The sequence below is a fragment of the Schistocerca piceifrons genome, chromosome 8 (genome assembly GCF_021461385.2).
Source record: "Schistocerca piceifrons isolate TAMUIC-IGC-003096 chromosome 8, iqSchPice1.1, whole genome shotgun sequence".
NCBI lineage: Eukaryota > Metazoa > Arthropoda > Insecta > Orthoptera > Acrididae > Schistocerca > Schistocerca piceifrons.
Genome location: NC_060145.1, coordinates 371,980,714 through 372,052,802, shown reverse-complemented (window position 1 = coordinate 372,052,802; position 72,089 = coordinate 371,980,714). Strand labels below are relative to the sequence as shown.

Sequence of the window (72,089 nt, the reverse complement as noted above, 5' to 3'; positions counted from 1 at the left end):
CGCAATCGCGATAGGCTGCAATCCGACCTTTATCAAAATCGGAAAAGTGATGGTACGCATTTCTCCTCCTTACGCGAGGCATCACAACAACGTTTCATCAGGCAACGCCAGTCAACTGCTGTTTGTGTATGAGAAATGGGTTGGAAACTTTCCTCATGTCAGCACGATGTAGGTGTCGCCACCGGCGCCAACCTTGTGTGAATGCTCTGAAAAGCTAATCATTTGCATATCTCAGCAACTTCTTCATGTCGGTTAAATTTCGCGTCTGTAGCACGTCATCTTCGTGGTGTAGTAATTTTAATGGCCAGAAGAGTATTATAAAAAAAATGTTGTATATATTATAACAAGTGATGTTGTATCACCAAGACTATTTAGAGATGTGAGGCGAGTCAAGACACAAAGAAACCGTGTTATAACTAATGTGTAAATACCATGGAATACGCTGGGATGATTCTGGAATAGCATACTAAAATATGGTGATGTCGCCTTGAGTATTTGACGACATAGACCCAACTGTGTAAGTGAAAAGTGGTGAGAAGGCTTTGTGGATGTATGTTATCTAAAAGCAAATTGCGATTTGGAACCTAGAATCTTACAATGCCCATCTCTCAGGATACCAACACCAGCTGCGACTTCAGTGCAAGCAACTTGCGGCCACTGTTCTCCTGTGTTACCCAACCCTGCAGTTGTGTCTCAGCACCAGGCACCATGTTCCGCTCTCCTATACATCACCCAACCCCACCCATACAGTCACCAACCCTAGCGTTCGTTGTAGCCCAATGTCTCGCTCGTATCGTTGAAGACACCATCCATCATCTTGTTTGCCTAGATGTGACAGCTGTGAAATTGCAAAGAAAGATGCTTTTCGTGGTCGTTATACACTGATGGAAAAAAAATCTCAACACCAGGAAAGAGTTGTGCGATATAAACGATAGTCGGTAGGCGTATTTCTACACATGAGAGTTGATGTCTATTAAAATTTCGCGCCTGTCGCAGTACAGTAGTGCTAATAGCGCCAATATGAGGATGGAAATCAGGTTTGCTTTAAATACAAGCTGTAACGGTTGTGAGCGTTGTTATCTTTGAGATTGGATATGGTGAATTGATGTTAGACAAGTATACCTTTAAGGTGACACTGACGCCATTATCAACACCTCACTGAGTTTGATCGATGTTGTATAATAGGACTAAGAGAAACTGGATGTTCCTTCTACAATATTGCAGAAAGATTTGACAGAAATGTAAACAATGTACATTATTGCTGGCAGCGGTAGTGACAAGGATGTAAGGTCAGATGGCCATGTACCGCTACAGAGAGGGAAGACTGTCATATTTAACATATGACTGTGGCGCATCGTACTGCATCCGCAACAGCAATCTGAGTAGCAGCTGGCAGCACAGTGACACAACGAACTGTTGCAAATCGGTTACTTCAAGGACAGATCCAAGCCAGAGTCCTGTAGCGTGCATTCCACTGACATCAACCCACAGTCATTTGCGACTTCACTGGTGTCAAACGAGAGCTCATTGGAGGTCAGAATGGAGGTCTTTCGTGTTTTCTAATGAAAGTCGGTTCTGCCTTGGTGCCAGTTATGATCATGTGTTGGTTAGAAGTGAGCAACTGCGACCAATCTGTCTGCAACCTAGACATATAGGACGTGCACCAGGAACTATGGTCCAGAGTGCAATTTCGTATGGTAGCAAGAGCACTCGCGTGTACCAATATTGCACATTTGCAATGGATTACCTCGTGCTTACATTGACCTGTGATCTTTCAATGATAATCACATAAATTGCTTTTTCTGTCAGTTAGCTTATTAGCCAGATAATTGTCATTTGTCACTGTAATATGTTACTACGTTAATACTACCCAGAGTTCTGGTTGCTACAAGTGCTTCCAAGAACATGTCAAAAATTTTCACTCTGGTGTTCTCGAAGAACCTTGTTCTAAATTTTTTGATGTCTAAACCACAGGGATTCAGGTTGCCAGAAGTTCTTCCGAGAAATCTGTTACATTGTTCACTTCGGTTCTTTTACAAGAATATCTTTATAATTTTGGTAGGCTCTCACTTTACTGGGCAGCATTCCCCATTTCTACTCTCACATCGGAAAAAATGGCGGGAAGTTTCCCCATTGGTTATGTGCATTCTGCCTTCCGCCTCCACTCAGCCTTAGGCTGGAATATGTAAGGCATGACTGCGCCAGCTGAATTCACTCCAATTTTAGTCTCACTAAGGGCAGCATCAGTTGTCATGAAGTGCTGCTCCGACGCATCGAGTGAGGTAGGTGACGATGAGGGTCGCAGGTGCCCTCATCTCAAAAACACTTTATGTACATGTGCGTTGTGTTTGTGTTTAATCTAATGAATTTTTTGTTGTTACAGATAACAACATGTTATCGTCACTGCTGGTTATGGGACGTTAGACTTTATGATGAAATTTGTTGGTGTTTGGGAGGGAGGTGCCTCGGTTGGGATGACAGGACCAGTTCCCCACCAAGAAATGAAGACTGTAAACGTAAGTAAATATCTTTATATATGTGAATAATTTTTATAATGGTCATCTTACATACGTTTTTTTCGCTGACAGAGTTGTTGAATGTCCTCCTGAGGGAAATCATGTCGAATACTTTCCAACTGACGCATTATATCGTCAAAATCATGAGCTGGTTGGAAGGCCATGTCCATAATGTTCCAAACGTTCTCTATTGGGGTGAGATCTGGAACCTTGCTGGCCAAGGTAGGCTTTAGCAAGCACTAAGACAAACAGCAGAATCTCTCGACATGTGTAGGTGGGTATTATCTTGTTGAAATGCAAGTTCAGGATGGCTTGCCATGAAGGGCAACTGTCATGCTGTAAGGATGCCATGGATGACAACGAAAGGGGTTCCTGTATGAAAAGAAATGGCATCTCAGACCATCATTCCCGATTGTTACGCTGCACAGAAAGGGACAGATAGGTTCATATCCCACTGCTGTCCGGGCAGTCTCCAGACATACCTTCAGCCTGGAATCTCACTTGTTGGAGTAGAATTGTCTTCAGTGATGAATCCCGCTTCAAACTGATCCCAAATGACTAGTGAAGATACATCTGGAGACGCCTTGGATAGCAATTGGATACCAACCTGACTGACGGTCGCCATACGGCCCGACAGCTAGAGTCATGGTCTGGGGTGCCATTGCTTTTCATACCAGGACCCAATTGGTTTTCATCTGTGGCTCCCTTAAAGCACCCTGAATGTCGCTCGTTATAAAGCCGAACCAGGAGTGATGGTCTGGGGTGTCTTTTCTTTTCATAACAGGACCTATTTGGTTGTCATCTATGGTAATCTTATAACACTGGTACGTCGACGAAAACCTTCCCTTCATAGGAAACCTTCCTGATCTTATATTTCAGCAAGACAATGGCTGTCTACACATGGCGAGAGTTTCTATTACTTGTCTTCGTGCTTGCAAACCCTACCTTGGCCAGAAAGGTCAATTTTTCTGAAATTGTAAACACTTGTTTGTCTGTACATGTCCATCGCTCCTACCGATTTCCGTCCTATTCGGATAATTCCTTCACGGTGTGTGTTTATTTTGTCTTAGAGTGTGTTTGCTTTTTTCCTCCAGTATTTTTGAGCCAACTTGGTCTGAGCCCAGTCCACTAGCTGTGCATGAAACATCAATTATGACAGAGCTCAGTTAACTGGCTGCAGGCGACGCTATATGTAAGTAGCGTGGTCCTCTCTCTCTCTCTCTCTCTCTCTCTCTCTCTGTGTGTGTGTGTGTGTGTGTGTGTGTGTGTGTGTGTGTGTGTGTATGTACGAGTATATATTTCTGCTTAATACTTATACGTCGTCATTGTCTTCTGTTTCAGAAACAACTAGGAATAGCCAGAGCGGAAATGGAATGGCCAGTACTCACTTAGATGGTGTATATTTGGAAGTACAGTCTTTGAAAGCAAGTCAGCCCTTTCTTTCCAGGGTTGGGGTCCAGTTGTAAAGGACGGGATACATTAGTGCTAATTCATACAAAAGTGTGTCTACAATAATAATTTGTGCTTGTCAGATGTTTTTCTTATTTGCCGACATGCTTGATGATAATATAGCAATGTGTGAATGGATAGAGGACAGATGTTGCAGCCACTGATACGGAACATGATGACGTTTCGCCGACGCAAAACACGACGCCATTCTCGACCATACGGTCTCAGGGCTGGACTCCATTGTTGAAGACAGAATACGCAATTGGTAGTCATATAATACAATAGTTTACATTTGCATACAATGCACCACAACAAACTCTGCAAGGTACTGTGAGATCCTCAGAAAACCGAAAGCACAAATTCGAAGAGTTTGTCAACACATGGAACACCCTCTACTTCAAGATGATAATGTCAGACAGTACATAAGCACTGCGACATCTATAGCATCCCGACGCGTGGGGTCCTGACTTGGCCCCATCAGATTTTCATCTGTTTCCTAAACTTAAAGAACATCTTTGAGGACTTCATTTTGATAGTGATGAAGCGTTTCAGGCACAGGTGGGGCTATGGCTCCGCCAACAGAATAAGCTTTTGTACAGTGACGGTATTAACAAACTGATCTCTCGTCGGGAGAAATGTTTGTGGCCAGGGTGACTGTGTTAGGAAATAAACACGTAGACATGAAGAATAAAGAAGTAGAATGTTAATAACGTTGTTAAATCTTTAAGAGTATTCACATAAAAAATTCAGAGGCAGTGCTTTTTAGTACCCTCTTGTATATAAGGACAAGTATTTGCTTAACGTTGTTACCAAAAATTTTCGACTCGAAAAATTGTTGAGCAATTTCGTCCAAATTTTTGCATGACACGACACTCTAACAAACATGGTAAAAGTGTGTGTGTGTGTTCCACATCTCCTCCTAAATGCCTGGAGCGATTCCAACCAAACTTGGTATACACGCAAACTTCACTGTCAGGTGACAATCGCTGTGGGGGTAAGAAAATCTATCAAATTCGTGGGGGGGTGGGGGGGGGGTGGGGGGGGCGATAGTGTAGCGTAGCCCGCAGCGCGTGAATACAGATTTTATTTATCCAGTATTTGAGAATGAGAGCACTTATCAACCAGCAACAAACTTTACACGTAATTTCAAACCTTTACGAAATGTTTTCTCTCTGAGAAACCCTACAAAATAGTGAAAAAAGTGTTTATCGCTTACTACTTTTTCACTCTTAACGCATTAAAAGTGCTACATGATGCATGACGTTATAATTTATAACTTCTATACTACTGGAGGAAGGAAAGTACCCGTGGTCTAGGGATGCCGGCATGGTAGCTCAGCGTGTTCGGTCAGAGGGTTACGTGCCCTCTGTAATAAAAAAACTGAGTTATACGATCATCAACGAACTTAAAACGGATGTCTTACGACGTCCGCCCCGAGCAGCCGCAACGAACAAAAGCGAAGAAAATAAGATTTAAAAAAAATGGGGGGTAGCGTCTTTGATTCATAATCAAAACGTCTTCGGTACCGGGTTCGATCGCCGCCACTGCCTAAATTTCGATAAATAATCAGCATTGGCGGCCGAAGACGTCCGGCGTAAGAAGTCAGCCTCATTCTGCCAACGGGCGGAGGAGCGGATAGAGGTTCAGGGCACTCTCTTGTCCCAGGGGTGGGAAATTGCCCCTAAAGGCGGAAGAATCAGCAATGATCAACGACATGAGGATGCAGAAGGCAATGGAAACCACTGCATTAAAACCACGTAACGTGTATCCACAGGACATGTGGCCTGAAATTGAAGAAGTGTCATGATGATCTCTCTATTGGCAAAAGATTCCGGAATAGTCCCCCATTCGGATCTCCGGGAGGGGACTGCCAAGGGGGAGGTTACCATGAGAAAAATATTGAATAATCAACGAAAGGATAACGTTCTACGAGTCGGGGCATGGAATGTCAGAAGCTTGAACGTGGTAGGGAAACTAGAAAAGGGAAATGCAAAGGCTCAATCTAGATATAGCAGGGGTCAGTGAAGTGAAGTGGAAGGAAGACAAGGATTTCTGGTCAGATGAGTTTCGGGTAATATCAACAGCAGCAGAAAATGGTATAACAGGTGTAGGATTCGTTATGAATAGGAAGGTAGGGCAGAGGGTGTGTTACTGTGAACAGTTCAGTGACCGGGTTGTTCTAATCAGAATCGACAGCAGACCAACACCGACAACGATAGTTCAGGTATACATGCCGACGTCGCAAGCTGAAGATGAACAGATAGAGAAAGTGTATGAGGATATTGAAAGGGTAATGCAGTATGTAAAGGGGGATGAAAATCTAATAGTCAGGGGCGACTGGAATGCAGTTGTAGGGGAAGGAGTAGAAGAAAAGGTTAGAGGAGAATATGGGATTGGGACAAGGAATGAAATAGGAGAAAGACTAATTGAGTTCTGTAACAAGTTTCAGCTAGTAATAGCGAATACCCTGTTCAAGAATCACAAGAGGATGAGGTATACTTGTAAAAGGCCGGGAGATACGGGAAGATTTCAATTAGACTACATCATGGTCAGACCTCTGTCCGAAATCAGATACTGGATTGTAAGGCGTACCCAGGAGCATATATAGACTCAGATCACAATATAGTAGTGATGAAGAGTAGGCTGAAGTTCAAGACATTAGTCAGGAAGAATCAATACGCAAAGAAGTGGGATACGGAAGTACTAAGGAATGACGAGATACGTTTGAAGTTCTCTAACGCTATAGATACAGCAATATGGAATAGCGCAATACGCAGTACAGTTGAAGAGGAATGGACATCTCTAAAAAGGGCCATCACGGAAGTTGGGAAGGAAAACAGAGGTACAAAGAAGGTAGCTGCGAAGAAACCATGGGTAACAGAAGAAATACTTCAGTTGATTGATGAAAGGAGGAAGTACAAACACGTTCCGGGAAAATCAGGAATACAGAAGTACAAGTCGCTGAGGAATGAAATAAATAGGAAGTGCAGGAAAGCTAAGAAGAAATGGCTGCAGGAAAAATGTGAAGACATCGAAAAAGATATGATTGTCGGAAGGACAGACTCAGCATACAGGAAAGTCAAAACAACCTTTGGTGACATTAAAAGCAACAGTGGTAACATTATGAGTGCAACGGGAATTCCACTGTTAAATGCAGAGGAGAGAGCAGATAGGTGGAAAGAATACATTGAAAGCCTCTATGAGGGTGAAGATTTGTCTGATGTGATAAAAGAAGAAACAGGAGTCGATTTAGAAGAGATGGGGGATCCAGTATTAGAATCGGAATTTAAAAGAGCTTTGGAGGACTTACGGTCAAATAAGGCAGAAGGGATAAATAACATTCCATCAGAATTTCTAAAATCATTGGGGGAAGTGGCAACAAAACGACTATTCACGTTGGTGTTTAGAATATATGAGTCTGGCGACATACCATCTGACTTTCGGAAAAGCATCATCCACACAATTTCGAAAACGGCAAGAGCTGAAAAGTGCGAGAATTATCGCACAATCAGCTTAACAGCTCATGCATCGAAGCTGTTTACAAGAATAATATACAGAAGAATGGAAAAGAAAATTGAGAATGCGCTAGGTGACGATCAGTTTGGCTCTAGGAAAAGTAAAGGGACGAGAGAGGCAATTCTGACGTTACGGCTAATAATGGAAGCAAGGCTAAAGAAAAATCAAGACACTTTCATAGGATTTGTCGACCTGGAAAAAGCGTTCAACAATACAAAATGGTGCAAGCTCTTCGAGATTCTGAAAAAAGTAGGGGTAAGCTATAGGGAGAGACGGGTCATATACAATATGTACAACAACCAAGAGGGAATAATAAGAGTGGACGATCAGGAACGAAGTGCTCGTATTAAGAAGGGTGTAAGACAAGGCTGTAGGGTTTCGCCCCAACTCTTCAATCTGTACATCGAGGAAGCAATGATGGAAATAAAAGAAAGGTTCAGGAGTGGAATTAAAATACAAGGTGAAAGGATATCAATGATACCATTCGCTGATGACATTGCTATCCTGAGTGAAAGTGAAGAAGAATTAAATGATCTGCTGAACAGAATGAACAGTCTAATGAGTACACAGTATGGTTTGAGAGTAAATCAGAGAAAGACGAAGGTAATGAGAAGTAGTAGAAATGAGAACAGCGAGAAACTTAACATCAGGATTGATGGTCACGAAGTCAATGAAGTTAAGGAATTATGCTACCTAGGCAGTAAAATAACCAATGACGGACGGAGCAAGGAGGACATCAAAAGCAGACTCGCTATGGCAAAAAAGGCGTTTCTGGCCAAGAGAAGTCTACTAATATCAAATACCGACCTTAATTTGAGGAAGAAATTTCTGAGGATGTACGTCTGGAGTACAGCATTGTATGGTAGTGAAACATGGACTGTGGGAAAACCGGAACAGAAGAGAATCTAAGCATTTGAGATGTGGTGCTATAGACGAATGTTGAAAATTAGGTGGACTGATAAGTTAAGGAATGAGGAGGTTCTACGCAGAATCGGAGAGGAATATGTGGAAAACACTGATAAGGAGAAGGGACAGGATGATAGGACATCTGCTAAGACATGACGGAATGACTTCCATGGTACTAGAGGGAGCTGTAGAGGGCAAAAACTGTAGAGGAAGACAGAGATTGGAATACGTCAAGCAAATAATTGAGGACGTAGGTTCCAAGTGCTACTCTGAGATGAAGAGGTTAGCACTGGAAAGGAATTCGTGGCGGGCCGCATCAAACCAGTCAGTAGACTGATGACCAAAAAAAAAACTACTGCTTCAATTCGTGACACATTTACAGACAATATGGACATATATCACTGAATGTAAGTGCAAAACTATATCATTATATGCCACATAATCGTGGCGATATGACAATGAGATGCGTGAAAAACTGCCGCATCGTGCATGACTGATTTGCTTCAAATTTTTACTGCTCTGCTCTCATAGACGTTCTAACAAACATAATCTACATATTTTTTTAATGTATGTAGATACACTACATGTAGGGGGAACGTTCTTAATATGAATCAAACAATTTCTTGCCTGATATACTATAAGTTTTTACATGATACACTAATAAATATTCAGAAGACATTGGCTATGTATTTTTTTTTCAAGCACCTTATACAAGGCGGGCTGTCAGCAGCATACTACGCTGCTCTTCAGCCGTGAGTGGTACAATAATATGACATTCAGGGGGCACAGATAATACAATAAAAACGGTGGGCAAAAAACTGTAGATACGATGACAATAAACATGAAGCCGTTCACGCTGGACGAGAAAAAACACTAACATTTGTTGACACGGCGCACATAACATGGATAACTGCGACGGCACACGTGAACAGTGGTGGCGTGACGGCGAAAGAACACTAAACACAAAACGAAGGCGCACACACACGAGACGCTGATGGCGATGATCTCCGGCGCGCGAATGTCCACTGAGCGTGTACGAGTCCGGGGACCTGTCAGGAGAGGAGGAGGGGGTGTGTATGTATCTTTTTATGCAATAATGTACATGCTTTCTTTCAAGACCAACAGTGAGAAAGAAAGTGAAGTGCTGCGAAAGTGTGCGGTTTCCCTTACTTTCTCGCAGTCAATTTTAACTATGATAACAGGGCATTTAAACCATTAGATAAATTGTTCTTCCCATACTTATACAGGATGTCCATTGATATCTCACGAAATAATCATCAAACGAAAAAACTACAAGGAACAAAACTCGTCTACGTTGAAGGGGGAAACCAGATGGCGCTATGGTTGGCCCCCTAGATGGCGCTGCCATAGGTCAAACGGATATCAACTGCGTTTTTTTTTAAAATAGGAACCCCCATTACATATTTGTGTAGTACTTAAAGAAATATGAATGTATTAGTTGGACCACTTTTTTCGCTTTGTAATAGATGGCGCTGTAATAGTCACAAACTTATAAGTACGTGGTATCACGTAAGATTCCGCCAGTGCGGACGGTATTTGCTTCGTGATACATTACTCGTGTTAAAATGGACCGTCTACCAATTGCGTAAACGGTCGATATCGTGTTGATATTTGGCTATTGTGATCAAAATGCCTAACGGGCACCGAGCGAGGTGGCGCAGTGGTAGCACACTGGACTCGCATTCGGGAGGACGACGGTTCAATCCCGCGTCAGGCCATCCTGATTTAGGTTTTCCGTGATTTCCCTAAATCGCTCCAGGCAAATGCTGGGATGGTTCCTTTGAAAGGGCACGGCCGACTTCCTTCCCCATCCTTCCCTAATCCAATGAGACCGATGACCTCGCTGTTTGGTCTCTTCCCACAAAAAACCAACCAACCAACCTAACGGGCGTGTGCTATGTATGCTGCTCGGTATCCTGGACATCATCTAAGTGTCCGGACCGTTCGCCGCATAGTTACGTTATTTAAGGAAACAGCAAGTGTTCAGCCACATGTGAAACGTCAACCACGACCTGCAACAAATGATGATGCCCAAGTAGGTGTTTTAGCTGCTGTCGCGGCTAATCCACACATCAGTAGCAGACAAATTGCGCGAGAATCGGGAATCTCAAAAACGTCGGTGTTGAGAATGCTACAACAACATCGATTGCACCCTACCATATTTCTATGCACCAGGAATTGCATGGCGACGACTTTGAACGTCGTGTACAGTTCTGCCGCTGGGCACAAGAGAAATTACAGGACGATGACAGATTTTTTGCACGCGTTCTATTTAGCGACGGAGCGTTATTCACCAACAGCGGTACGTAAACCGGCATAATACGCACTACTGGGCAACGGAAAACCCTCGATGGCAGCGACAAGTGGAACATCAGCGACCTTCGCGGGTTCATGTATGGTGCGGCGTTATGGGAGGAAGGATAATTGGCACCCATTTTATCGATGGCAATGTAAATGGTGCAGGTATACTGATTTCCTACTTAATGTTCTACCGATGTTACTACAAGATGTTTCACTGAATGATAGAATGGCGATGTACTTCCAACATGATGGATTCCGGCACATAGCTCGCGTGCGGTTGAAGTGCTATTGACTAGCATATTTCATGATAGGTGGATTGGTCGTCGAAGTACCATACCATGGCCCGCACGTTCACCAGGTCTGACGTCCCCGGATTTCTTTCTGTGAGGAAAGTTGAAGGATATTTGCTATCGTGATCCACCGACAACGCCTGACAACATGCGTCAGCGCATTGTCAATGCATGTGCGAACATTACGGAAGGCTAACTACTCGCTGTTGAGAGGAATGTCGTTACACGTATTGCCAAATGCATTGAAGTTGACGGACGTCATTTTGAGCATTTATTGCATTAATGTGGTATTTACAGGTAATCAAGCTGTAACAGTATGCGTTCTCAGAAATGATAAGTTCACAAAGGTACATGTATCACTTTGGAACAACAGAAATAAAATGTTCAAATGTGATGTGTTGGCAGAAGAGCCAACGCTGTGTTACTAGTGCAGGCCGAACTGCACGCGTTTTAGCTCACGCAGGCTGGCGTGAGGAAGGAAGAACTATACTGACGTGAGGTCTGGAACATCACAAGAAATTAGAATTCAGAAAGCAGACGTAATTAGTTTGATACTTAACATTAATCCATTAATGATGAACTTCGCTCTTCACGGTACATGATTCTCAATATTATCTGTTCAGAATACATTCATAGTAACTGAATATGGCGCCTTGCTCGGTCGTTGCAAATGACGTAGCTGAAGGCTATGCTAAACTGTCGTCTCTGCAAATGAGACTGTATGTAGACACTGACCCATCGCTAGCAAAGTTGGCTGTGCAACTGGAGCGAGCGCTAGGGAGTCTCTCTAGACTAGACCCGCCGTGTGGCGGCGCTCGGTCTGCAATCACTGATAGTGGCGACACGCGGGTCCGACGTATACTACCGGACCGTGGCCGATTTAAAGGCTACCACCTAGCAAGTGTGGTGTCTAGCGGTGACGCCACAAAATGTATCTACATTCTTTTTTAATTTAAACAACCTACCTGTTACCAACTGTTCGTCTAAAATTGTGAGCCAATGTTTGTGACTATTACAGCGCCATCTATCACAAAGCGAAAAAAGTGGTCCAACTAAAACATTCATATTTCTTTACGTAGTACACGAATATGTAATAAAAATGGGGGTTCCTACTTTAAAAAACGCAGTTGATATCCGTTTGACCTACGGCAGCGCCATATAGTGGGCCAACCATAGCGCCATCTGGTTTCCCCCTTCAAGCTAGACAACTTTTGTTCTTTGTAGTTTTTTCGTTTGACGCTTATTTCGTGAGATATTTGGCCCGGTCACGATCAGTGGACCACCCTGTATATACTTTATCCTTATTCGTTTTTAACAGAAAACGGCAAAGCTGTATTTATGGCATATTGGCTTGCGATTAGCGTATTACTACAAAATGTAAACTGTCTGAAACTTTGTAATCCTATCCGTTTGCAGATTAAATTCTGTATGAAATAGTCATTGAAACTTCTTTCGTCGCTGATCCAGCACAAGGAGAGGTCTCCCTTATACCATTTATACCAACCAATTTACCCATTCATTTTAAGCGACTTCACTTTGCAATCAAGGTTTCATTGTCAATAACAATAAACACCCCCCCCCCCCCGGATTAACCATTCACCTTGCCGTCGGTGGGGTGGCTTGCGTACCTCAGCGACACAGATAGCCGTATTGTAGGTACAACCACAACAGAGGGGTATTTGCTGAGAGGCCAGAGAAACGTGAGGTTCCTGAAGAGAGGCAGCAGCTTTTCAGTAGTTGCAGGGACAACAGTTTGGATGATTGACTGACCTGGCCTTGTAATGTCAACCAAGATGGTCTTGCTGTGTTGGTACTGCGAACAGCTGAAAGCAAGGGGAAACTACAACCGTGATTTTCCCCCCAGGACATGGTGCTCTACTGTATGGTTAAATGATGATGGCGTCCTCTTGGGTAAAATATTCCGGAGGTAAAATAGTCCCCCATTCGGATCTCCGGGCGGGGACTACTCAAAAGGACGTCGTTATAAGCAGAAAGAAAACTGGCGTTCCACGGATCGGAGCGTGGAATGTCAGATCCCTTAATCGGGCAGGTAGGTTAGAAAATTTAAAAAGGGAAATGGATAGGTTGAAGTTAGATATAGTGGGAATTAGTGAAGTTTGGTGGCAGGAGGAACAGGATTTCTGGTCAGATGAATACAGTGTTATAAATACAAAATCAAATAGGGGCAATGCAGGAGTACGTTAAATAACGAATGAGATAACAGGAATGCGGGTAAGCTACTATGAACAGCATAGGGAACGTATTTTCGTAGCCAAGACAGACACGAAGAAATGTATGATGAGATAAAAGAAATTATTCTTGATGGGGACTGGAATTCGATAGTAGGAAAAGGAACAGAAGGAAACATAGCTGGTGAATGTGGACGTGGGAAAAGGAATGAAAGAGGAAGCCGCCTGGTAGAATTTTGCACAGAACTTAATTCAATCATTACTGACATTTCGTTTAAAAGTCATAAAAGAAGGCTGTATACGTGGCAGAGCCCTGTAGACACTGGGAAGGCATCAGATTGATTATACAATGGTTAACAAAATGGCTCTGAGCTCTATGGAACTTAACATCGGTGGTCATCAGTCCCCTAGAACTTAGAACTACTTAAACCTAACTAACCTAAGGACATCACACACATCCATGCCCGAGGCAGGATTCGAACCTGCGACCGTAGCAGTCGCGCGGTTCCGGACTGAGCGCCTAGAGCCGCGAGACCACCGCGGCCGGCATACAATGGTTAGACAGAGATTTAGGACCCATATTTTGAATTGTAAGACATGTTTAGGGCACTCTAACCACAATTTATTGGTTATGAACTGTAGATGAAACTTCACGATATTGGATAAATGTTGGAAATTATGGACCTGTATAACTTGAAAGAATCAAAGGTTTTTGGTAGCTTCAAAGAGAGCATTATATTAAGGTTGACTAGAACAGAGGAAAGGAATACAGTAGAAGACGAATGGGCAACCTTAAGCGATGAAATAGTAAAGGGAGCAGAGAATCAAAAAGAGTAAAAAGACAAGGCCTAGTAGGAATCCCTGTATAACACAAGAGAGATTTCAGTGATGAAAGGAGAAAATTTAAAAATGCAACAAATGAAGCAGGCGAAAGGGGATATAAACTTTTAAAACATGAGATTGGCAGGAATTGCAAAACTGCTAAGCAGGAATAGCTAGAGGATAAATGATAGGATATAGAAGCATATTTCACCGCCCACAATAAAATTAAAGAGGCCTTTGACAAAAAGAGAAGCAGCTGTATGAATATCAGGAACTCAGACGGAAAACCAGTCCTAAGCCAAGAAGGCCAAGCTGATACGTGGAAGGAGAATATAGGGGGTCTATACAAGGGAAATGAACTTGAAAGTAAGATTACAGCAAGGGAAGTGGACGTAGATAAAGATGAAACGGGAGATATGATACTGTGAGAAGAATTTGACAAAGCTCTGAAAGATCTAAGTCCATCCGTCAGAACTACTGATAGCCCTGCCGGCCGGAGTGGCCGAGCGGTTCTAGGCACTACAGTCTGGAACCGCGCGACCGCTGCCGTCGCAGGTTCGAATCCTGCCTCGGGCATGGATGTGTGTGATGTCGTTAGGTTAGTTAGGTTTAAGTAGTTCTGAGTTCTATGGGACTGATGACCTCAGAAGTTAAGTCCCATAGTGCTCAGAGCCATTTGAACCATTTACTGATAGCCTTGGGAGAGCCAGCCAAGACAATACTCTTCCATCTGGCACGCAAAATGTATGAGATAGATGAAATACCCTCAGACCTCAAGAATAAAATAGTAACTCCAATTCCAAAGAACGCAGTTGCTAACATTTGTGAAAATTTTCGAACAATCAGTTTAATAAGTCACGGTTGCAAAATACTGTCACGAGTTCTTTGGTGAAGAATGGAAAAACTGGTAGAAGCCGACCTCATGGGAGGTTCGGTTTGGATTACAGAGAAATGTAGGAACACGCGAGGCAGTACTGACCCTATGACTTATCTTAGAAGATAGCCTAAGTAAAGGCAAAGCTATATTTATAGCATTTGTGGACTTAGAGAAAAGTTTTGACAATGTTGACTGGTATGCTCTCTATGAAATTTTGAAGGTAATAGGTGGAAAATAAAGGGGGGGGGGGGGGGCGAAACGCTGCTTGCAACTGGTACAGAAACCATACGGCAGTCATAAGAACTGACAGGCATGAAAGGGAAGCACTGGTTGAGAAGGAAGTGAGACAGGGCTGTAGACTATCGTCGATGTTATACAATATATACATTGAACAAGCAGTAAAGGAAATCGAAGAAAAATTTGGAGCAGGAATTAAAGTTCAGGGAGAAGAAGTAAAAACTTTGAAGTTTGCCGATGACATTGTAATTCTGTCAGAGACAGCAAAGGACTTAAAAGAGCGATTTAACGGAATGGACAGTGTCTTGAAAGGAGGATGTAAGCCGAACATGAACAAAAGCAAAATAAGGATAATAGAATGTAGTCGAATTAAATCAGGTGATGCTAAGGGAATTACATTAGGAAACGAGACACTTAAAGTAGTAGATCAGTTTTGCTATTTGGGAGCAAAATAACTGATGATGGCCGAAGTAGAGAAGATATATAATGTAGACTGGCAATGGTAAGAAAAGCATTTCTCAAGAAGAGAAATTTGTTAACAACGAAGTGTTACGAAGTCCTTTCTGAAGGTATTTGTCTGAAGTGTAGCCACGAATGGAAGTGAAACACAGACGATAAACAGTTTAGCAAAAAAGAGAATATAAGCTTTCGAAATGTGTTGCTGCAGAAAAATGCTGAAGAATAGGTGAATCGATCATGCAACTAATGAGGAGTTACTGATCAGAATTGGGGAGACAAAGAATTTGTGTCACTACCTGACTAGAAGAAGGGATCAGTTCATAGGACACATTCTGGGACATCAAGGGATCACCAATTTGGTATTAGAGGGAAGTCTGGGTGGTAAAAATCATAGAATAGAATATATGAATACAGTAAGCAGAGTCAGAATGATACAGGTTTCTGTAGTTATTCAGAGATGAAGAGGCTCGCACAAGATAGAGTAATATGGATAGCTGCATCAAACCAGTCTTTGGCCTGAAGACCAGAATAGCAACAATAAACAAGGTCAAGTTCAGAGAGAGTGGGGAAGATCTGATGGACAGAGATCGGGGGATAGAAATTATCATAGAAAGGGGTGCAGGACGAGACAGACAGAGAGACAGGGAACTGATATGTGTGAGGAAGAGGTGGATAGAGAGAGGAGGCAGGAAGAGGTGGAGTGAAAAAGGTGGGAGGGAAGGTGCAAAAGCCGCGCAGGATAAGCCGAGCGGTCTTAGGCGCTGCAATCATGGACTGTGTGGCTGGTCCCGACGGAGGTTCGAGTCCTCCCTCGGGCATGGGTGTGTGTGTTTGTCCTTAGGATAATGTAGGTTAAGTAGTGTGTAAGCTTAGGGACTGTTGACCTTAGCAGTTGAGTCTCATAAGATTTAACACACATTTGAACATTTTTTGAAGGTGCAAGACGAGGTGGAAGGAGATGTTGGACTGAGAGAGGAGGAAAAGGAGATTGGGATGTATATAAATGTGGTGAAGATGGGTAGGTCACATAACTAATGAGGAGGTATTTAATAGAATTGAAGAGAAGAGAAATTTGTGGCACAACTTGGAGAAGGGATCGGTTGGTGGAGCATATTCTGATGCATCAAGGGATCACCAATTTAGTATTGGAGGGCAGCATGGAGGGTAAAAATCGTAGAGGGAGACCAAGAGATGAATACACTAAACAGATTCAGGAGGATGTAGGTTGCAGTAGGTACTGTGAGATGAAGAAGCTTGCACAGGATAGAGTAGCATGGAGAGCTGCATCAAACCAGTCTCAGGACTGAAGACCACAACAAACAATCCATTTCCCTTGCATCTTTTGCAAAGTATTGACATATTTGCTAGCGTACACACACACACACACACACACACACACACACACAAATATATATATATATATATATATATATATATATATATATATATATATATATATATATATATATATATATTAGCCTTTCCCTCATGGCTTCGCAAATGTGTGTGTTCAACACACATACTGAATACACCTTCTCCTCCATTCCATGTCTCCACATCTTCTTCCCTCTGTCTGTCGATCTTATCCTCCCACCTCTACCGATCTATCTCCTCCTTCCCACGCCCACAGTCTCTTCATTTCCTCCTCCAGCTCTCTTTTTCCATTTCCTCCACCCCCTCTCTGTAACCATATCTTCCTCCCCACTCCCTCAAACCGCATCTTCCGTCCCCTCTGTCTTTCCATGTCTGCCTCCCACTCTTCGTTTCCAATCTGTCATCCCGCATCTCCCATTCCTCTCTGTCCAGTTCTTCCCCCCCCCCCCCCCCCCCCCCTGTTGTATCCATCCTCTAGCCCACAATTTCAACCTGTCCAGAGTCATGCTCAATGGTACATATTAGCTCAGCAATACAGTTCAATCAAGCAGACTAATACTACCACCACAACATGCTTATCATGCAGGGCAAGCTACAAATCATGGGCTTTAAAATCATTTACTTTCCCATGAGATAGAGACTGCCATGCAAAGCAAGTCAATGAAGCAGGCTGATACCACTTCAACACATCACACATTGGCATCCTACATGTTGGGGCCCAGAAAACTATATCTTGCCCCTGACATGGAGGCTGCCCTGCAAATCAGATTGATTTGGCAGGTCAATACCGTTCCCACATAGCTTGCCTGTCATGAAGTGCAGACTATATGCCACAGGTTGGAAAGATAAATTTTTGCTCATATCTCCACTCCTGTTGATGGTTGGATGTTATAAAAATGACGGTTCTGATATTCATTAGGTCTGCTGATTCTGTGCAAAATCTGGTTGTAATCGCCTAGGGATTTAGAAGGAGAGTCCAGACATACACACATACATACACAGTGATATATATGTATATTATATAAATGAAGAAAATTTATTATTATATATTCTTGTTTTTATGTACAATTGAGGGAGGATATCGAAAAAGTGCAAAAAAGGGCATTTCGTTTCGTGTTATCACACTATAGAGGTAAGAGTGTCTCTGATATGACAAGCGAGTTGGGGTGGCAGTCACTGAAACAAAGGCGGTTTTCTTTGTGGCGAGATCTATTTACGAAATTTCAATCACCAACTTTCTCTTCTGAATGCTTAAATATTTTGTTGACAACCACCTACGTAGAGAGAAATGATCATCATAATAAAATAAGAGAAATCAGAGCTCAAACGGAAAGATTTAGGTGTTCCTTTTTCCCCTGCGCCATTCGAGAGTGGAATGGTAGAGAAGTAGTATGAAAATGGTTCGATGAACCCTCTGCCAGGCATTTAAGTGTGAATTGCAGAGTAACCATGTAGATGTAGACTATACCTTGAATCCTCAAAGTAAAACACATTGGCAGTTCCACTTCAAATAAATGAAAAAAGTCAAGATGGTTCTAATGCACATAAATGAACTAAATGCACTGAGAGATACATTTCAAATGTGCGTGTATGTGTGTGTGTGGTAGTTGCGGGAAAAAACCTTTGGTACCCAATTTTGGGTCCTAAATTACGCCAACTGAATAATAAATTATAAAGGGAACATGGCTAAAAGTAGCTGGTAGTAAATTATACTAATTGGATAACAGATCCATCATCTTACGAACTGGGGTTGTGTGCGGTTGGTACTTGAGACTAGCATAATAAGCTAGAATCGCGATCGTGAATAAATGCATTTTATTACAGTCCAGACTGTGGATGCTGTTTTACAGACACAGTCCCTTTGACTGTTCAGAGATGTCACTAGACGCGCCCAAAGATGTTAACAACCTTGCATGAACAGCGCCTATTAGACGGAGGGGATCCAACAGCCTATCAGTTCCAGTCATTCCACCAGGAAGGAGGTACATGGCTGTTGTTCAACCATGCCTATACGATCAATACCGCGGTTCGAGCGCGTTCGCATTGTTGCTTTGTGTCAGGAAGGGCTCTCAACAAGGGAAGTGTCCAGGCGTCTGGGAGTGAACCAAAGCGATGTTGTTCGGTTATGGAAGAGATACAGAGAGACAGGAACTGTCAATGACATGCCTCGCTCAGGCTGCCCAAGGGCTGCTACTGCCGTGGATGTCTGCTACCTGTGGATTATGGCGGAGGAACCCTGACAGCAACGTCACGATGTTGAAAAGTGCTGTTCGTGCAGCCACAAGACATCGTGTCACGACTCAAACTGTGCGCAATAGGCTGCGTGATGCTCAACTTCACTCCCGACGTCCATGGCGAGGTTTACCTTTGCAACCACGACACCAGGCAGTACGGTACAGATGGGCCCAATAACATGCCAAGTGGACCACTCAGGATTGGCACCACATTCTCTTCACCGATGATATGCCTCCAACTAGACGTGTTTGAAGGCAAACTGGAGGCAGTACGGTACAGATGGGCCCAATAACATGCCAAATGGACCACTCAGGATTGGCACCACATTCTCTTCACCGATGATATGCCTTCAACTAGACGTGTTTGAAGGCAAACTGGTCGGTCTGAACGCCTTAGACACACTGTCCAGAGAGTGCAGCAAGGTGGAGGTTCCCTGCAGTTTTGGAGTGGCGTTACGTGGGGCCGACGTACGCCGCTGGTGGTCATGGAAGATGCCGTTACAGCTGTAAGATACGTGAATGCCATTCTCGGACCGATAGTGCAACCATATCAGCAGCATATTGGCGAGGCATTCGTCTTTGTGGACGACATTTCGCGCCCCCATCATGCACATCTTGTGAATGATTTCCTTCAGGATAACGACATTCCTCGACTAGAGTGGCCAGCTTGTTCTCCAGACGTGAACCCTATCGAACATGCCTGGGATAGATTGAAGAGGGCTGTTTATGGACTATGTGACCCACCAACCACTCTGGGGGATCTATGCCGATTCGCCGTTGAGGAGTGGGACAATCTGGACCAACAGTGCCTTGATGAACTGGTGGATAGTGTGCCACGACGAATACAGGCATGCATCAATGCAAGAGGACGTGCTGCTGGGTATTAGAGGTACCGGTGTGTACAGCAATGTGGACCACCACGTATGAAGGTCTCGTTGTATGGTGGTACAAAATGCAATGTGTGGTCTTCATGAGCAATAAAAAGGGCGGAAATGATGTTTGTGTTGCTCTCTATTCAAATTTTCTGTACAGGTTCCGGAACTGAAACGGAAGTGATGCAAAACTTTTTTTGATGTGTTTATTTCCATCACCAGAAGCTGTTGTTAAATACACTCCTGGAAATGGAAAAAAGAACACATTGACACCGGTGTGTCAGACCCACCATACTTGCTCCGGACACTGCGAGAGGGCTGTACAAGCAATGATCACACGCACGGCACAGCGGACACACCAGGAACCGCGGTGTTGGCCGTCGAATGGCGCTAGCTGCGCAGCATTTGTGCACCGCCGCCGTCAGTGTCAGCCAGTTTGCCGTGGCATACGGAGCTCCATCGCAGTCTTTAACACTGGTAGCATGCCGCGACAGCGTGGACGTGAACCGTATGTGCAGTTGACGGACTTTGAGCGAGGGCGTATAGTGGGCATGCGGGAGGCCAGGTGGACGTACCGCCGAATTGCTCAACACGTGGGGCGTGAGGTCTCCACAGTACATCGATGTTGTCGCCAGTGGTCGGCGGAAGGTGCACGTGCCCGTCGACCTGGGACCGGACCGCAGCGACGCACGGATGCACGCCAAGACCGTAGGATCCTACGCAGTGCCGTAGGGGACCGCACCGCCACTTCCCAGCAAATTAGGGACACTGTTGCTCCTGGGGTATCGGCGAGGACCATTCGCAACCGTCTCCATGAAGCTGGGCTACGGTCCCGCACACCGTTAGGCCGTCTTCCGCTCACGCCCCAACATCGTGCAGCCCGCCTCCAGTGGTGTCGCGACAGGCTTGAATGGAGGGACGAATGGAGACGTGTCGTCTTCAGCGATGAGAGTCGCTTCTGCCTTGGTGCCAATGATGGTCGTATGCGTGTTTGGCGCCGTGCAGGTGAGCGCCACAATCAGGACTGCATACGACCGAGGCACACAGGGCCAACACCCGGCATCATGGTGTGGGGAGCGATCTCCTACACTGGCCGTACACCACTGGTGATCGTCGAGGGGACACTGAATAGTGCACGGTACATCCAAACCGTCATCGAACCCATCGTTCTACCATTCCTAGACCGGCAAGGGAACTTGCTGTTCCAACAGGACAATGCACGTCCGCATGTATCCCGTGCCACCCAACGTGCTCTAGAAGGTGTAAGTCAACTACCCTGGCCAGCAAGATCTCCGGATCTGTCCCCCATTGAGCATGTTTGGGACTGGATGAAGCGTCGTCTCACGCGGTCTGCACGTCCAGCACGAACGCTGGTCCAACTGAGGCGCCAGGTGGAAATGGCATGGCAAGCCGTTCCACAGGACTACATCCAGCATCTCTACGATCGTCTCCATGGGAGAACAGCAGCCTGCATTGCTGCGAAAGGTGGATATACACTGTACTAGTGCCGACATTGTGCATGCTCTGTTGCCTGTGTCTATGTTCCTGTGGTTCTGTCAGTGTGATCATGTGATGTATCTGACCCCAGGAATGTGTCAATAAAGTTTCCCCTTCCTAGGACAATGAATTCACGGTGTTCTTATTTCAATTTCCAGAAGTGTAGTTCATTTAGCTTATTCAACGATTTCTGCTGAAAAAGTATTTTAAGGTTCTCTAATTTACGTATACGATTAAATGATTAGTATCATTCTGCCTGATTCTAAGCTAAGCCGTTTATTATTATTTCTATCTTCATAACACGTGAACATTGCCGACATTAAAAAAAAACTGCTGCACATGACTGAGTCCATCCATGGCTAACCACAAACTCTCCACTACTGTTAACAGAAAAACTGCATATGGCGAATGCCCAGAGATGACACTCAGGAGTCATTTAATGATACCTACTGCAATTATTTTCCGATATAAAATACATTTCGTTCGTAAATGTCACATCACGTTTGTCGACAACAATTATTAGTTTTGTTGTTGTACTGAGGTAAAAATTAATAAAACTGAAGACAAAAATCCACTCATCATGTATGGGTAGGATCAGTACCAATACACTGTCACGGAATTTGTAAGAAAATATTCCGAGTAAAAATTACAAAGTATAATTTGAAATACAACAAATTTATTGAATTTGATTGAAAAAATGCCAGTTATAAAGGAAAGATGATGAAAACACTAAGTTTCTCTTAATAAAAGATGCAAGAAGCAAAATTTTCAAAAACATAGACAATTTCTCTTGAGTAAATTACATTAACTCATGTAGTCTTAATAGAAATGACCTGCTAGTAAGAAGTGAAGAAAATCTGGCTTGGTGGATCGTGTTCTTCAGTGTAATGAGTGTGACACAATGTCTGGTTGCACTGCGGCGTGGAATGTCGTATGTGAAGGGCGCGAATTGGATATTGTACGATGAATTTCTTTTCGGTATCGGTGCTGGTTTCTGTGAAGAAACACGTGTCCGGTAATTTCCTAGGCTGCACGTAAAATGTTTCGCCGAGAGCACAGTTTCCAGGAGGAGGCGCCTTTTATGCTCGAGAAATAAACCGAAATGAGGGTTCGACTGTGTGAATACAGCGTCCCTGCAGCGCTTCTATAACAACGCGCCAGGGGCGTGGCGTGTGTTTTCGTGTGACAGCGGCAAGCAATCCGGGGAAGCATCACAAGCGCTCCTATTGATAAGGGAAGGGTGACGAGGGAGGGGAGGGGAAGGGGGGACGCAGAAGACGCGGCGAGGCGGGCTCCACAATGGGCTCCTGGGGTGGGGGTGGGGTAGGACGCGCCGTTATAAAGACGTGGGTCGCAGCTGGTGACGACACACGACAGCACGACTCCACGGCGATCTTCTCCTGTAGGTAAGTCCAGCAGTCCACGTGGGATGGTCAGCAAAAACGACACTCAGTTAGCTACCTGGAAGCTACCTCTGGTAGAACTCTGTTGCATTCGCGAACGGCGCGTGGGATAAATGACTGATTGTCAGTCTCCGTATTAGGTATAATTTCGCTGGTTTTCTCGTTGTTGCGATTTCACGAGACGCATGTGACACGAAGTAATATGTTTCCGAGTCTTCCCTGGACGTACTCCCTCGTAATTTCAGTTGTAAACTCGTAAACTGCAGTGCCTATGTTGTTCTAATGTACTTTGTAGCGTCCTTCAGACACGCATGCGTGATACGAGAATCATATTCGCATTTGTGAATCTCGCTAAACTTTGGCTGCGCTAAACATTGGTGGCCAAAGAAAATTTGTCCCTGGCCGGGACGCGAGACCACATCTCCGCTTAGGGGGGAGCGACACGGTGACGGACGAAAATATTGCTCAGGTTCAGGATTTTTTTCTCTGTACTGCAGTGTAGTAAACAAATGAGATTTGCTGCAATGAATAAAACGTACATTGAAGTTTTTGTTGGTATTTTTTTATTGAAAAATAATTAATATCTTCACTGTGTAAATGGGATTTTCCCGAGGCAGCTCTCAAAGGACGTAGATCGACGGTTGTCGCTGTAACTCCGATTGCGGTTATCTGAAACATGAAATTGACATATCACCCTTATCCTTACAGTTGTAATTCTAGTTCATCGCAGAGATTTTCAAATATGTATATATATGGGGAAGTTATAGATATTTGAAAAAAATGGCCATTTTCTGGACCCCCCTTTTTTGGCCAAAAAATACTATACATCGACATCGACTACGATGAACTGAAGAGAATTCAATTTGCTTCAAGGAAGACCAAAAATCGTTAAAATCGGATGAAAGTGGTAGTGTGCGTGACCATCCCGAAAAACATGGTTTTGAGAAAAACGCGTTTAAACAAAAAAGGGGGGCGAAACCTGAAGCTTGTGGGATATAATTGATGCCTGGTCCATAATAACTATCTCCCCGGGTAGTGGATGACCGTTTTCAATTACTTTGACCTGATAAGTCCTCATTTTTGTCCACAAAGCCCTTTTCGTCGCTGATCGCATGGCCGCTAGCGTCTCTGTCTTTACAGAACCGGCGCATTTCATCGCTGATTTTGATTTGAAGGGCATTTAGTACGTGCATTAATGCAGTATAGCCTACATTGAGTAGATATACAACAAAATTTGAAGCAATGTTGACAATTTCGTTTCTGCCGGATGTTATTTTTTGAACGCATCTCCAAATGAGACTATTGAAACTTTCGTCCACATTTTGAGTAAAACCGCCCAAACGGCATTCCAGTAAATCAGATTTACTCAAATCGGTATAAATACGGAGCATGAGCGCGAAACCGGTTCTCTAACGCCGAGCAGTGTCGTGCACGCCGGCCGTGGTGGACGAGCGGTTCTAGGCCCTACAGTCTGGAACCTCGCAACCACTACGGTCGCAGGTTCGAATCCTACCCCGGACATGGATGTGTGTGATGTCCTTAGGTTAGTTAAGTTTAAGTAGTTCTAAGTTCTAGCGGACATGACCTCAGATGTTAAGTTCCATAGTGCTCAGAGCCATTTGAACCATTTGTCGTGTACGCTCGGCTTCAAACGCTCACAAAATCTTTACTTTACGGGGTTCGCTCATAATATTTTGAGGAATAATTCTTCAATGTATATACATTCGAATTCCGTAATATTTAATTTCGAGTTTTTTCGACCGTCGCCCTGCCGTTTCCCCTTAACGCGATCGGTCGCTTTAACCGCCACAGCAACCACTGTGCGCTCCCTAGACCAGCTCATACTTCCGTACGTGACACCTTTCGTCTATATCGTATACTGGCACTGGGAGTCCCGTACAGGACATTCTAAAGACCAATAGAACAACACAGGCTCTACAAGTTAGTATTTCATGCCTAATAACTGGCCTCCGAGTTTAAACGTACGGGTTTTGAATGAGGTTTTCACTCTACAGTGGAGTGTGCGCTGATGTGAAACTTCCTGGCAGATTAAAGCTGTGTGCCGCAAAGAGACTCGAACTCGGGACCTTTGCATTTCGCGGGCAAATGCTCTACCGTCAGAGCTACCAAAGCAGGACTCACCCCCGTCCTGCAGTTCTTCCCCGTACGGGACTCACGGTACCTGCGCAAGTGTAGGATTTGGACGAATGCGGTGACGTATGGAAGTCTGGGTCGGCCAGGGGAGAGAGCTCGGGTGACCGAGGCTGTCAAGGCGGCCTCTAGCGTCAAGCAGGAGATGAGGGTTCTAGTTCCTGCCAGGCACAAATACACTACTGGCCATTAAAATTGCTACACCAAGAAGAAATGCAGGTGATAAACGGGTATTCATTGGACAAATATATTATACTAGCACTGACACGTGATTACATTTTCACGCAATTTCGGTGCATAGATCCTGAGAAATCAGAACCCAGAACAACCATCTCTGGCCGAAATAACGGCTTTGATACGCCTGGGCATTGAGTCAAACAGAGCTTGGATGGCGTGTACAGGTACAGCTGCCCATGCAGCTTCAACACGATACCACAGTTCATCAAAAGTGGTGACTGGCGTATTGTGACGAGCCAGTTACTCGGCCACCACTGACCAAACGTTTTCAATTGGTGAGAGATTTGGAGAATGTGCTGGCCAGGCAGCAGTCTAACATTCTCTGCTTCAAGAAAGGCCCGTACAGGACCTGCAACATGCGGTCGTGCGTTATCCTGCTGAAATGTAGAGTTTCGCAGGGAACGAATGAAGGGTAGTGCCACGGGTCGTAACACATCTGAAATGTAACGTCCTCTGTTCAAAGTGCCGTCAATGCGAACAAGAGGTGACCGAGACGTGTAACCAATGGCATCCCATACCATCACGCCGGGTGATACGATGACGAATACACGCTGCCAATGTGCGTTCACCGCGATGTCGCCAAAAGCTGTATACAGAACATTGATTCATCCGAAAAAATGACGTTTTGCCATTCGTGCCCCCGGGTTCGTCGCTGAGGCGCTCCTGTCTGTGATGAGCGTCAAGGGTAACCGCAGCCATGGTCTCCGAGCTGATAGTCCATGCTGCTGCAAACGTCGTCGAACTGTTCGTGCAGATGGTTGTTGTTTTGCAAACGTCCCCATCTGTCAAAATAGCTTTGAGCACAATGGGACTTAACATCTGCGGTCATCAGTCCCCTAGAACTTAGAACTACTTAAACCTAACTAACCTAAGGACATCACACACATCCATGCCTGAGGCAGGATTCGAACCTGCGATCGTAGCGGTCACGTGGTTCCAGACTGAAGCGCCTAGAACCGCACGGCCACACCGGCCGGCCGTCCCCATCTGTCGACTCAGGGATCGAGACGTGGCTGCACGATCCGTTACAGCCGTGCGGATAAGATGCCTGTCATCTCTATTGCTAGTGATACGAGGCCGCTGGGATCCAGCACGGCGTTCCGTATTACCCTCCTGATCCCACCGATTCCATATTCTGCTAACAGTCATTGGATCTCGACCAACGGAGTAGCAATGTCGCGATACGGTAAACCGCAATCGCGATAGGCTACAATCCGACATTTATCAAAGTCAGAAACGTGATGGTACGCCTTTCTCCTCCTTACAAGAGGCATCACAACAACGTTTCACCAGGCAATGCCGGTCAACTGCTTTTTATGTATGAGAAATCGGTTGGAAACTTTTCTCATGTCAGCACGTTGTAGGTGTCGCCACCGGCGCCAACCTTGTGTGAATGCTCTGAAAAGCTAATCATTTGCATACCACAGCGTCTTCTTACTGTCGGTTAAATTTCGCGTCTGTATCACGTCATTTTCGTGGTGTAGCAATTTTAATGGCCAGTGGTGTATTCTTAACCTCTCCGTGTTGAACCGTGCCTCTTGTGTTGCACCTGCCACTGGAGTTTGTTGAGCATTTCCGTAAAGTTCTTACACCGACTAAACCATCCCGCGCCGTTCTTCCACGGTTTTCGTGCTGTCTCTTCTATTCATCCAACCCCGTAAGCATCCCATACCGACGAGCAATGCTCAAGAACCGCCAAAAATAAATATTTCATAGGCCACATATTTCGTGGATGAATTTTGCCTCGTGATTCTTCGAATTAGCCTCGGCCAGGCATCTGCTTTTCCTACAGTTTGTTTTACTAGCGCAATTTGAAAATTTCTCGGAACGGAATAGAAAGACGCGACCTACCTCAGCGAAACTTTTTTATTTTTCGTTATAGTCTCCCTGTACACTAATGCATTTGGTTCAGCGACGTTCCAATGCCTTGATCCCATCTCGAAAACTAGTTCTCCAGGCATACAAAATACCCGTCAACTTCCGCAGTCAGTTCTTCGTTTGAAGAGAATCTCCGTCCACCGAGGAAAGTTTTGAGTTTGGGAAAGATGTGGAAGTCTGATGGAGCCAGATTACGAAGGCCGGTGTGACAACAATTCGTATCTTAGATAATGTATCTTTGCCATGGCAACGATATTTGTCTGCGGGCGCTCACTGTCTTGTTGAAAAATGACTTTCTTCGTCGCCAAATCTGTTGTCTTTTGCTGTAGTTGGTCCAGGAGATTAACGTAGTATTGTCCCGTAGACTAGTAGAAAGATAATATCAGCAAGATCGTTTTCGCTTTCTAGAAAATTTACGTCACGTCCTTTCCGACCGACAGCATTGCCTTTACATTCTTTGGTGGTGATGAACTAACAGGTTTCCACTGGTTTGACGGTTCTTTTATCTCTGGGGTACCATATTTGACCCAAGTTTCATTTGTAGTCGCAAACCGGTGCAAAAACTCTTGTTGGTTTCTCTGAAGTCGGGTTAAACATCGTTCGGACATTCCCATTCTGATGTTTCTGGTTCCGCGTTAAGAGTTGCGACATCCACCGAGCAGATAATTTTCACATATTCATTTCCACTATTGTAAAGTGTTATTCCTTGTCAGGCGATACCCCTACAGCTTCTCCACTTTCAGTCGGAGATCATCCATGACCATTTTATGCATTTTTGCAACAATTAATGGGGTAGTGCCATATCATGGCCGACCACTACGCGGATCATCATCTAAACTGTCCATACCAAATTTAAACTTGTTTGTCCACTTGGAAACAGTTGAATATGAAGGAGCAGAGCCCCCAAGTGTGTTCTGAAAATCGGCGTACATTTCCTTTGCTTCCATACCTTTCTTTATGAAGCATTTAATCACTGCACGAATCTCGATTTTTTCCTTCCACACAGTATCAACAATAGAGAGATGTTGTCACCATAGACCTATACCCAGAGCACTGAAGCATCACGTGTAAACTGTAAATGATGAACTGTTATGAGATAACCTCGTTTCGCGAGCGTTAACATTTGGTGGTGATTCGGCGAACTTTTCAAACTGACCTAGTATCTTGTCATTTCACTTTAGGTTACTCCTAGGTATTTTATGGTAGTTACTGTTCCCAGTGATTTGTCGCTAGTGATGTAATCGAACAGTAGTGGATTTCTTCAACTATTACGCACTGTACGTTACATTTATTTACGCTCACAGTCAACTGCCCGTGCATGCAGCAATGATCGATCCTTTACAGGTCTTCCTGCTGCTCACGATAGTCTTCTGGCTTGGTGCACTTTTATAGCCAATTAGACCGTCCGCGTACATTCTCGTTGAGCTTCCAAGCCACCAGATCATTTACAGTCCGCAATGATCCTATCACACTTCCTTGGCGTACTACTGGAAGCACTCTTACGCCTGTCGATTTTGATGCGATAACAGCGACGATTTGAGTTCTACCTGCAAGAAAGTCCTCAATACAATGAGAAATTTGGTCCAATACTTGGTAAGCACGGCGGCGATATGCACAGCTGCTTTGAATCATACTTACAAAACAAAGTGGAAAAGGTTGTCCTGAAAAATTCAGACAGTGTCGGAATGGTAAAAAATTTTGGTGATTGAGAAATAAAATAACCACAATGTGAGTCCCACAGGGTTGAATTTTCGATCCATTCCTATTCCTCATATATGTGATTGACCTTCCACTTAACATTCTGCACGGAAAAATGATACATTTTGCAGACGGTACTAGTGTTACAATAAATCCCATTAGAGAGATAGCAACATAAGAGTTGGTGAATGATATTTTTCAAAAAAATATTAAGTAGTTCTCTGAAAATGGACTCTCCCTAATATTTTTTTAAAAAACTGTGTGGGAATGTTATGGAACTTAACTGCTAAGGTCTTCAGTCCCTAAGCTTACACACTACTTAACCTAAATTATCCTAAGGACAAACACACACACCCATGCCCGAGGGAGGACTCGAACCTCCGCGGGGTCCAGACGCACAGTCCATGACTGCAGCGCCTTAGACCGCTCGGCTAACTAATATTTTTAAAAGAAACCACACTACATTCATTTTTGTACAATAAACAGTCATTCCAACAACGGATGCAAGACATGAGCATGAGTCAGTAAATAGGAAATAATATTCCAAATTTTTCGGTATACATATTGATGAAAACTTGAACTGGAAGAAGCATATTATTGAGCCTGTCAAACAATTAAGAATAACTTCCTTTGCTCTTCGCATAATTGCTAATCCTAGAAACAAACGTATCGACCTCCTGACGTATTTTGCATATTTCTCCTGAATAATATTTTAAGGAGTAATTTTCTAGGGTAGCTCATCACTTAGAAAGACAGTAATGACTGAACAAAAGCGAGCAATAAGAATAATATGTGGTGCTCATCCACCTACTTCATGTATTCGCTAATGAAATTCGTAATAAATAAACCATCGCAATTTGAGAAGAACAGTAATGTCCAAGCCTAGAACACTGATCCTGTAAACTGACTCCGTTCGCATCACTTCCATGAAAGAATCGTCCAAGAGATCTACGGAACATGTAACTAATTAACTATCCTTGTATGTTGTTCATCAAACGACAGTGTGAACCTGCTCTCCTTTTAGCCGAGTGGTGCCATACAGCTATTACCTCCTCGATCCGATTCATTATCCAGTCTCCGTCATTCTTCTCTAATACAACTATTCGAAAAGCTTTAATTGTCATATTGTCCATACTGATTATTGTCCATGTTTCACGCCCGTATAGGGTCACAGTCCAGAAAAATACTTTCAGAATATGTTTCCAAACACTTAAGCGTACAGGGTGGTCTGAAACAATCTGAAAACCTTATAACAGTGTTGCAGGGTAGATCGTGCTGAAAGTAATTGCTTAGAAAAAATTCAGTATATTGCGCCGTTTTCGAGTTAATTAGTTTTAAAGTTAGCCAACTACACTAACTCAAGCGGACCGACAGAGACGGTGTCGCCAAACGTGTTCTTCGTTTGGTTTCCTAAAACCGAACAAGAGAGCGATACAAAAATTGGAATTGGATAGTAGTAAGACTCTGCCTGATCCAATGCCTGAGCAGTCACGTACGCTGTCATCTACGCTAATAGGACAACTAAGAGTGATTGTATATGGCAGGCCGTTTGAATCTGTTCGAGCAACAGCATGATCGACTAACTTAAATTCTAATTAACTAGGAAACGGAGGTACGTTTCGAATTTTCTCTTAACAATTATTTCTCAGCACAACCTATCCCGCAACAACAATACCAGCTTTCCAGATCATTTCTGACCATCCTGTATATTCGATTTAACATATTAATCCTATCCAGGTAAGCTTTTCTTGTAAGTGTCATTTTGCATTTGGTAACTTCTTTTTATCATCAGCCAGGTTCCCGAGTAAACAGCATATCTGTTATACTATTTTAGTGTTTCATTTCTTAAACTAATTACCCTTCCCGCGTCAATAGCCGTGCTAAAGAACGTCTGTGCGGCTGACGCACGGTTCGGAGGTAGGCCGATTGGAATCCTGGTGTTAGGTGAAATTATCACTGCCAGTATTTGGCCGGCAATGGGATGAGAGATGATGGCGTTACATTCCTGACCACCAGTCTTTGCGTCTGTTTCATGGATTAAGTTCCAAGCCACTCCCCCTCCTCATTGAGGACATGTGAGACTGTTGATGGCGATCCATCAGTCGGATGGGGACGTCAACCTTGAAGGCACTCTCGGTGCTTCTCGAGAGGAGCAGACTAAACAGGGTGGTCCATTGATAGTGACCGGGCCCACTATCTCACGAAATCAGCATCAAACGAAAAAACTACAAAGAACGAAACTCGTCTAGCTTGAAGGGGTGAACCAGATGGCGCTATGGTTGGCCCGCTAGATGGCGTTGCCATAAGTCAAACGGATATCAACTGCGTTTTTTAAAATAGGAACCCCCATTTTTTATTACAGGTTCGTGTAGTACATAAAGAAACATGAATGTTTTAGTTGGACCGCTTTTTTCGCTTTGTGATAGATGGCGCTGTAATAGTCACAAACGTATAAGTACGTGGTCTCACGTAACATTCCGCCAGTGCGGGCGGTATTTGCCTGGCGATACATTACCCGTGTTAAAATGGGCGGTTTACCAACTGCGGAAAAGATCGGTATCGTGTTGATGTATGGCTATTGTGATCAAAATACCCACCGGGCCTGTGCTGTGTATGCTGCTCGGTATGCTTGACGACATCATCCAAGTGTCCGGACCGTTCGCCGTATAGTTACGTTATTTAAGGTAACAGGAAGTGTTCAGCCACAGGTGAAACGTCAACCACGACCTGCAACAAATGATGATGCCCAAGTAGGAGTTTTAGCTCCTGTCGCGGCTAATCCGCACATCAGTAGCAGACCAATTGCACGAGAATCGGGAATCTCAAAAACGTTGGTGTTGAGAATGCTACATCAACATCGATTGCACCCTACCAGATTTCTATGCACCAGGAATTGCATGGCGACGACTTTGAACGTCGTGTACAGTTCTGCCACTTGGCACAAGAGAAATTACAGGACGATGACAGATTTTTTGCACGCGTTCTATTTAGCGACATTGACCAACAGTGGTAACGTAAACCGGCATAATATGCACTATTGGGCAACGGAAAACCCACGATGGCTGCGACAAGTGGAACATCAGCGACCTTGGCGGATTGATGTATGGTGCGGCATTATGGGAGGAAGGATAATTGGCCCCCATTTTATCTATGACAATCTAAATGGTGCAATGTATGCTGATTTCCTACGTAATGTTCTATCGATGTTACTACAAGATGTTTCACTGAATGACAGAATGGTGATGTACTTCCAACATGATGGATGTCCGGCACATAGCTCGCGTGCGGTTGAAGCGGTATTGAATAGCGTATTTCATGACAGGTGGATTGGTCGTCGAAGTACCATACCATGGCCCGCACGTTCACCGGATCTGACGTCCTCGGATTTCTTTCTGTGGGGAAAGGTGAAGGATATTTGCTATCGTGATCCACCGACAACGCCTGACAACATGCGTCAGCGCATTGTCAATGCATGTGCGAACATTACGGAAGGCGAACTACTCGCTGTTGAGAGGAATGTCGTTACACGTATTGCTAAATAATGCATTGAAGTTGACGGACATCATTTTGATCATTTATTGCATTAATGTGGTATTTACAGGTAATCACGCTGTAACAGCATCCGTTCTCAGAAATGATAAGTTCACATTGGAACAACCGAAATTAAATGTTCAAACGTACCTACGTTCTGTATTTTAATTTAAAAACCTACCTGTTACCAACTGTTCGTCTAAAATTGTGAGACATATGTTTGTGACTATTACAGCGCCATCTATGACAGAGCGAAAAAAGTGGTCGAACTAAAACATTAATATTTCTTTACGTACCACACGAATATGTAATAAAAACGGGGGTTCCTATTTTAAAAAACGCAGTTCATATCCGTTTGACCTATGGCAGCGCCATCTAGCGGGCCAACCATAGCGCCATCTGGTTTCCCCCTTCAAGCTATACAAGTTTCGTTCTTTGTGGTTTTTTCGTTTGACGCTGATTTCGTGAGATATTTGGCCGCGTCACGATCAATGGACCACCCTGTATACTAGCACTGGGTTTCACCCATTCCGTCCTCTCACCATCGTCATAAAACACAAACACAGTACTACACTATACACGCATCCTTTACACTCTCCTACCGGGAATGGATAAGAGTACCACACCGCTAGATACGCGTCCTTGAACAAACGCAGATGCTAGACAAGACAGTTCAACAGCCGGTTGAACTGTTGTATTTGATAACGAACTGCACTTGCTCCCTGTCCTCAATACGCTGCAAATATCAGTCGTGTTCATAACAGTGTTCTGTGTAGTTGTACGTGCATTGTACCGGACTTCAGTCCCTTAGAGCGTGGGAAGACAGTAGGTACTCGTATGGTGGATACTTCGTAACCAAGTTGATCGAAGTGTTTCATGTTTCAAGAGGCACCGCGTCGAAGATTAATACCGCATACAGGGTTCAAAATGGTTCAAATGGTTCTGAGCACTATGGGACTTAAAATCTGGGGTCATCAGTCCCCTAGAACTACTTAAACCTAACTAGCCTAAGGACATCGCACACATCCATGCCCGAGGCAGGATTAGAACCTGCGACCGTAGCAGCAGCGCGGTTCCGGACTGAAGCTCCTAGAACCGCTCTGCCACAGCGGCCGGCCCCGCATACAGGGAAAAAGTAAAAACGACATCCATTATGTCACAGCTTGGATGGAAGTGCGTGTTGAGTGATCGTGACAGACGGCTATTGAAGACGATTGCGACGATAAATAAGAAGACGACAGCTGCCAAAGTCACTACAGAACTCAATGTCGCACTTGCGAGTGCTGTCAGTACCAAAACTACACAAAGGGAGCTCCTGAAGCAGGGAGTCGGAGGGCGAGCTAGAATTCCAAAACCACTCATCATTAATGCAAACACCCTTAACAGGAAAACTTGGTGCCGAGGTAAGATTCGAACTTGCGACCGTAGCGGTCGCGCGGCTCCAGACTGAAGCGCCTAGAACCGCTCGGTCACTGTGGCCGGCATCGTTAACTGAACTTGCCGCTATTTTGCATCAAGAATGCTATAAGACACCTTTGAAAATCTTATAGATCCCGCGTTGACCATTCACGAGGATACTAGAAGCTGTTTTGAATGCCAACGGTTTTCCAACACCGTGATGGGCATTCTAATGTGTTGTGTTTTTGATGTTTCCATATTTCTGTCCACCCCCTGTACATTCTACAAATTCACGTACGACCCAACTCTCACATGTCCGGAAGGGAAGGGGCCATGTACACGGAGGAAGAACACCGTTTCCGACAGGCGGCTAACCCCACCCCGTGAGATATCTCCGCTAACAATGCCATATGACTTTTACATTTTTTACTGTGGCAACATTATTCAAAGAGTGATGAATAAACCACTGGACGCTTTATTTCTGACGCTCATTTTTTTCATAAAATCCAAAGTGAAACGTCCCCTTGGAAAAATTATTGAATTACTGTGCTGGTAAACCCCTTACGTTATTTGATTATCAAACAGCTGAGCAGAACTGAACGTACTCAGACATTTCGCTCTTTACCTATTCTGATCAACACTAAACTGACACACAATATTTTTAGCGCAACGCAATCTGACTTTTAATAATCCCTACAAAAGAATGTCCCTGACTATACCTTTCATGAATCACTTATCTCACAAAAATCTTCATTACTCGAACTACTGCAATACAGCGAGCGCCAATACTGCCAGCTAAATAAAAGATTCTAACTACTGAATCCACTAACTACTGATAGGCATAGTTAGCAAATGAAAGATTTTGATAGAGAACAAACAATGTATTTATCTTAATAGTGTTCAAAAGTCATAATATATATACAGGGTGTTACAAAAAGGTACGGCCAAACTTACAGGAAACATTCCTCACACACAAATAAAGAAAAGATGTTATGTGGACATGTGTCCCGAAACGCTTAATTTCAATGTTAGCGCTCATTTTAGTTTCGTCAGTATGTACTGTACTTTCTCGATTCACCGTCAGTTGGCCCAAATGAAGGAAGGTGACGTTTACTTCGGTGCTTATGTTGACATGCGACTCACTGCTCTACGTTTGGGCAGGCATTGTTGGTGATGTCTTGATTGGGCCCCATGTTCTTCCACCTATGCTCAATCGAGCACGTTATCATGATTTCATACGGGATGCTCTACCTGTGCTGCTAGAACATGTGCCTTCACAAGTACGACACAACATGTGGTTCATGCACGATGGAGCTCCTCCACATTTCAGTCGAAGTGTTCGTACGCTTCTCAGCAACAGATTCGGCGACTGATGGATTGGTAGAGGCGGACCAATTCCATGGTCTCCACGCTCTCCTGACCTCAACCCTCTTGACTTTCATTTATGGGGGCATTTGAAAGCTCTTGTCTACGCAACCCCGGTACCAAATGTAGAGACTCTTCGTGCTCGTATTGTGGACGGCTGTGATACAATACGCCATTTTCCAGGGCTGCATCAGCGCATCAGGGATTCCATGCGACGGAGGGTGGATGCATGTATCCTCGCTAACGGAGGACATTTTGAACATTTCCTGTAACAAGGTGTTTGAAGTCACGCTGGTACGTTCTGTTGCTGTGTGTTTCCATTCGATGATTAATGTGATTTGAAGAGAGGTAATAAAATGAGTTCTAACATGGAAAGTAAGCGTTTCCGGACACATGTCCACATAACATATTTTCTTTCTTTGTGTGTGAGGAATGTTTCCTGAAAGTTTGGCCGTACCTTTTTGTAACACCATATATATTCAGGGCTATTACAAATGATTGAAGCGATTTCATAAATTCACTGTAGCTCCATTCATTGACATATGGTCACGACACACTACAGATACGCAGAAAAAGTCATAAAGTTTTGTTAGGCTGAAGCCGCACTTCAGGTTTCTGGCGCCAGAACGCTTGAGAGCGCAGTGAGACAAAATGGCGACAAGAGCCGAGAAAGCGTATGTTGTGCTTGAAATGCACTCACATCAGTCAGTCACAACAGTGCAACGACACTTCAGGACGAAGTTCAACAGAGATCCACCAACTGCTAACTTCATTCGGCGATGGTATGCGCAGTTTAAAGCTTCTGGATGCCTCTGTAAGGGGAAATAAACGGGTCGGCCTGCAGTGAGCGAAGAAACGGTTGAACGCGTGCGGGCAACTTTCACGCGTAGCCCGCGGAAGTCGACGAATAAAACAAGCAGGGAGCTAAACGTACCATAGCCGACGGTTTGGAAAATCTTACGGAAAAGGCTAAAGCAGAAGCCTTACCGTTTACAATTGCTACAAGCCCTGACACCCGATGACAAAGTCAAGCGCTTTGAATTTTCGGCACGGTTGCAACAGCTCATGGAAGAGGATGCGTTCAGTGCGAAACTTGTTTTCAGTGATGAAGCAACATTTTTTCTTAATGGTGAAGTGAACAGACACAATGTGCGAATCTGGGCGGTAGAGAATCCTCACGCATTCGTGCAGCAAATTCGCTATTCACCAAAAGTTAATATGTTTTGTGAAATCTCACGGTTTAAAGTTTACGGTCCCTTTTTCTTCAGCGAAAAAAACGTTACAGGACACGTGCATCTGGACATGCTGGAAAATTGGCTCATGCCACAACTGGAGACCGACAGCGCCGACTTCATCCTTCAACAGGATGGTGCTCCACCGCACTTCCATCATGATGTTCGGCATTTCTTAAACAGGAGATTGGAAAACCGATGGATCAGTCGTGGTGGAGATCACGATCAGCAATTCATGTCATAGCCTCCACGCTCTCCCGACTTAACCCCATGCGATTTCTTTCTGTGGGGTTATGTGAAAGATTCAGTGTTTAAACCTCCTCTACCAAGAAACGTGCCAGAACTGCGAGCTCGCATCAACGATGCTTTCGAACTCATTGATGGGGACATGCTGCGCCGAGTGTGGGAGGAACTTGATTATCGGCTTGATGTCTGCCAAATCACTAAAGGGGCACATATCGAACATTTGTGAATCCCTAAAAAAACTTTTTGTATGTGTGTGCAAAGCATTGTGAAAATATCTCAAATAATAAAGTTATTGTAGAGTGTAGAGCTGTGAAATCGCTTCAATCATTTGTAATAACCCTGTATATATATATATATATATATTATATATATCATCCGCTCTCAAAACTCCGCCATCTCTCTCCCCACATCCACCACTGCTGGCGGCTCACCTCCAACTGCGCAACTCTACGCGCTGTTAACAGCCAACTGCCCAACACTACAATAGCGACTATTTCAACAATGCCCACCAGCCACAGACTGCACACAGTCAGTGATTTTCATATAGAGCGTTACATGGCGTTACCAAAATAAAAACCTAAACAGGCTACTTACAAAAGTAGCATGAGTTTTTTGAAACTGTCCTCTTGTTTGCACACAATGACTTGTTCTGACAGCTTCTAATACCAAATCCTCAGAGACAGAATACTTTTTCTCAGAATTTTCATGCTGGCCTCGACGTCCAGCTCTGAGCAGGAAAAGCTGTGAAGTATCGGCAACATTGGTGTTTCCTTGTATTGTTCACAACATCGCAGAAATTACTATGTAATAACACATTTGTCCATATCTATTTCTATCGCTTGCGCCTTGTTCCGCTGTTACACAGGGTCGGCCATGGTTAAACGGGTTTGGTATGTTAAGTTTAAGGGGTGGCCAGATGCCCTTCCTGCTGCCACCCCGTATCCTACAGGACGGAATTAGTGTACCCCAGCAGTCTGAGTCTAGTGTAAATCGTGAAATAGTGCGGACGTGTTTCAAATGTCTGCGACGCGTGGAACTGAGGCGGAACGTGGGGACTAGCCCGGTATTCACCTAGTGGGATGTGGAAAACCTCCTAAAAACCACATCCAGGCTGGCCGACACACCGGCCCTCGTCGTTAATCCGCCGGGCGGATTCGATCTGGGGCCGGCGCGCCTACCTGAGTCCAGGAAGCAGCGCGTCAGCGCGCTCGGCTATCCTGGCGGGTAACACATTTATCCATATCGTAAATGGGATATTTATTGTGTGTAACTTATCTCTTTTACTTTTTCGCTGTAGATACTTGAAAACCATTCCACTGAGCAACGTGTCTCCTCGTGCAATCACTTGCGTACCATTGACTTACACAACTTTGAAATTTTTCTTAAGCATTCCATCACCGTTTCCTCCAGCACTGCTACTCCTTTCTCCTCATCGTCAATAAATATGATGACATTAACAGCAATCCGTCGTGGATGACCACGAAAGCAGTTTCCGCGATCACTTTTAACTCTTGCTTTGCACTGGAACGTGAATGTACCTATTCAAAGGACAAAGTTCTCGCTACAGCGGGCCTACGCGCTTGAAGTTCATCATTCTGTGCTTTGCTGTTGTAGAGACCGGCCAACTTTCCTCTGAACACGTTCAGGCTATCACAATGATCTCAGAGCAGCACTTCCACCCGACCTCCTTACACTTTGTTTGCTATATTCAGATTTCTGCCTTCCCTTAAATTCTCCATCCTCTAAAGCTCCCTCTAGTACCATGGAAGTTATTCCCTTCTTCCAGCCAGCATTTTCAGTACGTTTGTTTCTTCGCCGATTCTGGAGAGAACCTTCTTATTTCCTAATTTATCGGTGTACATAATCTTCAACACCCTTCTACACTGAGGTAACAAAAGGCGTGTGATGCCTCCTAATACTGTGCTTGACCTCCAATAGCCCCGCTTTGTGCTGCTGCTCGATGTGGCTTGTAATCAGCAAGTCGTTGAAAGTGCCCTACAGAAATTTTGAGCCATGCTGCCTCTTCAGCCCCCATAATCGAGAAAGTGTTGTCGGTGCAGGATATTGTGCACGAACTGACATCTCTAACACGTCCAAGAAATGTTCGATGGGCTTCATGTTGGGCGTTGTGGATGACCAAATCATTCGCTCGAACTGTCCAGAATGTTCTTCAAACCAACCGCGAGCAACTGTGGGACAGCGACTTGATGCATTGTCCACCATAAAAATTCCATCGTTGTTTGGGACATGAAGCCCATGAATGGCTGCAAATAGTCTACAAGTAGCCGAGAATAAGCATTTCTAGTCAATTATCGGTTCAATTGGACCAAAGGACCCAGCCTATTCCATTATGAAGCCACCACCAGCCTGCACAGTGCTTTGTTGAGAATTTGGGTCTGCGCCTCACTCGAACCTCGCTATCAACTGAAATGAGGAGTCATCTGACCAGGCACAGCTTTCCAGTCATCTAAAGTCCAGCCAATCTACATCTACATCTACATCCATACTCCGCAAGCCACCTAACGGTGTGTGGCGGAGGGTACTTTGAGTACCTCTATCCGTTCTATTTCAGTCTCGTATTGTTCGTGGAAAGAAAGATTGTCGGTATGCCTCTGTGTGGGCTCTAATCTCTCTGATTTTATCCTCATGGTCTCTTCGCGAGATATACGTAGGAGGGAGCAAGATACTGCTTGACTCCTCGGTGAAGGTATGTTCTCGAAACTTCAACAAAAGCCCGTACCGAGCTACTGAGCGTCTCTCCTGCAGAGTCTTCCACTGGAGTTTATCTATCATCTCCGTAACGCTTTCGCGATTACTAAATGATCCTGTAAGGAAGCGCGCTACTCTCCGTTGGATCTTCTCTATCCCTTCTATCAACCCTATCTGGTACGGATCCCACACTGGTGAGCAATATTCAAGCAGTGGGCGAACAAGCGTACTGTAACCTACTTCCTTTGTTTTCGGATTGCATTTCCTTAGGATTCTTCCAATGAATCTCAGTCTGGCATCCGCTTTACCGACGATCAACTTTATATTATCATTCCATTTTAAATAACTCCTAATGCCTACCCCAGATAATTCACTGAATTAACTGCTTCCAGTTGCTGACCTGCTATATTGTAGCTAAATGATAAAGGATCTTTCTTTCTATATATTCGCAGCACATTACACTTGTCTGTATTGAGATTCAATTGCCATTCCCTGCACCATTCGTCAGTTCGTTGCAGATCCTCCTGCATTTCAGTACAATTTTCCATTGTTACAATCTCTCGATATACTACAGCATCATCCGCTAAAAGCCTCAGTGAACTTCCGATGTTATCCACAAGGTCATTTATGTATATTGTGAATAGCAACAGTCCTACCACACTCCCCTGCGGCACACCTGAAATCACTCTTACTTCCGAAGACTTCTCTCCATTGAGAATGACATGTTGCGTTCTATTATCTAGGAAATCTTCAATCCAATCACACAATTGGTCTGATAGTCCATATGCTCTTACTTTGTTCATTAAACGACTGTGGGGAACTGTATCAAACGCCTTGCGGTAGTCAAGAAACACGCCATCTACCTGTGAACCCGTGTCTATGGCTCTCTGAGTCTCGTGGACGAATAGCGCGAGCTGGGTTTCACACAATCGTCTTTTTCGAAACCCATGCTGATTCATACAGAGAAGATCTCTAGTCTCCAGAAAAGTCACTATACTCGAACATAATACGTGTTCCAAAATTCTACAACTGATCGACGTTAGAGATATAGGTCTATAGTTCTGCACATCTATCCGACGTCCCTTCTTGTAAACGGGGATGACCTGTGCCCTTTTGGAACGCTACGCTCTTCTAGAGACTTACGGTACACCGCTGCAAGAAGGGGGGCAAGTTCCTTGGCGTACTGTGTGTAAGATCGAACTGGTATCCCATCAGGTCCAGCGGACTTTCCTCTTATGAGCGTTTTCTAGCACTACTGGCACCACAGCTGACTTAAGGGACTCTCTCTGACTGTATTCAAAACAAACACGAAATCTATGGAAGACTATTACACTAATACTCGAAAATTAAAGACTCCTAAAAGCAAAAACACACGGAAGAAGAAGTAACAAGGAAGAAAACTACAGTTAATACTTAAATTAACGTAGCTCGCTGCACAGCAGATGTGAAGCTGACGGCAGTTACGACGACACTGACACTACTGGCACAATGGTCACAAGCCCACGAGCTGTGCTGCCAGCGATGTCGTGCTGTTGGCAGAAGCACTCACGGTCAGTCGCCTGCTGTCATAGCCCATTAATGCTAAATTTCGGCGCACTGTTCTAACGGGTACGTTTGTCGCACGTCTCACATTGATTTCTACGGTTATTTCTCACAGTGTTGCTTTTCTGTTACAACTGTACGCAAAGGCCGCTGCTCTCAGTCGTTGAACGAAGGCTGTCGGCCACTGCTTTGTCCATGGTGATAGGTAATGTCTGAAATGTGGTATTCTCGGCACGCTCTTGACTCTGTGAATCCCGAAATAGTGAATTCCCTAACGATTTCCGAAATGGAATGTTCCATGCGTTTAGCTCCAACCACCATTCCGCGTTCAGACTCTGTTAATTGCCATCAAGCGACCATAATCACGTCGGAAACCTTTTCACATGAATCAACTGAGTACAAATGACAGCTCCGCCAATGCAGTGCCCCTTCGTAGCTTGTGTATATAATACTACTGCCATTTGTAAAGGTGTATCTAGCTATTCCACGACCTTCGTCACTCCAGCGTATAACACCACATCTTAAACCCTTCGATTCTATTCTTTTCCGGTTTTCCACAGTCCATGATTCACTACTGTACAATGCTGTGTTCCAGGCGCACACTGTCAGTGTTATGTACCGAGAAAGAGGTGTACAGCAAATACGGTGAGAGGCAGGCACTACACAGGCACAGCTACATCTACATCTACATGGTTACTCTGCAAGTCACACTTGAGTACCTGGCAGAGGGTTCATCGAACCATTTTCATACTAATTCTCTACGATTCCACTCTCGAATGGCGCGTGGGAAAAAGGAACACCTAAATCTTTCCGTTTGAGCTCTGATTTCTCTTATTTTATTGTGATGATCATTTCTCCCAACGTAATTGAGTGTCAACAAAATATTTAAGCATTCAGAAGAGAAAGTTGGTGATTGAAATATCGTAAATAGATGTCACCGCAAAGGAAACCGCCTTTGTTTCAGTGACTGCCACCCCAACTCGCGTATGATATGAGTGACACTCTCACCCCTATTGCGCGATAACACGAAACGGGCTGCCCTTCTTTGTACTTTTTCGATGTCCTCCGTCAATCCTACCTAGTAGGACTCCCACACTGCGCAGCAATATTCCAGCAGAGGGCGGACAAGAGTAACGTAGGCTGTATCTTTAGTGGGTTTGGCGCATCTTCTAAGTGTTCTGCCAAGAAAGCGCAGTCTTTGTTTCGCCTGCCCCACAATATCATCTATGTGGTCTTTCCAATGTAAGTTGCTCGTAATTGTAATTCCTAGGTATTTAGTCGAATTGAAAGCCCATAGATTTGTGCGATTTATCGTATACCCAAAATTTATCGGATTTCTTTTAGTACCCATGTGGATGAACTCCCGCTTTTCTTTGTTTAGTGGCAATTGCCACTTTTCGCACCATACAGAAATTCTCTCTGGATCATTTTGTAATTGGAATTGATCGTTTGATGATTTTACTAGACGGTAAATTACAGCATCATCTGCAAACAATCTACGGGGGCTGCTCAGATTATCACGTAGATCATTTATGTAAATCAGGAACAGCAGAGGGCATATGACACTACCGTGCGGAACGCCAGATATCACTTCTGTTCTACTCGATGATTTACCGTAATTCACTACGAACCGTGACCTCTCTGAGAGGAAATCACGAATCCAGTCACACAACTGAGACGATACTCCATATGCACGCAATTTGATTAATAGTCGCTTGTGAGGAAATCTAGGAATATGGAATCGATCTGAGATCCCTTGTCGACAGCACTTATTACTTCATGGGAATAAAGAGCTAGCTGTGTTGCACAAGAACGATATTTTCTGAATCCGTGTTGGTTATGTATCAATAAGTCATTTTCTTCAAGGTGGTTCATGATGTTCGAGTACAGTATATGTCCAAAATTCTACTGCAAATTGAGGTCAGTGATATGGGTCTGTAATTCAATGGGTTACTCCTATTTCCTTTCTTGGATACTGGTATGACCTGGGCTACTTTCCAGTCTTTAGGAACAGACCTTTCGTCAAGTGAGCGGTTGTATATGATTGCTAAGAAAGGCGCTATTGTGTCTGCCCACTCTGAAAGGAACCTGACTGGTATACCATTTGGACCGGAAGAGTTGTCTTTCTTAAGTGATTTGTTTAGCAACACCTAAGATATCTACTTTTGTGTCTCTCATGCTAACAGCTGTTCTGGTTTCGAATTCTGGAATATTTGCTTCATCTTCTTTCGTGAAGGAATTACGGAAAGCAGCTACTCGCCTGGCACTTCCCGAGTGCACATAGCAGCCTCCAGATGGTGCTCACGAACGTGGACCTCTTCCTGCTTCCGTGTCACTTCCTCCAGCACATCTTATACGTCCGCCGATGGTGCTCACAATTTATAGGGAATGCTGTCAACTGCGGACTACTTCACTTACCACTTGTAATGGCAGACAGGGAAATTCTTCCACCGGCAGGCACGAAAACGTAATGCACCTTGGACACTTAGTTACGAACCAGCAGTTAGACAGGGCAGCTCAGTGCCTGCAACCCGCTCAGTGGAGTTCTCTGAAGGCTACTATAAGTGAGTAGCGTTTACTTGGGTGTGTGTTATCGTAAATATAAACTTGAGAATGTGAACTGACAACCTAAACGTGCTACTGAGCTCTAAGTCACATCACTTACATGAAATTGAAAAGAATCCTGTGTGTGTGAAAACCGATCTCATTCATAAGCAGACAAATAAGCAAACCAATAATTTCACGCGCAGTAGACTTGCTCACTGCGAACTGTATGAAAAGAAGAAAAGAAAGTGTAACTGCATAAAAAACAAACCAAACTGTAATATCGACCTGTATAAGAATGTAACCTGAAACACACGAAAGTTTCTGCACTGACATATGGCCCTGTTAAAATAAAGAAACTGACAGGACCTATATCGTGGAAAGGAAACTAAAACAATCACATATTATGACTCTCATCTGCAAAATGAAGTACTGGCAGAAACAGCAACACACCAAGACTCGGCAACAGCTAAAAAATACAGCTAAAAACCAACTGCAGTTGGTCCAGGGAAATTGGGTTCATAATATTGACACAAAATGCCAATGAAACACATGACTCAACAATTAAGTTCTGAAATTTCAGTTAGGAAGGAACTAATATTTAAAAAAATTATAGACTCTAATTTGAAAATTCTTTTAAGCTAATAACTTCCATGGTACAGTAAATTAACTCAGAAGATCAATCAATAGAATAATCATCAAATACTCGACTGTGACGAGGGTGAAGAGGACCAACAATACAAGTCCACAAAAACAAAAATAAACTTTTTACCTCGTCAAATAATACTTTCTTCACCATCAAAAAAACTTTTTTATGTCCGTACACCATCCAACAATTGTTCTGAGTCATCATTCCTCCTCATAATAAATCTGCAACTCACAGTTCCAAAAGCATTACACTGTATACACAACGAATCTCCGCCTGCGTCAGATCGCAGCTTTTCAATACTGACTGTCACAGATTCTACGACTCCACAGTGCTGCTGCCATCGCACGCACATATACTGTTGCCTAACAACTGTTTCTCTGACCACAGTTCTTCAAATTTATCATTTTCCTTTACAAATAGTAACACATCCAATAACATCATCGAAAAATAGCCATCTTACACTACCTACCCACTTAGCAGTCGCTACTTGCAGTATAATTGGTCTAAAGATTGTTCGCAGCCTTACTATCAGTTATAAACCATAGACTGCCAAGTCAGAGCAAAATTATTAGATGTCATTTAGGACATCAAGTTCCACGTACCGAATTGTACCACACTTAAGTACAATTTTGTAGCATACTCTTCATAAATGTTATTTGTTATTTACACTACTGGCCATTAAAATTGCTACACCACGAAGATGACGTTCTACAGATGCTAAATTTAACCGACAGGAAGAAGATGCTGTGATATGCAAATGATTAGCTTTTCAGAGCATTCACACAAGGTTGGCGCCGGTGGTGACACCTAGAAGTACTGACATGTTGAAAGTTTCCAACCGATTTCTCATACACAAACAGTAGATGACCGGCGTTGCTTGGTGAAACGTTGTTGTGATGCCTCGTGTAAGGAGGAGAAATGCGTACCATCACATTTCCGACTTTGATAAAGGTCGGATTGTAGCCTATCGCGATTGCGGTTTATCGTATCGCGACACTGCTGCGCGCGTTGGTTGAGATCCAATGAGTGTTAGCAGAATATGGAATAAGTGGGTTCAGGAGGGTAATACGGAACGCCATGCTGGATCCCAACAGCCTCGTATCTCTAGCAGTCGAGATGACAGGCATCTTATCCGCATAGCTGCAACGGATAGTGCAGCCATGTCTCGATCCCTGAGTCAACAGATGGAGACGTTTGCAACACAACAATCATCTGCACTAACAGTTCGACGACGTTTGCAGCAGCATGGACTATCAGCTCGGAGACCATGGCTGCAGTTACCCTTGACGCTGCATCACAGACAGGAGTGTACTCAATGACGAACCTGGGTGCACGAATGGCAAAACGTAATTTTTTCGGATGAATCCAGATTCTGTTTACAGCATCATGATGGTCGCATCCGTGTTTGGTGACATCGCGGTGAACGCACATTGGAAGCGTGTATTCGTCATCGTCATGCTGTCGTCTCACCCGGCTTGATGATATGGGGTGCCATTGCTTACACGTCTCGGTCACCTCTTGTTCGCATTGACGGCACTTTAAACAGTGGACATTTCATTTCAGGTGTGTTACGACCCGTGGCTCTACCCTTCATTCGACCCTCGCGAAACCCTACATTTCAGCAGGATAATGCACGACCGCATGTTGCAGGTCCTCTACGGGCCTTTCTGGATACAGAACGACTGCTGCCCTGGCCAGCACATTCTCCAGATCTCTCACCAATTGAAAACGTCGGGTCAATGGTGGCCGAGCAACTGGCTCGTCATAATACGGCAGTCACTACTCTTGATGAACTGTGGTATCGTGTTGAAGCTGCATGGGCAGCTGTACCTGTACACGCCATCAAAGCTCTGTTTGACTCAATGCCCAGGAGTATCAAGGCCGTTATTACGGCCAGAGGTGGTTGTTCTGGGTACTGATTTCTCAGGATCTATGGACCCAAATTGCTTGAAAATGTAATCACATACCAGTTCTAGTATAATATATTTGTCCAATGAATACCCGTTTATCGTCTGCATTTCTTCTTGGTGTAGCAATTTTAATGGCCAGTAGTGTATTAATGTGTTGCCACATTTCTGTCGTAGTGCACTCTGTCAAACAGGCGTTAAGTAGCAAGGGTGCAGTGGCTACCTTTACTGAATTGCCATGGATTTATGGGCTGAATTAACGGTAGAATTCCTTTATTACATTCACATCACTCAGAAATTTCTGCCTCAGATTAAGGCTAATGTATTAAGCATCATTGCGCAACAGGATTAAAGGATCGTTTCTTCGAAATCCCATACTTGCCTACTATTTCGATGCATAAGTTTGAAAATTCTCTCAAAGGTGCCTAGAACCTTCCTCCGTAATAGCGCAGAAGTGTGACGCTCTGCAACATCACCCTCGGGCTTGATGGCGCTGCAGTCAGCATCGTATCGACATATACGGAAAAAAATGCCACAGCTCGCAAATTTATGTTAGCTGTAAGATGGCTTAATGATGTCAAAGTGGCACCAAATTTCACAATTCTGGCCAACGGCACCATGGACGTGCCATGCAATGAGATCGTCACAGTCCCCCTTACCCACATATCACCCTTTCTTTTGACGTCTCTGCGATGGTGGTCAAAACCGCGACACCCAACATTGAAATCTCTCCGATTTTTTATGCGTGGTCGGGGAAAACATTTCAGGCGCACCACCGCTAAGAATCGACAGGAAAATGCCTCAGCCGTTAGCATAAAGGGCGTCAATGAAACCACCCCTTTCCCAAGTCGTTGATTCACTCTCAAAAACAACAGTTCACAGTGAGATGTGCAACAGGAAGATGTTCTTCGTAGACTTTGACATTGCTGGCACCCCCCGGACTTTTAGTCCTTCTTTAAGGACAGAATGGGACTGCATCCCCACTGAACGTGATCGCGCCCCTTTGGAGAGCATAACGACCGCCATTTTCGCTCTTGTGTACAGGTGGGAACCACTAGATTAAATCGACGAAACTCTAACGTGATCCGAAGCAATAAAGGGTATTTACGCTTTTTCAAACCTCTCGTTTTCCGCCTTCCTGTGACGCGATCACGCAAGAGTGCAGCATAACAAGAGCATGAATAAAATGTCTAAGGGTCCTTCAAAGAACGCCCTGTTCGGCAGCAACCTTTGTGCCACCCACACATCTTTCGTTGAGACCGTTAGAAATGCACCTGTCAGAAACTCGGACAGCAAATCAGTCTATTTATCCACGATAATGAGAAAGGAGTAACACTGTTGAAGGAAATGGTGAGAGAATGCTTCAGTCGATGGTGCGCAAATGAATGCACGAGAAGACACGGTGAGGCAAAGTCGCGACTCGACGGATCCCATTACACGCTCCGCAGTCAGCTGCTGTCCAGTTTCTGTGTTGTTTGGCCCACTGAAGACGTGCAGCCTCATGTGCCACAGTGTGAGAAGGCCTTTTGCGAGATAGTCGTCTCCAAATACCCACTGCTTGCAGTTTCCTTCGCAAAGTTTATTCAAAAACTGGTTGAGATGTACCTGCATTAAATGACAGCAGCAACTACTGTCGGGTTTGAAATCGATTTTCACTGACAAGGCGTGACATTTACCTCCAGTCCCTGTCGGTTGGGATCTGTACACGACCACTGTTCTTACTACCTGTTACGTGGATGAAAGTGCTGCAACATTTTTTGTAGACATGTTGGACGATGTTTGTTGATAAACCAATAGATTCAGCAAATTCATTCATGGCGTCGTTATGGGTACGTCCATACACGATACCTTCTTTCTGCCTGTATTCCAGTCTCTGCCTTCCCGTACAGTTTTTATCCTCTACAGCCGCCTCTACTACCGTGGGGCCGTCCCTCATGTCTTAACACATATCTTATCATCTTTTACCTACTTCTTGTCAGTGTTTTCCATGTGTTCCTTTCCACGCAGATTCTGCAGAGAACCTCCTCACTCCTTGCCGTACAGTCAACCTAATTTTCAATATTCTTCTGTAACAGCACACCTCGCCGGCCGGAGTGGCCGAACGGTTCTAGGCGCTTCAGTCTAGAACCGTGCGACCGCTACGCTCGCAGGTTCGAATCCTGCCTCGGACGTGGATGTGTGTGTTGTTCTTAGGTCAGTTAGGTTTAAGTAGTTCTAAGTTCTAGGGGACTGATGACCTCAGATGTTAAGTCCCATAGTGCTCACAGCCATTTGAACCATCTGATTCACGAAAGATAATAACACGCAAATCGGAAACTAGTACGGCGCACAAGACTTAGTCAGCTAAGCGTCGAATATCCAAAGAGAAAGGCCAAAGCAAAGTAGTGAGTCGTAGGTGAGTCGCTTCCAACAGAGTGTGTCTACCATAAACTAATCTTCCGCAGGTCACTTGTGCAAGTCAGCATCCGCAAATTTCGTCAAGTTTTCTCTCAAACTTCCAGCAGTTTTGTGTGTTCAAGAGCGAAAAACGGAAGGAAGGAAGATTAGGTTTTAACGTCCTGCCGCCATCTATGTCATTAGAGATGGTTCACAGACTCTGGATGTTTCAAGGATAGGTAAGGAAATCGGCCGTGCCTTTTCAGAGGAACCATTCCGGGAAATCAAGGAAAACATAAATTTGGATAGTAGGAAGCGGATTTGAGCCGTCGTCCCTCGAATGCGAGTCCATTGGGTGAACCAATGTGTCATTTCGCTCAGAGGGTTCAGAATCGATACGAAACTGAGTCGAAAGCTGAGAAATACGCGAGGAACTGTGAATGAACGTTATTGTTAATTCAAAGTTTGGACTGCTTTCCTGTATCGTAGGATACGAAAGACGTGAATTTTAAGAAAAGTGTTATGAAGCAGGATACACTAGAAAATGTGGGGTTCTACTCGCTTGTCTGTTATAAGGTGCCTAAAGGATGCAGGGTTCTCGGAATGCTATACAACAATTCAAGCAAATCACATTAATAGTTTTTATTACAACAAAGAAGATTTGCAATACTTAACTTTGAATTTACGACGGTGTCGCAAGCGATGGACGAAATGCAAACAAGTAATGTTCTTCACTATAGACAATGTCCATGTGAGCAATGGATATGGATCACTAATAATTGCTATCGTAGTGTCGGTTTACAACTGTGACAGTCTTGTACTCTGCTACTAATGCCATTCTAGTATTGTGGTAATACTATGCTGAGCGGCCGAGGCTGACAGGAGCAGCGCTTATATTCTCTTCGGCTAGAGGGCGCTCCTGTCGTGGTGCGGAACTTTACAGCGGGCTATTGGTTGACGTGGTCTCACAGCCTTCTTTGCTCTTGCGTTTTTCGTCTTCGTGCCGTCGCTTATCGTTACCCCGGAACATTCGTCCCTCCCAAAGCGACGGACCGTCGTCGTGTAGGAAGTGCGACCACGGCGGGGAGGCAGGAGTGTGGGCGCGTCACCGGGCCGGAAGCTGTGGCTGCAGGGGACGTCAAGCTTCCGGCCGTACCCCGCCATCTGGCCTGCGCTCTGACGGAAACGTCCCCCGGAAAACCCCCAGATGGGTGCGCGTCTACCAACTGATGCCGGGAACCAGATGAAGAAGGCGGCGCCTGCTGCGGTGTAGGCGGGTCCAGCTCCATGCTAGGACGAGAGAAGGCGGAGGAGACGAAGACTCCGTCTCAGTGGGTTCGTCACACGGTGTCGTGATAACACCCTCTGGCGGCTGCTGTGGCCGCGCTGTCCTCTGGAGCCGTGAATTTGGAGGAAGAGACACTGAAAGATCATCGTGCACATGACAGAGGCGAAATTGATTTTGATGGCGGCGCTGCAAGCCATCTGGACCTGAAATAGGATACATGCAAGCGCCAAGTCGACGGACGATATCGCCTCGCGCCCACGGCTTAGACGAAATTCGATATAATTTAGATGGTGACTTAACCGAAAAGTTTACATTTCAAATTCATTTCTGTAAACTAGGACAATGTTTGATATAGAAGTCGTAAATACTCGCAGTTACGTCGAACATAGGTAGTGGTCACATTAATTAATTTCTGCATCCCCCCTCCCTCCCCACGCTCATTCCCTGTGGGTGGGACTATTTACACATATCAAAAAAAGTTTTTGCATCACCTCAGTTCCCAGAACTCCTGAAGATAGACGTTACTGTCAATGTTGTATCACAGACAGAGTCCCTTTGGCTGTTCAGAGATGTCACTAAACCCACCCAGAGATGTAAACAACCATGCATGAGCAGCGCCTATTACACGGAGGGGGTCCGACAGCCGATCAGTTCCACCAGGAAGGAGGTACACGGCTCGTGTTGTCTGTAGTTCAAGCATGCCTAGACGGTCAATACCGCGGTCCGATCGCGTCCCCATTGTTACTTTGTGCCTGAAAGGGCTCTCAACAAGTGAAGTGTCCAGGCGTCTCTAAGTGAACCAAAGTGATGTTGTTCGGACATGCAGGAGATACAGAGAGACAGGAACTGTCGGTGACACGCCTCGCTCAGGCCGCCCAAGGGCTACAACTGCTGTGGATGACCGCTACCTACGCATTACGGCTCGGAGGAACCCTGACAGCAACGCCACCATGTTGAATAATGCTTTTCGTGCACCCCCAGGACGTTGTGTTACGACTCACACTGTGAGCAATAAGCTGCAGGATGCGCAACTTCACTGCCGACACCCATAGCGAGGTCCATCTTTGCAACCACGACACCAAGCAGCGCGCTACAGATGGGCCCAACAACATGTCGAATGTACCGCTCGGGATTAGAGTCATGTTCTCTTCATCGATGAGTGTCGCATATGCCTTCAACCAGACAATCGTCGGAGACGTTTTTAGCGGCAACCCGGTCAGGCTGAACGTCTTAGACAGAATGTCCAGCGAGTGCAGCAAGGTGGAGGTTCCCTGCCGTTGTGGGGTGGCATTATGTGGGCCGACGTACGCCGCAGGTGGTCATGGAAGACGCCGCAACGGCTGAACGAAATGTGAATGCCATCCTTCGACCGATGGTGCAATCATATCGGCAGCATACTGGCGAGGCATTCGTCTTCATGGACGACTATTCGCGCCACCATCGTGCAAATCTTGTGGACGACTTTTTTCAGGATAACGACATCGCTCGACTGGAGAGGTCAGCATGTTTTCCAGACATGAACCCTATCGAACATGCCTGGGATAGGTTGAAAAGGGCGATGTATGGTCGACGTGACCCACCAACCACACTGAGGGATCTACGCCGAATCGCCGTTAAGGAGTGGGACAATCTGGACCAACAGTGCCTTGATGAACACCTCTGAATGTCTCGTTATATGGTGGTACAACATGCAATTTGTGATTTTCATGAGCATTAAAAAGGGCGGAAATGATGTTTATGTTGATCTCTATTCCAATTTTATGTGCAGGTTCCGGAACACTCGGAACGAGTGTAAGGTGTCAGGCAAGTCCAACACCTTCCATAAAAACCCTGACATGATAAACAAATCCAATAGTATGTCACATAGCTCCGAATAAATTGTGACATTAAATTAACCAAAGTAATACGAGTAACGAGTGAGGAAATGGAATACCACAGACTAACACAAGAATGCCTAAATGCATGTCATACCTTACCACCGTGAGACAGACGCAGTTCCGACGGGAGAAACGAGAACAGAAGCCGAGAGCAGAACCGTGTTAAGCGAGAAGGCCCTACGATAAGGGACGGACACCCACGTCGCCAGCTAACCGCTACGACCACACCACCCGCAAGTTTTTAGCGTGAGACTTTTTCGCGTCTCTGTTACGTTAGGACCACCCCCCAGCCCATGTTAAAAGCTAGAGCCCTCCAGAAGAACAGTATAGATCTTACAATAACACAAAAAGGGCTACACCACCCACAAGTTTTAGCGTGAGACTTTTTCGCGTCTCTGTTACGTTGCAAACTTTAAAAACATTTCCCCACCACGAAAAGTATAACGTTTCTCATTGGATAGAGAGATTTTTGTAGGCGGAGCTTAAGGTTAACATTGAGACCCTGATTGGTCAGATGAAATACAGCCAGATAGTTTTTTTTAAACCAACTTCGGTAAATTGTAGTAAGGAGAAGTTAGGAGAGAGTTACTTCCGAGAGGGTGAGCTGGACGGAGCTGCGCCGGCCGGCGCCCCCTGACGAACACCGACAAGGTAATGAACGCACGCGACGCTGCATTTTTGAGCGCATAAGGCTTCACTCAGAACTGCAGAAGTCTCATCTGTTACATCCCCTTTACGTAATACTAGTGTCGATCGTCAATTAAAGCTCATGGTGTTCACATTTGCCACTTGAAGTAAAAAATCTGAAACTCGATGATTTTTCTGTTATATAGTTATTGAGAAGCCACATCAGCCACTGTAATTTACGGTAAGTTAGATAAGTAATTAAAGATAATTGAGGGTCACTGTTGACCATTTTGATAGTTTGCTCTTTTGTGAAACTTAATTTAAACCTAGATTATAGATGTGATATGGCATAGGTCATCCTTCGATCCATTGTAGAACTTGGAAACCCATTCAGGGAATATTCGTTCACATTTTTGTTGAACGCAGTTGGTTTTTACCATCCTGTATTAAAACATTTCCTTTTATCAATAGTGCAATTTATAAACGATGTTTTGTGAGTAGAATAAAATTTCCAATGGTAAACTTAACTGCTTTTTCGACGTTATTTTTACCAGCTAACTAAAAATAGGAAAGCCTTGAACCACTTCCATTAAATTTAGTTAGTATTAAGACTCCTTTACAGGGAGTGCAGTGGAGCTGACGCTGAAATCATTAAGTATTGGGTTATATCATCGCTAGTCTCACTGAACTCTTCTGAATTCTACATGTCATGTGTGGTCTGACGTCTCCTTACCAGCAACATGACCCAGGTTCAAACTAGTCAATTCCCTAAAAAACACACTCAGAGCGTCGTTGCGCGAAAGTGGTAGGGAGACACGATATACGAGGTGATGCAAAACTTTTTTTGATGTGTGGAAAAATTAATGCAGCAAATTCTTTATTTCATCCATTGATTAAAACCTTTAAAAACCATTGTCATTTGTGTAGCACAAATATTTGTTTGTTCGCTGATGTGTTCAAATATTTCATCTGTCAGAAGATTTCCATAACTACGACTCTGTTACACTTTTGGATGTTTTCATTACTTACTTTGGTACCGTGGACGCTAGTAAGATTCACAACGTTCTGCTGGTTGCCTCCAGGATGAAACCACTAGCTTTGATCACGTATTCAACCATCAGATGAATTCTCATTACGCGGCGACGTTTACGCGATGCAAGTAACGCACTCGCTGAATGACTGTCTCCTCCTCGCGACATTTTTCCTGCTACGGGCAACAATGCTTTCTGAAAATAATAGCTTTAAAACTAGTCCCCCCACTGGTCGTCCCTCGGAGGTTCTCTTCGTGCAACACCACGTGCGTTTATACTCCAACTCAAAACGGTCAAACAGTGTATTTCATTTTGTTTACTTAACGGCGATAGCTGCAGAGCGAATATTATGCTTCACGGTAACTCCTGTGCAATAGGTGGCAAGCACCGTGCGGCCGTCGGGTGTGTTGCCAGCCGGCAGGCGCACCGTTACCCGCCCGTTTATGCGTGTAACACACGCCAAGTGGTCGCCAGCACGCGAGACTTCTGCCTCGTTAGAAAGGACAGTAAAATCAGCTCCGCTCTAACGTGTTAAAAATGAATATAAATACAGTGATCGTGAAATTGATTGTTCTTTCTTTTAAAATACTCGTAAATAGTACGTAGAAAGTAGTGTAACAAACCATCTAATTGGGTTCAGACTTCATCCTCGGCCTACCTTACGCCACCCGGTGTTGAGGAACATCGTACATGCTTGTTGGGACACAGCCACATTTTGCTGCTTATACGAGGTGACTTGTAACAGGCTAGTACGGTTCAAAATGGAAGGGTCGAGCACAGCCTGTACTTTGGACTTCAGTCCACTACAAATGGTGATGCAGGTAAGACAGTCCACCCCTAATATGTCTGCTGTTGTTGTGGTCTTCAGAGACTGGTTTGATGCAGCTCCCCATGCTACACTCTCCTGTGCAAGCTTCTTCATCTCCTAGTACCTACTGCAACCTACACCCTTCTGAATCGGTTTAGTGTATTCATTTCTTCGTCCCCGTCTACGATTTTTGCTCTCCACGCTGCCCTCCAATACTAAATTGGTGATCCCTTGATGCCTCAGAATATGCCCTACCAACCGATCCCTTCTTCTAGTCAAGTTGTGCCACAAATTTCTCTTCTCTCCAATTCAATTCAATACCTCCTCATTAGTTATGTGATCTACCCATCTAATCTTCAGCATTCTTCTGTAGCACCACATTTCGAAAGCTTCTCTTCTCTTCTTGTCTAAACTATTTATCGTCCACGTTTCACTTCCATACATGGCTACACTCCATACAAATACTTTCAGAAACGACTTCATGACAAATCTATACTCGATCTTAACAAATTTCTCTTTTTCAGGAACGCTTTCCTTGCCATTGCCAGTCTACATTTTGCATTCTCTCTACTTCTATCATCATCAGTTATTTTGCTCCCCAAATAGAAAAACTCATTTACTACTTTAAGCTTCTCATTTCCTAATCTAGTTCCCGCAGCATAGTCCGATTTAATTCGACTACGTTCTATTATCCTCGTTTTGCTTTCGTTGATGTTCATTTTATATCCTCCTTTCAAGACCCAGTCCATTCTGTTCAACTGCTCTTCCAGGTTCTTTGCTATCCCTGACAGAATTACAATGTCATCGGCCAACCTTAAAGTTTTTTTTTCTTCTACATGGATTTTAATTCCTACTCCGAATTTTCTTTTGTTTCCTTTACTGCTTGCTCAATATACAGATTGAATAACATCGGGGAGAGGCTACAACCCTGTCTTACTCCCTTCCCAACCACTCTTCGTCATCTGCAGAGCTAGTTGGCATATAAACTTGCACTACTGTGGTAGGCGTGGGCTTCGTATCTATCTTGGCCACAATAATGCGTTCACTTTTGTAGTAGCTTACTCGCATTCCTATTTTCCAATTCATTATTAAACCTAATCCTGCATTACCCCTATTTGTTTTTGTATTTATAACCCTGTATTCACTTGACCAGAAGTCTTGTTCCTCCTGCCACCTAACTTCACTAATTCCCACTATATTTAACTTTAACCTATCCATTTCCATTTTTAAATTTTCTAACCTACCTGCCCGATTAAGGAATCTGACATTCCACGCTGCGATCCGTAGAACGCCAGTTTTCTTTCTCCTGATAACAACGTCCTCCTGAGCAGTCCCCACCCGGAGATCCGAATGGGGGCTATTTTACCTCCGGAATATTTTACCCAAAAGGACGCCATCATAATTTAACCATACAGTAAAGCTGCATGCCCTCGGGAAAAATTACGGCTGTAGTTTCCCCTTGCTTTCAGCCGTTCGCAGTACCAGCACAGCAAGGCCGTTTTGATTAGTGCTACAAGGCCAGATCAGTCAATCACCCAGACTGTTGCCCCTGCAACTACCGAAAACGCTGTGCTGCCCTTCTTCAGGAACCACACGTTTGTTTGCCCCTCAACAGATACCCTTCCGTTGTGGTTGCACCTACGGTACGGCTATCTGTATCGCTGAGGCACGCAAGCCTCCCCACCAACGGCGAGGTCCATTGTTCATGGGGTGGGGGGCAAAGATGTCTAGAATGAATAAATACATTGAGGTGCGGTTTTGACCAAGTTATAGCGGTCAATATAGCAAAGTTCTTGATGTTCGTAAGTAAGTTTTGTAATTTATAGTCCCCGAATTACGGTTCCTCTCCCTGCCTCCAATATTTTTCTTGCTTCGGTTTCGGCTAGTCTGTTATGCCCGAACCTTTATGTACAGTTTTGATATGCTGCTTTCAGTTCGCTTACTTGTGTATTGGAGATGTTGCAGACTACTTCTAGGCAATACCTTTTATAATTTTAACGAATGTACATTATCAGACTTTTGTTTAGTCCTGAAGCTTTTATCAGTTTTACTTCTTAGTTTGCCCATTTCCATTACCTCTTGCCACCAGCGGTTTCTCAGGGCTGTTTTTTGGTATGCTCGCTGTGCCTGCTACTTTTTTATCATTTGACAAGCTGAAGTCTAACTTTACTGCATTGGATATGGCACATAAATTTATTTTCAGCTGCCCTTCAGAAGCTAAAATAATATTTCTGCATTGACTCACGTTATAACTCTAGCTCCCTTTTATTTGAATTTGGGGTGGACTGTCTTAGCTGCCTGACCTTGTGTAGTGGATTGAGGTCCAAGGTACTGGTTGTTCTCGACCCTTCCATTCTGGACCTACCATTTTCTACGTACTATTTATGAGTATTTTAAAAGAAAGTACAATGAATTTCGCGATCACGATATTTCTACGAGAGGTGTTTGAAAAGTCCATGAAAGTCCGAGAGATGGCACCAATGGCGCGTATCGAGGTCATGTTTAGTTATTAGCGTCTTTGGAAAGAGCACGCACCAAGTTTCAGCCATATTGGTCTATTTCTTTGTGTTTGGCATTCGTGTGATTCAAGGAAGTCGAGTGATTGTCAAAAAATGGACGAAAAATAATTTCACCTGCTGATTAAACATTATTTTATGAAAGGCAAAACGCCTCAGGAGACTAAAGAGAAGCTTGATAAACATTACGGTGACTCTGTACCTGCAATTAGAACAGTTTATAAGTGGTTTAAAAATTTTTGGAGTGGCCATATGGGCACAAGTGATGCTGAACGTTCTGGACGCCCTGTGCAGGTTACGACTCCAGAAATCATTGATAAAATCCATGATGTGGTGATGGATGACAGAAGAGTTAAGGTGCGTGAGATTGCTAGTGCTATGGGCATCTCGAATGAGCGGGTACATAATATTTTGCATAAACATTTGGACATGAGAAAGTTATCCGGAAGATGGGCTCCGCGACTGCTCACGCTTGACCAAAAGCGGAATCGTGTGAAGTGTTGCAAGGATCGTTTGCAGCTGTTCAGGAAGAATCCGCAGGACTTTAAGTGTCGTTTCGTCACTATGAATGAAACGTGGATACATTACTATACTCCTGAGACCAAACAACAATCTAAACAATGGATTACCAAGGGAGAATTTGCACAAAAAAGGCGAAAACCAGTCCTTCGGCCGGAAATGTTATGGCGACTGTCTTTTGGGATTCGCATGGGATAATCCTCATCGACTATCTGGACGAGGGTAAAACTGTTACAGGTGAATATTACTCATCGTTATTGGACGATTTGAAAACCAACCTGCAAGAAAAACGCCAGCGATTGGACCGCAAAAATGTCCTTTTCCATTACGACAATGCACCAGCACACACCTGAGCAGTTGTGGTCACAAAATTAATGGAAATAAGATCCTAACTCGTTTCACATCCCCCCTATTGGCTCCCTCATACTACTATTTGTTCCCCAATTTGAAGAAATGGCTGGCAGGACAAAGATTTTATTCAAACGATGAGGTGATTGCAGCAACTAATAGCTATTTTGCAGATTTGGGCAATATCTATTATTCGGAAGGGGTCAACAAATTAGAGCGTTGGACGAAGTGTATAAGTCTAAAAGGAGACTATGCCGAAAAATAAAAAAGGTTCATCCCAAACACGTTGGTAGTATTTAATTTTGCACGACTTTTCAAACGCCCCTCGTATTTATTTTTAACACGTTAGAGCGGAGCCGATCTTACTGTCCGTTCCACCGATGCAGTTCCTCATGCCGGCGACCACTTGTGCGTGTGTTACGCGTATAAACGGATGCGTAACGGTGCGCCTGCGGGCTGGCAACACGCCCGACGGCCACACAATGGTTCCAGCCTAGTGCACAGGAGTTACCGTGGAAAATAATATTCGCTCTGCAACTATCACCGAGCTGGTTAAGTAAACAAAATGAAGTACACTGCTTGACCGTTTTGAGTCGGATTATAAACAGACGTGGTGTTGTAAGAAGAGAACCTCCGAGGAACGACCAGTTACATAAAGCCACAATTATGTTGGAAAGGACTACTTTTAAAACGATTATTGTCAGAAAGCTTTGTTGCTCGTAGCAGCAAAAATGTCGCGAGGAGGAGACAGTGATTCAGCAAGTGCGTCACTTACATCACGTAAACGTCGTCGAATAATGCGTAATAATCCGAAACGAGAATTCATGTGATGGTTGAATAAGTGATCAAAGTTCGTGGTTTTATCCTCTAGACAACCAGCAGAACGCTGCACATTTTACGAGTGCACATGGTACCGGTACCAAAGCGATTGATAAAAATGTGCAAATGGGTGAGAAAGGCGAAGAAATCTCGATCCACACATTTATATTGGTCCCAGGATACACTGTTTATTTAAATATTCCCACGAAAGCTAACGAGTAGAAATTGTTTCGAAATTTTGTAGTGAAAGCTTTATTTCACAGACAATACAAAAGTTGAGGCCTTACATCGTCTCTAAGAAATTCAATTCACCATCGACAAACTGAACAAAAAAAAAAAAAAAAAAGTGTTATGATCCTGCCGAAATACTGTATCGACGAGTCTCTAATACTATTCAGAGGAAGAAATATATTCTGGCAGTATTTTAAACAAAAGAGATACTAGTATGATATTGAAACGTTTAAACTATGCTGCGATAATGGTGCTGCTACAGTTTTGGTATTTTCACCGGAGAAACACCACAGTAACAAAAGTTGTAATACATTTGTGTAAAGACGTATTCAGTAAAAGCTGTACATTATCTACCGAAAATAGGTATACCAGTGTAGATTTGGCAAGCAAACTCGTAATAAAAAATGGAAATCTTCGATTAAATCGCAAAATAATTCGCAGAGAATTTGTAACGACCAGATTCAAACGCTGGGAAGGGACTGCAAAGGAGAATAGTTAGTTACCGTCTTGAAATGAAAAGACAAAAGAGATAATTTCGTTTTTTCACACCAAACATTCGAATGAATTGGAAAACGTGACAGCCAAAAGGCGGGTCTATGGAAACAAAAAATTGTTACTGAATGTAAGAAGGGAAAAAATGTTATTGCCCTTTCTTATCAGATGAGGGTATAGCAGTCCATAGCAAAACACCGTTAAATGGTTTCGGAAGCTGGCACTCGATGTTTTTTTCAACAGTGTTGTTGTGAATGCGTTGTAAGTGTTCCTAGATGAGACCGAACGAAAAATGTCAATCACAATATTTCGGAAAGAGATGTTAGATGATATCTCACGGCATTCACGTGAAGGAATTCCAGTCAGTGTGGATACGAGAAGAAGCAAACACCAGATGGAAACAAAGGGAGTAAAGGCGCAAACAGTGCATAGGTATTGTTCTGGATGTTACAAGACGTACACAAAACATTCAGGTGCAGTGCAACTAGAAAATTAAGTAACACAGGTGAGCCGTTTTAATTGATCATTTAGACAAAAAGCAAAAGCAGCGGTTACTTGGGAGTGGTAAGGCCTGGTTACCCAGAACAAAATCTTTAATATATACAAAACATTTATTTTTAGCCAGATACGTATTACAAGGAAATTTGGCACTTTAACACTAATGCAACTGCAACACATGAAAGTGAAATAACTTTTAAAGAGATATCATGGATCGAATCCGTACTATTTATCTTAGACTTTAACTGACTCGAATGTACATGCACTGAATTTAATGTCGTGGATGATCTAACGCAATGTGAGAATTTAATTTTACGTGAAATGTTGTTACAGCAACTCTGAAGTACCAAGTTTAGAAAAACAGCGCTCATAAGATAAAATTTCAAAACAAATCTTAATCTCTACGTTAAATTCAATCAATATAAAAAAAGGAACGAATTTAATCTCTAATGACTTAAAATCTGACAAGGTCATATAAATGTTTTGCTACACCAAAATTCCGTTATTTAATAACTTTTAAAAGAGAAACAAATAATTGAAGGCAGAATCAGCCTCTACAGAACAGAATACAAGATGCTTGTCGACGGTACATCAATGGTTGTGTCTCACTTAATGGAAACAGAAGCTTGACAGTGATAAACAATTACGTGAACGGCTCTTGGTACAATAACACACCAAAACTCCAATTACACACACACAGCGAATAGGTCTCTGTAACACAGCGACTGGATATAATGAAATAACTCCCAACAATACTTTAACCAGGACCTTGAGAAGCAGTAAGCACAATGAAGCACAACTCTGTCACTCCCGGATGAAATTATATATATATATATATATATATATATATATATATATATTAACCGCTAATCAGGACGAGTCACAGACACACGGAGCAGATCAGCAAACGCTAATACCAGTAGTTACGTCACGGTAATGCGAGCACGACCAGGAGTTAAGTAGGAATCACCGACCTACACCATCATGAGCTTTGAACAGAAACCCTCACCAGAAGCAATGGCCATGGTGCGGTTCCAACGGTGCTATTCCAAGCGTCTCGTCTGACAGCGTCCTTACACGAGCCAAAGGATGGACTCCAAGACCCTCAGCGACGTCTTCAGCAGAAAATTTCCTTTCCAGAACTAAATAGCCAAAGTTCTGGCCCATGCTAAGTGATCATTGGACATCCATGTGTTCCCACGTCGACCCGCTCGTGTCCTGTCTGTCAGAGAGCAATGCTGGAGGGTTGTATACTCTCTCTTGAGCAGTTGTGGCAGGCGCTTTACTTTCTCCCGACCGCATTACTGTCTTCATACAGTGAGCGAGGAACGGCGCATCAGGTCCTAAGCAAAGATCTTTGATCTTAAAAGATCGATTCGAACCTACCACATCCCAAGGTCAACCTCTAATTGCACAGCTTCGTAGGTGTTCTTCAAGTTTTGGAAATAGATGAAAATCTGCTGAGACCAAGTCGGGACTTTATGAGGACTATCGATGACAGTGAACTCAAGGCGTCGAATTGTCGCAGACCTAGCAGCGCTCGCGTGTCGTCTGGCATTGTCACACTGAAGAAGAGGGTGTTCTATGTGCGGACGAACTCTTCGAATTCGAACTTGATTACAGCATGCTATTTCGCACGTACCGGCATAGTCACGTTACATACTGTCATATTATGCAATTCGGAGCTCTCTACCGGCAGAGGGCTACAAATATGTAGACGTGAAGAATAAAGATGTAGAATGTTATCAATGTTTGTTTTGTTTAAAAAGGTTAAGAAGTTCTCACTTGAAAACGTCGGAGACATTACTTCCCTGCACTCTCTCGTAATACGTGCAAATATAAACACCATATTTGTATTGAAAGTTTTAACAAAATCGCTGTAAAGAAACACGGATCAGTAAAACTACTAATACTCTGCTTGTAGTTCTTTTCATATTGACTTCACCGGACTGTGTTAGTTCGACTGCACTTTTCCTTTTCCTAATGTCTGGGCCCAGTATTTCCATGTTCGTTTCCTGTACTTTCCTTCTTCGCTTCAGCCTATGGTTTTCCTATTTTTTTACTTTGGCTTTTCTTGGAAACCGAGGCGCTTTTACAGCTTATTGTTGAGCTGAATGGGTTAATGGATATCCTCCAGCGTTATCCCCACTTCTTGCACGTCTTTGCGAACCAACCATCCTTGGTTTTCTTCTTTAGAAAGTAACGGAAGATCCGATTGCTCAACCTTGAAGAACTCATAATGGCATGTGCCCACAAAAGAAAATCTTCTTCCTACTTGTGTCTATGATCTTAGCTGCATGTCCGCAGAGTTCAGGGCCCCTTGCATTTATCATTTTCTTTGGCTGTACCTGAGATGTTCCTCAAGATCTGACTCATATTTTAAATTTCTCATCACACCGTTTCTATCCATAGCAAGTCATTCTGCGACATAAAGGACCTCCGATCTTATTACTGTGCATTGACGTCGCATCTCGTCATCATCTGATACTGATTTATTTTATAGACTCTTTTGGCTAGTAGGCTTGCTGTTTCGATTTTTCTGATCCCTCATGCAAAGGCTTCTTTTTCGGGTTGTATTCATTCTCCTAGATATTTAAGTTTCTCTGCCCGTTTGATTCTTCCTTCGTCTCCCTCTAGTACTGTCGGGATTGATGGTCTAATGGTAAAGCGCGTATCTGGAAACCGAGAGGTTGCAGAATAGAATTCCGCTCAGACTTAGGAAATTTCTCAGTTTGTCTTTATTCTAGCCTTCACATTTCAACGATGTATGATTTGAATTCCACGTTAGAGTGTAGGACCCCTTTCCGCTGTTGGATAACTAGAGTAGATTAGGGACACGCAACCTGCTGCAATGGCATCCAATTGAAAGGCTTGCTCATGGCCATTGAACCACACCAAATAGTAACACTCTCTAGTAATCTGGGCGGTGACTTGATATTTGTAAGTAATTGAGTTTCCTGGAAGGAGACCTTGAGTATCATCTTTGCTGCTTGTGTCTCCAATTCACTGATATGTTCTGCAGCTGTGTCTAGCGAATCAGAAAAAATCCTAGATCATCTGCAAAGGCTAGGAAGTCAACTGTCAAATTCATGTTTCTATAACCAAACCTGACTCCATTTGCAACACCTTTGGCCCTCATTCCTTTTCGCCAATCGTGTATCACTTTCCCAAGTCACAATTGAAAGTTAGAGATGAGAGTCCCTTTCCTTGTCTGATTCCTGACCTGATTTCTATAGTATCTGAATTATCGCCGATAAACTTCTAATGCTAGTACTACTACTTAGTAATATCTATTCCTTTCCCATGAACTACCACTGTCAAGATGTATCATATATATATGCCCACATTGGTGATTAGGACATCTACATCTACATGACTACTCTGCAATTCACATTCAAGTGCCTGGCAGTAAATAGAATCACTCGGATAACCAAAAATATAAAAATCATAAATTCAAGAAAAAAAAACTTATTTTCTGAATGTAAAATCTCCTGTTCGTTATACTAGTATATGTTAACGACTTTCCCAGTCTGTCTTTTGGCGTGTAAACCATTGACACATGTGTGACTGAAATTTTTAGGCATCCATCTAGAGACAATAAGTTTGTATTGAAATACCCAAACAGAAAAGGTTTACAATAAATCATCTAGAGTCTTGGCCCCGACAAGAAAATTAAAAAGCTGTGTCAATCAAGACCTCCTTGTGAAGGCCTATTATGCATTTTTCCGTACATAGTTGAACTATGGGCTGTGGGGAAACTCTGTCGGAGCTAACATTGTCTTCCTCTGGCAGAAGAAAGTAATAAGATGCATTTTGGTCTACAAAACACAACTTCTTGCAAAACAAAATACTTTCTGTTTCCAGCTTGTACATACTTCAAGCTCCTGTCTGTAGCAAAGAGAATTGTAAAACTAGGGCTAACGTCCACACTGATGAAACTACGAACAGTTTGATACGTCCTGCTAAACCCGCAGGACAGGACAGGTAGCTTAAATTGTGGAAAGCGACCAAAATAAGGGGCTGTCAGTTACACTCGAATATACAACTTTATTATTTGATCAAACATCACAAGAGCCCAAAAAAAATTTTTAACACACAGCTTTAATCTTTGGGACTTAATTACCTGCTGAAAGCCACTTTAATTTTAAAAACGGCTGAAGGCCAATAACTTAAAACGCAAACATAATCAGAAATTTAAAAGGCAAAACCTTATCTTAAAACAGTTCCTTATTTAGGCTAAAGGCCCAAGGAACCAGACACTTCAAGAACAAACAAGTTAAAATCAGCTGAAGGTCTAACACTTAAAACTCCATAACATTAATTTTTCCTAAATACCAAAGGCCTTACGTGAAACAGTTTTTTAATTTAGGCTGAAGGCCTAAATACTTTTACGTCTTAATGGCAAAACAACCTTAATTATTTAAAAAAATCGGCTAGAAGCCATACAAGTACAAACAAAAAGAACAAATAAAAAAAAGGGCAGTACACCCAAGGGCGCTCAGATGTTCGAGGGTCGGCCTGGAATTCAAACACTAACGCTCGCATAGGTGAGACAAGCAGTCGGGGCAACCATTCACGATACGACGAGAACCCAACCGACAGACAGTCGTCGGACCAAGCCACAGGATGTCCCAACAACCCACTACGAAATTCAAACGACACAATGTGAACAATTGGGGCTGGCTGGTAGATAAAGTAAAGACTTAATTTTCGTGTCCGGGATCGGTGAGCCACGCTCCTCGTAGCAATGGGAACAGCCCCTCACATTCCGACTGCGAGTGGACCCCGACAGCGGCGCCGGCCAGACACGCGCCACGGAGACTTCCTCGCTGCTCCACGCCAACCGACCAACTGCCCAGGCCCGGAAACGGTGAAAGGACCAAATATACGTCGGCCGATGAGACGACCAACCGAACGACCAACCAACGGTCGTCCCGCTCCAATCTCCCTCCATCGGACAGTTCATGTGTGTCACCAGCGGTCGGCGAGCACTAGCTGTCGGCGCCTCACCGGTGCTCCGTCCCCGACTTCACTGCTGCTGCGTCCCGACTGCACTGCTGGTCCGTCTCCAGCTGAGTCGCAGACACACGACGACCCGGAAATACTATCGGTCGCTCCAGAGATGGTACGACAGTGCATTTATCAATACCTGCTGCTGCTGCCGCTCACGGGCAAGTAAGGCAGGAAGTTAGTAACGCCAGTAAATGGAATAAGAAAACGAGGCGGCAGTACCGTAATAGAATATGACAAATAATAAATGGGATAAACGCGTGGCGTGCACACAGTTATCTGATAAATGGCCCCTGCACTAGACTACCCAAGTCTAAAAATCATTGTTCATACATTGGCATGGTGTTTCTCAACAGTATATCAAAGTGTTAAGAAACTGCCACACAATGAATTTAAAATGGTGGTGTAATCATGGCTAAAAAGAATCGCCAACTATAATGATAAGGAATGCAAGTCTAATAGTGTAAACGAGTTAATAATTTAATTATAGTGTCAACTAAATGCTGTACAATATAAGCTGTGTAATATACAAGTATAGATTGAGATTTGTGTAAATTAAATTTGTAAGAATATATTCCAAAGTAACATTGGACATACACTACTGGCCATTAAAACTGCTACACCAAGAAGAAATGCAGATGATAAATGGGTATTCATTGGACAAATATATTATACTAGACCTGACATGTGATTACATTTTCACGCTATTTGGGTGCATAGATCCTGAGAAATCAGTACCCAGAACAACCACCTCTGGCCGTAATAACGGCCTTGATACGCCTGTACGCCTAGGCATTGAGTAACCAAATACAGCTGCCCATGCAGCTTCAACAGGATACCACAGTTCATCAAGAGTAATGACTGGCATATTGTGACGAGCCAGTTGCTCGGCCACCATTGACCAGACGTTTCCAATTGGTGAGATTTCTGGAGAATATGCTGGCCACGGCAGCAGTTGAACATTTTCTGTATCCAAAAAAGCCCGTAGAGGATCTGCAACATGCGGTCGTGCGTTATCCTGCTGAAATGTAGGGTTTCGCAGGGATCGAATTAAGGGTAGAGCCACGGGTCGTAACACATCTGAAATGTAACGTCCACTGTTCTAGGTGCCGTCAATGTGAACAAGAGGTGACCGAGACGTGTAACCATTGGCACCCATCACGCCGGGTGATACGCCAGTATGGCGATAACGAATACACGCTTCCAACGTGCGTTCACCGCGATGTCGCCAAACACGGATGCGACAATCATGATGCTGTAAACAGAACCTGGATTCATTGGATTCATCCGACAAAATGACGTTTTGCCATTCGTGCACCCAGTTTCGTCGTTGAGTACACCATTGCAGGCGCTCCTGTCTGTGATGCAGCATCAAGACTAACCGCAGCCGTGGTCAACGAGCTGATAGTCCATGCTGCTGCAAACGTCGTCGAACCGTTCGTGCAGAGGGTTGTTGTCTTGCAAACGTCCCCATTTGTTGACTCAGGGATCGAGACGTGGCTGCACAATCCGTTACAGCTATACGGATGAGATGCCTGTCATCTCGACTGCTAGTGATGCGAGGCCGTTGGGATCCAGCACGGCGTTCCGTATTACCCTCCTGAACCCACCGATTCCATATTCTGATAACAGTCATTGGATCTCGACCAACGCGAGCAGCAATGTCGCGATACGATAAACCGCAATCGCGATAGGCTACAATCCGACCTGTATCAAAGTCGGAAACGTGATGGTACGAGGCAACACAACAACGTTTCACCAGACAACGCCGGTCAACTGCTGTTTGTGTATGAGAAATTGGTTGGAAACTTTCTTCATGTCAGCACGTTGTAGGTGTCGCCACCGGCGCCAACCTTGTGTGAACGGTGTGAAAAGCTAATCATTTGCATATCACAGCATCTTCTTCCTGTCGGTTAAGTTCCGCGTCTGTAGCACGTCATCTTCGTGGTGTAGCAATTTTAATGGCCAGTAGTGTAACTTACACCAGATGATGCATCTTGCAACAGCAATGTCGTCTTCAGACAAATACAAGGATTTAATTTGATTTGCCAGCAGATACATTTCTGTGCGCAGAGCGCAGGTCTGGTACAGAGCGTTGCTGTTGCAGGCATGGCTCTCTGCCGTCCCCCGCTGCTGACGCTGGCTCTGGTGGCGCTGTTGGTGCTGGTGGCAGCAGTCTGCATGCCGCCGAGTGCGGCGGCCAGCGCTGTCGGCGTCTGCATCCGCAACTGCGCGCAGTGTAAGAAGATGTTCGGGCCCTACTTCGAGGGCCAACTGTGCGGCGACGCGTGCCTCAAGTTCAAGGGCAAGATGGTGCCCGACTGCGAGGACGCCGCCTCCATTGCGCCCTTCCTCAGCAAGCTCGAGTAGCCGCCACACGCCGGTCTCAGGCTCAATAAAGTCCGTCTGCAAAGCTAACTCTCGCTCACTCATTTCCCCAGACCCAGACCGCCTCCTACGGCAGTGCGCAACTAAAGAGGCGGCTGCACGAGATGTTCTGTGCAGAGAGAGAGACGGGAGAATACTTTGCAACGTCGTCAGTGTGCTCTCAGTCTGTGTACCGCGCCACACTTTCCGGTAGTTTCCTAATCTGGCAACGCTGGGATAAATGACACAGTGGGCTGCTGTTTCTACTTTTGACTCTTCCTACAAATATACATATTCTCTGTCGCTTCTTAACGTAATACTTGTCTTATTTTCATTATGGAACATATAGTGAACACTGCTGTGGCTAAGTACCCTTGCTATATCTGAACTACCCCGGGTTCGATGCCCGGCTGGGTCGGAGATTTTCTCCGCTCAGGGACTGGGTGTTGTCCTTCATTTCATCCCCGTCGACACGCAAGTCGCCGTAATGGCGTCAACTCAAAAGACCTGCACCAGGCGAACGGTCTACCCGCCGGGAGGCTCTAACCACACGGCATTTCCATCTGAACTAAAACTTCTACACATACTCCAAAGTGCACACCACAGGCAGAACGTTGCTGGTGTGTCACGTGGTGCACCGCCCCTTTTGCTGATCCCAGTGCCAGCCGTCTTATGTGCACACCACTATAGAAGTGCCCCAGAGACAAGCGATGGATTGCAGGAATCTGTTACAAGGTTGTGCGATCTGTCTGCAGATCGCACATGTGTGGGAAAATCACAGATCACACCAGTCAGTCACGCATTGCTACGAATCCTTATGCGGTCTGATGAATAGCTTGCGACGTGTATCAGTATGGATGCCTGGCTGTGATTTGTCTGTCTAGTTATTGGGTTGTCTAGTTTTGTTCCGATTCACTTTGCCCTCATTGAGAAAGAATGTTTACATTAAAAATGTGGAAGAAGTAAACTTTAAAACTTCTAGTAATAAGAAGAAAATAATAGTATTCTGAGGAAAATATCCAGGAATAAGTCTCTCAAATCTCTTATTTAGCCTGTGATATAAGTTTTGGTTTGGACTATGATATCGAAAATAAAATACACAAATCCCAATCTGGCTGTGGTACCACCAGCAGATCATTGGGCCACAAAGTGCAAAAAGAGACATTCATGAAATTTTATAAAGTGGTGGTGATTCCTGTGTAATCCTGTGGAAGCGAAAGGTGGCTAAAAAAAAAAAAAATCAAACAGCAGGAAGACAATGGGCTGCACAAGAAGAGACATGGTTAGAAATGAAGATATTAGAATAGAATTGTTGTTGTTGTTGTGGTCTTCAGTCCTGAGACTGGTTTGATGCAGCTCTCCATGCTACTCTATCCTGTGCAAGCTTCTTCATCTCCCAGAACCTACTGCAACCTACATCCATCTGAATCTGCTTAGTGTATTCATCTCTTGGCCTCCCCCTACGATTTTTACCCTCCACGCTGCCCTCCAATACTAAATTGGTGATCCCTTGATGCCTCAGAACATGTCCTACCAACCGATCCCTTCTTCTGGTCAAGTTGTGCCACAAACTCCTCTTCTCCCCAATCCTATTCAGTACCTCCTCATTAGTTATGTGATCTACCCATCTAATCTTCAGCATTCTTCTGTAGCACCACATTTCGAAAGCTTCTATTCTCTTCTTGTCCAAACTATTTACCGTCCATGTTTCGCTTCCATACATGGCTACACTCCATACAAATACTTTCAGAAATGACTTCCTCACACTTAAATCTATACTCGATGTTAACAAATTTCTCTTCTTCAGAAACGCTTTCCTTGCCATTGCCAGTCTACATTTTATATCCTCTCTACTTCGACCATCATCAGTTATTTTGCTCCCCAAATAGCAAAACTCCTTTAGTACTTTAAGTGTCTCATTTCCTAATCTAATACCCTCAGCATCACCCGACTTAATTCGACTACATTCCATTATCCTCGTTTTGCTTTTGTTGATGTTCATCTTATATCCTCCCTTCAAGACACCATCCATTCCGTTCAACTGCTCTTCCAAGTCCTTTGCTGTCTCTGACAGAATTACAATGTCATCGGCGAACCTCAAAGTTTTTATTTCTTCTCCATGGATTTTAATACCAACTCCGAATTTTTCTTTTGTTTCCTTTACTGCTCGCTCAATATACAGATTGAATAACATCGGGGAGAGGCTACAACCCTGTCTTACTCCCTTCCCAACCACTGCTTCCCTTTCATACCCCTTGAGTCTTATAACTGCCATCTAGTTTCTGTACAAATTGGAAATAGCCTTTCGCTCCCTGTATTTTACCCCTGCCACCTTTAGAATTTGAAACAGAGTATTCCAGTCAACATTGTCAAAAGCTTTCTCTAAGTCTACAAATGCTAGAAACGTAGGTTTGCCTTTCCTTAATCTTTCTTCTAAGATAAGTCGTAAGGTCAGTATTGCCTCACGTGTTCCAGTATTTCTACGGAATCCAAACTGATCTTCCCCGAGGTCGGCTTCTACTAGTTTTTCCATTCGTCTGTAAAGAATTCGTGTAAGTATTTTGCAGCTGTGGCTTATTAAACTGATTGTTCGGTAATTCTCACATCTGTCAACACCTGCTTTCTTTGGGATTGGAATTATTATATTCTTCTTGAAGTCTGAGGGTTTTTCGCCTGTTTCATACATCTTGCTCACCAGATGGTAGAGTTTTGTCAGGACTGGCTCTCCCAAGGCCGTCAGTAGTTCCAATGGAATGTTGTCTACTCCTGGGGCCTTGTTTCGACTCAAGTCTTTCAGTGATCTGTCAAACTCTTCACGCAGTATCGTATCTCCCATTTCATCTTCATCTACATCCTCTTCCATTTCTATAATATTGTCCTCAAGTACATCGCCCTTGTATAGACCCTCTATATACTCCTTCCACCTTTCTGCTTTTCCTTCTTTGCTTAGAACTGGGCTTCCATCTGAGCTCTTGATGTTCATACAAGTGGTTCTCTTATCTCCAAAGGTCTCTAATTTTCCTGTAGGCAGTATCTATCTTACCCCTAGTGAGATAAGCCTCTACATCCTTACATTTGTCCTCTAGCCATCTCTGCTTAGCCATTTTGCACTTCCTGTCGATCTCATTTTTGAGACGTTTGTATTCCTTTTTGCTTGCTTCATTTACTGCATTTTATATTTTGTCCTTTCATCAATTAAATTCAATATTTCTTCTGTTACCCAAGGATTTCTACTAGCCCTCGTCTTTTTACCTACTTGATCCTCTGCTGCCTTCACTACTTCATCCCTCAAAGCTATCCATTCTTCTTCTACTGTATTTCTTTCCCCCATTCCTGTCATTTGTTCCCTTATGCTCTCCCTGAAACTCTGTACAACCTCTGGTTCTTTCAGTTTATCCAGGTCCCATCTCCTTAAATTCCCACCTTTTTGCAGTTTCTTCAGTTTTAATCTACAGGTCATAACCAATAGATTGCGGTCAGAGTCCGCATCTGCCCCTGGAAATGTCTTACAATTTAAAACCTGGTTCCTAAATCTCTGTCTTACCATTATATAATCTATCTGATACCTTTTAGTATCTCCAGGGTTCTTCCATGTATACAACCTTCTTTCATGATTCTTAAACCAAGTGTTAGTTATGATTAAGTTATGCTCTGTGCAAAATTCTACCAGGCGGCTTCCTCTTTCATTTCTTAGCCCCAATCCATATTCACCTACTACGTTTCCTTCTCTCCCTTTTCCTACACTCGAATTCCAGTCACCCATGACTATTAAATTTTCGTCTCCCTTCACTATCTGAATAATTTCTTTTATTTCATCATACATTTCTTCAATTTCTTCGTCATCTGCAGAGCTAGTTGGCATATAAACTTGTACTACTGTAGTAGGTGTGGGCTTCGTATCTATCTTGGCCACAATAATGCGTTCACTAAGCTGTTTGTAGTAGCTTACCCGCGTTCCTATTTTCCTATTCATTATTAAACCTACTCCTGCATTACCCCTATTTGGCTTTGTGTTTATAACCCTGTAGTCACCTGACGAGAAGTCTTGTTCCTCCTGCCACTGAACTTCACTAATTCCCACTATATCTAACTTTAACCTATCCATTTCCCTTTTCAAATTTTCTAACCTACCTGCCCGATTAAGGGACCTGACATTCCACGCTCCGATCCGTAGAACGCCAGTTTTCTTTCTCCTGATAACGACATCCTCTTGAGTAGTATCCGCCCGGAGATCCGAATGGGGGACTATTTTACCTCCGGAATATTTTACCCAAGAGGACGTCATCATCATTTAATCATACAGTAAAGCTGCATGCCCTCGGGAAAAATTACGGCCGTAGTTTCCCCTTGCTTTCAGCCGTTCGCAGTACCAGCACAGCAAGGCCGTTTTGGTTATTGTTACAAGGCCAGATCAGTCAATCATCCAGACTGTTGCCCTTGCAACTACTGAAAAGGCTGCTGCCCCTCTTCAGGAACCACACGTTTGTCTGGCCTCTCAACAGATACCCCTTCGTTGTGGTTGTACCTACGGTACGGCTATCTGTATCGCTGAGGCACGCAAGCCTCCCCAGCAACGGCAAGGTCCATGGTTCAGGGGGGGGGGGGGGGAGGGGGAGAATAGAATTAAGTATTTTCAACATGAATGAAAGCATTCAAAATTATTGCAAAGATTGGAGACAACTACTCACGAGGGTTCCAGGTCACAGAATTCTCCTGGACTACAAGCCACGTGGGAAATGAGATACTGGAAGACATCGAAAAAAGGGTCAATGATTTTTGGTGGATTCACAACAGGCAACAGCCTAATCCGTGAAAGGAAGATGATGTGAATTCAGGGACCACAGAAAACTTTGAGAAATGAAGTTGAGACCTCAGTTGTCTTTTATATTAAGATGTAATACAAATATAGCAACAACGACGCCCACTGATTTTGCAGTGATTAGCATTTTAGAGCGTGTGCTGCAAAAGAATTCGTTGTAATAGTCACAATATGCTAGGCTCCATCTGATGACTTCGAATTGTTAATGAAACATAATAGTGACAGTATACTAGGCCCCATCTGATGACTTTGAATTATTTATTAAATAACGTTATGCATCATTAAGGTTTCTAACTTCTAAACCGGATGACATATAATAACATCAAGTCAGTGTTTTAATTTCAATGTTTAGGGCAAATCTGTTGTACAGGCATACTCACGACTCTAGTAATTTCATATAATCTAGTTCTCCA

General features: G+C 44.0%; 1 protein-coding gene across 1 annotated transcript; it reads left to right on the top strand.

Annotated features, from left to right (window-relative positions):
- Positions 1-22,878: 22,878 nt before the first annotated feature.
- On the top strand, positions 22,879-66,908 carry LOC124712529 (eclosion hormone-like). The gene is made up of 2 exons (XM_047242842.1): positions 22,879-22,966; positions 66,598-66,908. Exon 2 carries the CDS (start codon positions 66,600-66,602, stop codon positions 66,858-66,860), a length of 261 nt encoding a protein of 86 aa, XP_047098798.1. The 5' UTR covers positions 22,879-22,966; positions 66,598-66,599; the 3' UTR covers positions 66,861-66,908.
- The last annotated feature ends 5,181 nt before the right edge of the window (positions 66,909-72,089 follow it).

Coding starts and splice junctions, on each gene's coding strand:
- LOC124712529 (XM_047242842.1), top strand. CDS start 66,600: ATGGCTCTCTGCCGTCCCCCGCTGCTGACGCTGGCTCTGGTGGCGCTG.